Source organism: Stenella coeruleoalba (genome assembly GCF_951394435.1).
Source record: "Stenella coeruleoalba genome assembly, chromosome: 19".
NCBI lineage: Eukaryota > Metazoa > Chordata > Mammalia > Artiodactyla > Delphinidae > Stenella > Stenella coeruleoalba.
Window position 1 is genome coordinate 54,700,865 of NC_137165.1, and position 70,259 is coordinate 54,771,123.

The window sequence follows — 70,259 nt, forward strand, 5'->3', positions numbered from 1 at the left end:
GGTCCAAGGAAAGTGGTCAGGATGACAAAAGGGGACATTTTGTATAATAGGATTTCAGTTTCAGAAAAATCGTATATCCAGAAAAAACGGGGAAGTGTTATTACCAGAGCATTAGCAGTGAGGGAATGGGATTGCGATGATTTTTATTTTCCCAGTATTCTGGATCTTGCGGAATTTCTATAGTGAACATATATTACATTTAAACGAGGAAACAAAAATTAAAAAAAACTAAAGAAATTTTCTTAAGCTGGATGGGGGGCATACAGGTGTGCGTTTTATTACTAATCTTTATCATGTACTTCTAGGTTATATATACTCTTTGTATGAAATATTTAATACTCTATTTTCATAGGTTGCAGAACATTTCACCTGGAAGCTGCCTTAATTGAAGCAGGGGGGCTCCGTGGAGGCTGGCTCTATCAGCCCTTCCCTCTAAGGCCGAGAGATGACCTCTGAGGGGTCCAGGACCTCAGGTGGGAGCTGTGAGGTCTGCCTCCCTCACTGGGTCTTGTTTCCTCCTTCTGCAGGTGGGAACCCTCAGACCCGGGGGAGTGGCAGAAACGGGACTGGACTCCACCCTTCTAACTTCTTGCTGGCTTTCCCCTCAGACACTGCCTCTCTTCATTCAAGTTTCCTTCTAGACTTTTCCCCTCTTAATGCTCTAAGCCTAAGTGATACCTTCCTCTTAACCTGATTTTCCAGATTCACTCATTTTTCAGGATTTGTTCTTGAAGACTGACTTTTTATTTTGGCAGATGGTGGGAAAGGAGGTGAGAAGGAGGTGATGGAGAGGGTGTGGGGAGAGGGTTTGGGGGCCGCCTCTCGGTCCGGCCTGCTTGCTTGGTGGCCTGGCCGCCATGTGGGTGGTCCTTAGGTGGCGTGCGGTTAAGAGAGGTTTCCTGGTGTTGCTGGGCCAGGTGGGAGCTGAGGGCTCCAGGAGGTGTTAAAACTGCAACCAGATTCCATCCAGGCTCCGTGTCCCTAAGGGGCCTGGAACCCTGACAGGTTCAGTGAGGACGACTCTTCACCTGGCTGAACAGCAAGGGTGAAATCGTTTCCGATCCTCAGGGGGCAGAGTCACGGAGACAGAGTGATCACAGGATCTGGCTCTGGAACAGCTCAGACCGGGAACGGTGAACACTTGGCACGCATGCCCGCCCTCTGGCTTCCCTTCACTGATCACTAACCAGCGCCCTCAGAGCCTGGGCCCAGAACACCAGCAGATGCACAGAGCGGGCTCCGTGCTGCTGCACCCACTCCTGCCAACTCCCAAGCCTGAGTCTGGAGGTCTTCCGGCTGGGCATTTTGCGCGCCCCCCCAGCAAGGTTCCTGAACCTCAGCACTGCTGACGTTGGGGCTTCATCACTCTGTCCGGTGGGAGCTGTCCTGTGCACTGTAGGGTGTTTAGCAGCGTCCCTGACCTCTACCCGCTCAAGGGTAGCAACTTCCCTCCTCCTCCCTGCCCCCCCAGCAATTGTGATAATCAAAAATGTCTTCAAACACGGCCATATCTCAGCTATTGACTATCACTGCTGGTTGGGGACCACTGCTTTAGGGAATATTGGTGGGAGAGGTAGACAGCGTTCTGATGGAGAATACAGGTCAGTGGGCCACTTGAACTTGCTGGGAAATAAAGTGAAAAAATTCAAGATATTTAAAATGAAGAAATGGGGGGGCTTCCTTGGTGGCGCAGTGGTTGAGTCTGCCTGCCAATGCAGGGGACACGGGTTCGAGCCCTGGTCTGGGAAGATCCCACATGCCACGGAGCATCTAAGCCCGTGTGCCACAGGTACTGAGCCTGCACCCTAGAGCCCACGAGCCACAACTACTGAGCCTGCGAGCCATAACTACTGAAGCCCATGTGCCACAACTACTGAAGCCCGCGCACCTAGAACCCGTGCTCCACAACAAGAGAAGCCACCGCAATGAGAAGCCTGCGCACCGCAATGAAGAGTAGCCCCAGTTCACCACAACTAGAGAAAGCCTGCGTGCAACAACGCAGACCAAAAGCAGCCAAAAATAGATAAATAAATTAATTAATTAATTTTTAAAAATACATTAAAATAAAACTCAGTGTTGGGGGCTGGGGAGGGAGGAAATTTAGAAAGACACGTGGAATGTTTGCCAGGCCCAAAGGACCAATGCCATGACCTGACTTCACTTTATTTTATTTATTTATTTTTTTCTGGCTGTGCTGAGCAACTTGTGGGGATATTAGTTCCCTGACCAGGGATCGAAACTGGGCCTCCTGCAGTGGAAGCATGGAATCCTAACCACTGGACCACCAGGGAATTCCCGACTTCACTTTAATAAGCCAAAGAAACCCTCTAAACCAGAGGTTCTCAACGAGGGAAAGACAACAAGGGGTCATCTGTCAGTGTCTGAGACGATTTTGGTTGTCACGACAGGTGTGTGTTTGGGCTGGGGGCTGCTGCTGGCATCTACCAGGTAGCGGCCAGGGATTCTGCTACACATCCTACAATGTACAGCAAGTCCCCTACATACGAACAAGTTCCGTTCCGAGAGCCCGTTCTTAAGTCCACTTTGTTCGTAAGTCCATCAAAGTTAGCCTAGGTACCCAACTAACACAATCGGCTATATAGTACTGTACTGTAATAGGTTTATAATACTTTTCACACAAAAAATGCACACACAAAAAATAAAGCATTTTTCATCTTACAGCACAGAACCTTGAAAAGTCCAGTAGTGCAGTACAACAGCTGGCATCCAGGGGCTGGCACGGAGCGAACAGGCAAGAAGAGTTACTGACTGGAGGAGGGAGAGGAGGTGGGAGACGGTAGAGCTGAAGGATCGCCAGCAACAGGAGACGGAGGGCAAGTGCAATTTCACTCACGCCTGACGTTGACGGCGCAGGTTCTGGTTCCTTGCTGGATTCAATTCTGCATACCCTCTTGATCTCATTTCAGCATCACCCCTGCATGTCCTCACTAAATCGCTGTCCTGAGCCTGATGTTCAGCAGCAAGGAGAAGGGCCCACTGAGGGAGGTCAGAAAGAGCCAACCACGCTGTGAGCAGATGGTCAGGGGAGGGCAGGAAACTCACAGCACAGGTCGGTGATAACGTTTTGTAACACGTACGCACCACGCGCGGACAGCTCAAACCACACTTTCACCCATCCATCCCACCTGTCCTTTCCAACACTTCACAGGTGAAGGAGTTCAGCTCAAAGAATAGACTCAGGGAATGTTAGCCATAAATGAAGAATGAAATCATGCCATTTGCAGCAACATGGATGGACCTAGACATTATCATACTAAGTGATGTAAGTCAGATAGGTTAAGACAGATATATCACTTACATGTGGAATCTTTAAAAATAATACAAATGAACTTATTTACAAAACAGAAACAGACTCACAGACATAGAAAACAAACTCATGGTTACCAAAGGGGAAAGGTGGGGGAGGGATATAAATGAGGCGTTTGGGATTAACAGGTATACACTACTATATATAAAATAGCTAAGTAACAAGATCCTACTGTACAGCATAGGGAAGTATATTCAGTATCCTGTAATAACTTATAAGGAAAAAAATCTGAAAAAGAATATGTATGTGTGTATAAAAAAACAGAATCACTTTGTTGTACACCAGAAACTAACACAACATTGTAAATCAACTATATTTCAATTAAAAAAAAAAAAAGGATAGACTCAGGTCTACTTAGAGGTCTATTTAGAGCCTGGTCCAGAATCCAGGCTCTGTGCAAACAGTGCAGACTCGGGGGCATCCCTTCACCTCCTTGGGCCTCAGTTTTTACATCTGTGAAATGGATGATGCGTGACCTGTTTCACCCCTGCCAGCCCCTACTTCCCATGATTCTGAGCCAGGACAGGATGCCCGTTTCCTGGTACCTGATTCCAGGCCTCTCTGATCACTGAGCAGGCTGTACTGCTCTGTCGGCAGAGAATTTGAAATTGGAGGACTTGCTACCTCAGATATCTGTGGGTAGAGAGTGGCTCCTTCTGAAGTCAACCCCCTAAAGCTGTGTCCCCAGGAAGAAAGATGCTTCAGTGACAAGGGTGAGGACAGGTGTTTGTCCCTAAGCCAGAGTCCCAGGAAGGCAGGAAGTCCTGCTGTTTGCACACCTTCCTGGCCAGTTTCCACCAGGAGCTCCTGATACAGACTTTGGACAGTTCCCTCGGGCACGTGGACTTGGGTTGTGTTCCCCGCATGCGTGGGTCTGAGGCTGGCATTGTCTAGGCTGTTCCAGAGCACCGAGCATCTCTGCTTGTGTGGGCAGAGTCCACACAGTGGATGGATGGGATCCCGTGGGCTGAGCAGTGAGGGTCACTCGAACCAGGTGGAAGGCTTCTGGGCAGCAGGGGTGTCAGGGCAGCCTGGGACTCCAGCTGAAATGTGCCTCAGGCTGGAAGTGATGAGAGGCTGTGTGTCCCTCAGGGGATGCCCATTCACAGTGACCATGACGATTACCCACACTTACTAACATGGCTTAGCGCTTGGAAACACCTGACCTGGGGTCCAGGTGAAAGTGGTGGTTTCCCGGGTTCTGGGGTTAGAAGACTCTCGCTCCCTCCTTCTCGAGGATTTTGGACCGCGGTCTGGATCCCTGGCCTCTCCCTCCAGAGTCTTTTCCCTCCACTCCCACTGCTGGCTGCATCACTGTAGGTGAGAGAGGCTTCCTATTAGAAACCTTACACCTTTTCAAGAGGAAAGTCACAAAGTCCAGGGGCATCCCCTCTGCTACCCCAGCTGATCTTGAGCCTCGTCTAGGACTTTGTCCAAACCCCTCCTGCCCCAGAGGCTCCCGAGTCTCCCCAGAGGAACAAAGTCTTCTAAAGTCGCAGATCCAAATAAAACTCCCACCTGCACAGGTGGGACGTAGTTGATTTGACAGGTGCGTGGGAGAGTTGCTGGGGTCTGGGATTTCTCTGGGCGCCCCCCCCACCGACAGCACCCAGCAGAGGCAGCTGCCTCCCTGTGAGGACATAGCCTCGGGGCCCCACTCCTGTGTGTGACCTCACCCTTAAAGACCCTTCACATCCAATTAGAGCAGCAAATAGCTCAGACCTGGGACCCATCCCAGACGGTGGGACCCTTCATGGCTTGCTATCACTTGTAAAACAAAGAGCAGTGGTCAAAAAATCAAGGCAGGAAGGAAAGGCTGTGGACCTTTGAGCCAAACAGAAGAGGTTTCCAACACTGGGTAAGTATTGGAAAGATTCCAACGGAGCACAGCAGAGCCTTGTACAACGCATGGGAAGGGAAGGATTTTTCAATAAATGACATTGACATAACTGGCTGAATCTTAGAAAAAATGAAGTTCTGTCCATATGTCACTCTCTTAGCCAAGATAATTTACAGATAGATGACAGATTTAAATACAAAATGAAACTAGGGAATTCCCTGGAGGTCCAGCGGTTAGGACTCTGTGCTCTCCTTGCCGAGGGCCCGGGTTCAATCCCTGGTCGGGGGAACTAAGATCCCACTAGGCATGAGGTGTGACCAAAAAAATAAAATAAAATGAAACTAAAAATTTTAGAATAATGGGTGAATCTATTAGCATCTTGAAATGGGAACGATGTAAGGACCTGGACCCCGTTAGCCATAAAGCAAAAGATGGAGACATCTGCCCTCATAAAAACATAAAGCTGCCCTGGGTGAAAATATCCCAAATTCAGGACGAAACGGCAAACTGGGGAGGAAACGTTGCAGGCGTTTGACAAGGAGCCTTCATTTACAAAGCGCTCAGGTAGGAACTCAATAAGAAAATGGTGAAGAACTCAATGGCCATGTGGTCCAATGGGTAGTCCACAGGGAAAGAACTTAAAATGGTAAATAAACGTGAAAATGGGTTCAACCTCACTCACGAGGGGATGCAAATGGATACTATGTTCTCCAATCACACTGAAAATAAAATAAGAGTTCTGAAAATATCCAAGATTGGCAAGAGTGAAGGGAAATGGGCTCTCGGGTATTCTTGACGAGAAAGTAAGAGAGCAAGGCCTTTTTGAAGAGAAACTTGTCAATATCTATCAATCCCTTCCACCGAGGGGACTTTTTCTGACAGCTACAGTCACAGATATACACCCTGACACATGTACAAAAAACGTGGTTCGTGATGGCCAAGGATGGATGCATGGATTTTTGATCCTCTTTCTCTCACACACACACACAAACACACACACACACACACCTTCCAAGGTGACCCTAAGATGCTGAGTGGCCGGCTCTGGTCTTAGTGAAGATGACGCCGTGTCAACTTCATTTGTGACATGAACGGAAAGAGCCCCCAAAGCCCCAGAGCTCTTTCTCTGACATTTGTAGAGAATTTTATGCAGACCTTTCTCCTGACCCCATATCCTTGTGATCAGCAGACAGCCCATGAGTTTGATAATCTGACAAGTTTAGGACATGTCTGACCCTCTCACTGACCGATCCCACACTGTGAGGACAGCTCTGCCTCTACAGAAGTGAAGAGCAGCTTAGCCAATCGATATTCTGCAGGTGACCTTTTTATTGAAGTATAGTTGATGTACAATATTATATAAGTTACAAGTGTACAATGTAGTGATTCACCAGTTTTAAAGGTTATACTCCATTTACAGTTATTATAAAATAGTGGCTATATTCCCTGCACTGCACTATATATCCTTGTAGCGTATTTATCTTACACATAGCAGTTTGGGTTTCTTAATCCCCTGCCCCTTTCTTGCCCCTTCCCGCTTCCCCATTCCCCACTGGTAACCGCTACTTTGTTCTCTGTATCTGTGAGTCTCACCGGTGACTTTCACCTTGAATTCAGTGCATTGAGTGTTAGGTGATCAGAGACCCTTGTCAATCCAAGCTCCCTGCTCGTTCTTTATAACCTGTCATCCCTCCTCTTCACCTGCCTTCCAGATTCATCCACCTGCGCACACTAACTCATCGATGCCAACATGGTGCTTTACTTATTGAACTGTTACATGTCTGGCTGGTACAGTCACCATCCTTACAGTTTGTTTTCGTTATGTGGCTATTAAATACACGTTACTACAGCTTGCATTAGGCAGCTGAGGTCGACTGGGTCATTTCATCACTGAAATCAACCAACATGTGCTGTTGAGTTTTACCTGTAGAAGGCAACTAGCTATGCTCCCTCTTATAACTATTAAAATAAAGGTCGTGGTGCCTTATAGACTTCTTAACAATTACGATAAAGAGAGAGGGAGGCAGGGAGGAAAGAAGGAAGGAGAGAAGAAGGGAGGAAGGGAGGGAGGGAGGAAGGTAATTTACATATATGGAGAATTTTTTTTTTTTTTTTTTTTTTTTTTTGCGGTACGAGGGCCTCTCACTGTTGTGGCCTCTCCCGTTGCGGAGCACAGGCTCCGGACGTGCAGGCCCAGCGGCCATGGCTCACGGGCCCAGCCGCTCCGCGGCATGTGGGATCCTCCCGGAACGGGGCACGGACCCGCGTCCCCTGCATCGGCAGGCGGACTCTCAACCACTGCGCCAGCAGGGAAGCCCCACATATACGGAGAATATGTTTTGATTCAAGGCCTCTATTCGGTGCATCTCCATGACACTCAACAATCCTGAAAGCACTGTCATGCCCTTTTTACGCTTTTCCCCCAGACACATGGGAACCCAGGGTTTGCCCTTGGCCTGGGTTTTAGGAAGTGTTGTGGGTTCATTTGCCCCAGGTGGCCCAGATTTGCAGCCCATAAGGAAAGGGGAAGAGTCCTGAGGGTCAGATTCAAAAGATCTGGGAAGAGTGTTACATCAGAGAATTGGCAACAGATAACTTGCGGACACCGAGAATTCAGGTCAAGGGCCCCTGGAAGGAATCTCAGAGGCAACAAACAGCGTGGACGGCAGGGGGCGCAGTGTGGAAAGGGCCTTTTAAGAAGGGCTTGGTTCTGAGTCTGGCGAGGTGGAAAACACGGAGGGGCCACTAGTGGTCGCTGGATGAGAAAACAGAGACTCAATGGCCTCAGATGACAGCCCCAGACCCTGGAGCTGGTAAGGGCAGAGGTGAGATTTAAGACCTGCTCTGTCTGACCCCAAATCCATTACATCAGCCACAGGTGGTATGACTGCCCTTCCCATGGACCTGCTGAAGTCGGGCTGGGAAAATCCAGGAATTGGAAAAGGGTAGTTGGGCACCAAACAAGTGAAGTCAAGGTTGAGGAGGAAGTTTTTCTTTCAGCACAATGACATCCAAGGGGTGGGAATTGCAACGGGGGAATTGAAAAGCTGAGCAGAGTTTTCCTGTCCTTTCCCCTGTTTCAGGCCCCTCCCCTTCTCAGCTGCATTGACCCGGAAAATACAGAATTCCTTCTGCATTGACAGACCAGCTGGAGCAACTGAGATGGGCTTGGGATCCAGGGTGTGTGATTACAGACATGGCCACAAGGTGGAGACACATGGTTGTCAATCCCTATGTCTTGTTCCAAGGCTGAGCCTTATTGACGGTTTACCCAACAGTGCATTTGCTGGGTAGTAAGGTTTAAAAACAAACATAGTTTTGTAGTCATTTTCTTAACCCTGAGTAAGGCAGCCCGGGGTCATTTTTCTAAAGGACTCGGGCTAATTTAGAAATACCTTCCAATTCCTTAGACCAGTTGTGAATACATGATTAACCTAACATTATTTAATACTGTAAATATTTATCATGCTGGTGCCCTGTGCAAACACAGTGCTGTATTTTGAGAGGGAATCTGGACTGTAAAACAAAGGCAAGACACACCTGGGGGAGGGACTTCCCTGGTGGGTGGTCGCACTCCCAATGCAGGGGGCCTGTGTTCCATCCCTGGTTGGGAAACTAGATCCCACATGCCGCAACGAAGAGCCTGTGTACTGCAACTAAGACCCGGCACAGCCGAAAAAAAAAAAAAAAGACACAACTCAGGGAGGACTTTATCAGACACCACTGGAAGACACACCAGGAGGGCATCTAAGTGTAGCAGGCTTAGTCCAATAGAGACAGTATAAGCAATCTATTCATAGATGACTCAGAAAAAAATTATGTTTAGATATAAACAGAATAACAAAACAAATGTGGCAAAATGTTTTTTTAAAAAAGGTGAATCTGGATAAAGGATATATGGGAGTGCTTTTTACTGTTTTCAGAATTTTTCTGTAAATTTGAAATTGTTTTAAAATAATAAAAGGCTTTGGGTTTTTTTTTTTTTTTTTTCAATACGCGGGCCTCTCACTGTTGTGGCCTCTTCCGTTGCGGAGCACAGGCTCCAGACGCGCAGGCTCAGCAGCCATGGCTCACGGGCCCAGCCGCTCCGCGGCACGTGGGATCTTCCTGGACCGGGGCACGAACCCGTGTCCCCTGCATCGGCAGGCGGACTCTCAACCACTGCGCCACCAGGGAAGCCCATGGATTTGGTTTTTAAACACTAAGATCCCAGGAATCCTGGACACAAGATTCAGATTTTCTGTTACCCATCTGAGTGGCTTTTGTTGTTTCAGGTAACCTCTCTGGCCTGTGTCTCTTCTTCTGTAAAACAAAGAATCCAATTTGTTTTCACTGCTGTAGAGTGTTCCACTGTATGAATAAACCTCAGCTCACCCCTTCCCCTAGAAAGAAAGAAAGAAAGAAAGAAAGAAAGAAAGAAAGAAAGAAAGAAAGAGAAAGAGGGAAGGAAGGAAGGAAGGAAGGAAGGAAGGAAGAAAGAAAGAAAGAAAGAAAGAAAGAAAGAAAGAAAGAAGGAAGGAAGGAAGGAAGGAAAGAAAGAAGGAAGGAAGGAAGGAAGGAAGAAAGAAGCAAGTGAAATTGATTTTAGTAATATATTTTATTTACAATATATCCAAAATATTATCATTTCAATAGGTAATCATTGTGTTCAATTCTTGATGAGATATTCTAAATCCTCTTATTTGCATTGTCTTCTTGGACTCAGCCCATCTTATTTGAGAACTAGCTCATTTCAAGAGCTACTACCCACCTGTGTCCCATGGCTGCCTTAGTGTGAACAGCAGAAGCGCTGGTTCTCTGGGCAGCTCCAAGCTGGGGTCCAGCCCCAGCCCCCATCCAGGCTACTCTTTTCTGGTCTGAGGCTGGAAAGCTTTCTCTCGCTCCTCACTTGTCCCTCAAATCTATGGTCAGTGCACATTTCTTCCTCTTCCAACAAAGCCTTGACAGTTTTGGAACTACAAAGACAAGCAACCTTTATCCGCTGCTTTCTGCGGTACCCTGGCTTCCCTGAACGGTGAGGGCAGTAAACCCAGTGGACTGAATGGATTAGGGGGAACTACCAGGAACTACAAAACTGAATCAAAACTATTTTCATACAGCAAAGTATTTTTTTCCTTTAATTTTGTTTTCTGTGTTGTGGGGTGCAGGGGGTGGGGAGAGCAGTGGGCAGCTCCCTAGTAGAAAAAGGATTTCCCCCAAAACTCTTCCAATTCCACCAGGAGGCGATAATTCAGGGTCAACAGATTCCTCTTTTCAGGTCAAGGCTCCGATCTTTCAGCATCTTCAGCATCTCTTGCTTGAATGTGAGAAGGATTAGCAGAGGCCAGTTTAGGGAATGATGGTTTGGCTTGGAGGACCAGGGAGGGAAAGGTGCCGGGGGACAGGCTGTAAACTCCCTGTGGGCAGGGGTAGTATTTTATATCAGCTGCATTTATTATTACTGTGTTACGTGATTTAAGTACCCTGCTATATCATTTTATCCTCATTGCAAGCATACAAAGATTTATAGTGTTATTTCCCCCATTTTACAGGTAAGAAAACTGAAGGTCAGACACATATATGTCATATATCATGTATCAAACCATATATACTATATATCTATATATATCATATACATCATAGATAAATAGATGATAGATATATAGATAGGTAGGTAGCTAGAGATATATGCTGTATAGATATATGCTATATGATTAAAAGGGAAGAAACATAAGAAATATTAACATTATCTCTGGATGACTAGGGACAAGAATAAGGGCACTGATTTTCACTGTACATTCTCCTATAAATTTTGAGTTTTCAATTGGGTAATACGGTGCCTAATTTTTAATAAATACAACTTAAAATATGAAATCCAGTCGAAGGTAAGTTGAGGCATCTCAACAAATCACCCTAGAGCAGATATTTGTTCAGGGAAGAGTCACCAGGTTGCCGCTCTTCCTGAGGCAGTTACGATACACTTCCCCCGGGAGCCCTGGAGGAAAGCTATAGAAGAACTTAAAAAAATATCTGGCTTGCAAAGATTGCCTTTCCCAATGTCCTTTGGTGTGCAGAGCTTCCTGAAAGGAAGTTGGGCAAATCTGTATAGATTAAGGCAACAAGACTTCTGCAAAAAGAAGATGGAGAGCCAGCTCCACTTTCTCTGGTAGACCTCCTCTGGAGAACTGGGATGGTCTCAAATGAGACCCACTGTCAGGAAGTGATATTAAGGACTCCCAAGGGGTAGCAACCATGCTGGGCAGTTTACACTGGGAAACATCCCTACGCCATGCCTTAGAGATTCATGGGACGGGTGGGTAGGGACAGTATGCAGCTATGACAGAAATACCATCTTGATCTGGCCCCCAGTGCCATGCCAACCAGTTTCATGGTTGTGCTTGTTACAGCAGCTAACATCAATTCCCCTGACTGATACTCTAGATATTTGCATTTTACAGAGGATTTCTTTCTAATTCGTGAAAATTCAGACTAAATAAATATCTTAAAATTCACTCCATTTGAGGAGACAGAGTCCTGCAAAGAACCTCTTAGGTCTTAGATTCTATCTTCTACCATGTCCTTCTATGTTTTAAACCACCCTGCAGCGGTCACTCTCTGATTAGAAATGGGATACCTCTAAGGGCCGTTTTAGGTCAAGCTTGGAATGTGACTGGACTGAATTCAGTTCATGTCAACAAATGTTTTTGAGTGCTTACTCTGCACAGGTACATGACTAAGCCCCTGTCCACATTATGGGGTCGCTCAACACTCTTCACATCCACCTTTCAAATCCTCATTGCCAGGAGTCCATGTTGCACGGCATCAGGGAACACCACTCAACACCGTGTTGTATGTGAAGGGTTCCACCTACCGTTGTGTCATGGTCAGGCTTCACAGATGCATGAGGCCACCTGGCTATTCCTCTGGTTGTTTTCATTTTGTAATCTAATATTGCTCCCACTAGATAGCAAGCTCTCTGAAAACAGGTATGGTGTATCTTTTTCACTACTGTATTTGCTGCTATAGTTTCACTGCTGCATTTAATAGTACCTTTGAGTGTTCAAATAATTTTTGTTGAACCAATGACTAGGTAGATGGATGAGTGAATGAGCAAACGAATGAATACAGACTTGATTAGAACATACTGGGGGAACTCCAAACAGATGTCTCCTCCATCTGGGTGGATGGTGAAGTTTTAACAAACATCTCTGACAAAATAGGAAGAGATTCTGGGTTAGAGCTCTGCCTCAATTTGGAATGTAGTTTCCTGTAAATCACAGAAACTCCAACCAACAGTTACCTAAAGACGTTCAGGTTTATTTGTCTCATACAACATAAACGTGGACAGGTAGTAAGATCAAGAAGATACAACAATTATACATAATTATGGACCTAACAACAGACCATCAAAATATGTGAAGCAAAAGCAGACAGAATTGAAGGAAGACATAGACAGTTCTACAATAGTAGTTGGAGACTTCATTACCCGACTCTCAATAATGGATAGAACGACCAGACAGAAGATCAGTAAGAAAATAGAGAACTTAACACAATAAATCAACTAGATCTAACAGATACATACAGAACACTCTACCCAAAAACAATATGCTTATTCTTCTCAAGTGCACATGGGACATTTTCCAGGATAGACCATATATGAGGCCACAAACTTACTCTTAATAGGTTTAAAAAGACAGATACACAAAGTTTCTTCTCTGACCACAACAGGATGAAATTAGAAATAAATAACAAATGTGAAACTGGATTCTCTTCATTTTTTTTTTTTTAAACTTTTATTTGCAGTACACATGCGGGATCTAGTTCCCTGGCCAGGGATCGAACCCAGGCCCCCTGCATTGGGAGCATGGAGTCTTACCCACTGTGCCACCAGGGAAGTCCCTCTTCATTGTTTTTTAACTGCATTTTATTCATATTGAGACAGGAGAGGAGCCACATCTGATGGTTGGCCCAATTCATACTGCAAGGGCATTACTTAATGCTCAAAAAAAATTTTTTTCTTATAAGAGATTACACAGTATTATGAGACAGAATTCAAAAAACGAATTGACACTGACACATAACCAACCAATTTATGTTTATTTATCTTTCAATAAACACTTGAAAAGGGAAAAAAAGTAAAACTGGAAAATTCACAAACTTGTGGAAACTAAACAGCGCACTCTTACACAACCAATGGATCAAAGAAGAAATCATAAATGGAACTAGAAAACACTTAAAGATAAATGAAAACATAAACACAACCTACCAAAACTTATGGGGCACAACAAAAGCAGTGCTAAGTGGGAAATTTAAATGCTTACATTAACGGGGGGGGGGGCAAAGATCTCAAATAAAAAATCTAACTTTACAACTTTAGGAACTGGAAAAACAAGGATAAACCCAAAACTAGCAGAAGGATGGAAATAATAAATATTAGAGCAGAGCTAAACAAAATAGAGAATAGAGGAAAAGAGAGAAAATCAACGAAACCAAAAGTTTGTTCTTTGAAAGATCAACAAAATCAACAAAACTTTCCCTAGATGGACTAAGAAAAACAGAAGACCGAAATTACCAAAATTCGAAAGGAAAGTGGGGACATCTCTACCAATTCCACAGAAACAAAAACGTTTATGAGAGTACTATGAACAACTGTACACCAACAAACTGGATAGCCTAGATAAAATGGGCAAATTTCTAGAACTTACCAAGATTGAATCAAGAAGAAATAGAAAGCCTGAACAGACTAATAACAAAATAAGGAGACTGAATCAGTAATCAAAAACCTCCCCACAAAGAAAAGCCCAGAACCAGATGGATTCCCAGGTGAATTCCACCAAACATTTAAAGAAGCACTAATACCAGTCCTTCTTAAACTCTTCCAAAAAAATAGAAAAAAAAGGAACTCTTCCAGAATCACTATATGAGGCCAGTATCGCTCTGATATCAAAGCCAGACACTATAAGAAAAGAAAACTAAAGACCAATTTCCCTAATGAACACTGATGCAAAAATCCTCAGCAAAATACTAACAAACAGAATTCAGCAAAATACTGAAAGAATTATACACCATGACCAAGTGAGATTTATTCCTGGAATGCAAGGATGATTCAACATAAAAATTGATCAATGTAGTACACTATATTAACACAGTGAAGGGAAAAGCCCATGTGATCATTTCAATTGATGCAGAAAAAGCATTTAGCAAAATTCAACATCCTTTTATGATAAAGACACTCAACAAACTAGGAATAGAAGGAAACTACTTCAACGTTATAAAAGCCATATATAGAAAACCCACAGTGGACATCATACTCAACTGTGAAAGAATGACGGCTTTTCCTCTAAGATTAAGAAGAAGCTAAGGATGCCCACTTGGCTTCTTCTATTCAACATGGTGCTGGAAATCCCAGCCAGAGCAATTATGCAAGAAAAAGAAATAGAAGGCATCCAAATTGGGAAGAAAGAAGTAAAATTATCTGTTTGCTGATGATATGATCTTATATGTAGAAAACCCAAAAAGATTCCACAAAAAAAAACCCTGTTAGAATGAATGAATGAATTTGGCAAAGTAGCAGGGTACAAAATCAACACACAAAAATCAGTTGCATTTCTGTACATTATCAGTTAACAATCTGAAAGGGAAAATATGAAAACAATTCCATTGACAATAGCATCAAAAAGAACAAAACATTTGGGAATTAACTTAAGCAAGGAGGTGAAAGACTTGTACAATGAAAACTACAAAACATTGCTGAAAGAAATTAAAGAAGACGTAAATAAATGAAAACACATCCTATGTTCATGGATTGGAAGACTTAACGTTGTTAAGATAAAAATACTACCTAAGGTGATCTATAGAGTCAATGCAATTCCTATCGAAATTCCTATCGGAAAAAAATGACATTTTTTGCAGAAATAGAAAAACCCATCCTAAAATTAATATGGAATCTCATGGGACCTCCAATAACCAATACAATCTTGAAAACGAAGAACAACATTAAAAGACTCACACTTCCTGGTTTCAAACTCACTGTAAAGCCACAGTAACTAAAAGAGAGTGATCCTGGGGACCTCCCTGGTGGTGCAGTGGTTAAGAATCCGCCTGCCAATGCAGGCAACACGGGTTCGAGCCCTGGTCCGGGAAAATCCCACATGCCGCAGAGCAGCTAAGCCCGTGTGCCACAACTACTGAGCCTGTGCTCTAGGGCCCGCGAGCCACAACTACTGAGCCCACGTGCCACAACTACTGAAGCCCGTGCACCTAGAGCCCGTGCTCCACAACGAAAGAAGCCACTGCAATGGGAAGCCCACGCACCGCAGCAAAGAGTAGCCCCCACTCGCTGTAACTAGAGAAAGCCTGTGCACAGCAACGAAGACACAACGCAGCAAAAAATAAATAAATAAATAAATAGATTTTCAAAAAGAGAGAGTGATCCTGGCATAAAGTCAAACACATAGACCAATGGAATAAAATAGAGTCCAGAAATAAACCCTCACATATATAGTCAAATGATTTTTGACTTGGGGGTCAAGACCATTCAATGGAGAAAGGACAGTCTTTTCAACAAATGGTGTTGAAAAAACTGGATATCTACATGCAAAAGAATTAAGTTGGGGCTTCCCTGGTGGCGCAGTGGTTGAGAGTCCACCTGCCGATGCAGGGGACGCGGGTTCGTGCCCCGGTCCGGGAAGATCCCACATGCTGCAGAGCGGCTGGGCCTGTGAGCCACGGCCGCTGAGCCTGCACATCTGGAGCCTGTGCTCCGCAGCGGGAGAGACCACAACAGTGAGAGGCCCGCGTACCGCAAAAAAAAAATCAAAAGAATTAAGTTGGTCCCTTACGTAACAGCATATACAAAATTAACTCAAAATGATCAAAGACCTCAATGTCAGACCTAAAACCATTAAACTCTTAGGAGAAAATGTGTGAGAAAGTCTTCACAACCATGGCTGTGGCAATGATTTCTTGAATATGACCCAAAAAGCACAGGCAACAAAAGAAAAAATGGACAAATTGGACTTCATGAAAATTTAAAAGTTTTGTGCTCTAAAGACACCATCACCAGAGTAAAAAGGCAACCCACAGAATGAGAGAAAATATTTGCAAATCATGTATCTGACAAGGATTAACATCCAGGATACACAGACAACAAAAACTCAACAACTACAAAAAAATCAATTTGAAAATGGGCAAAAGGCTTGAATAGACATGTCTTCAAAGAAGACATACAAATGGCCAATAAGCGCATGAAAAGTGCTCAACATCATTAATCACTCGGGAAATGCAAATCAAAATTGCAATGAGATATCACCTCACATCCATTAGGATAGCTACTATTAAAAAAACAAACAAACCAAAAACAGGAATAAAAACCAAGTGTTGAAAAGGATGTGGAGAAATTGGAAACCCTTGTGCACTGTTGGTGAGAATGTAAGACGGTACATCTGCGGCAGATAACAGTATTGCAGTTCCTCAGAAATTAAAAATAGATTATCATATGATTTGGCAATTTCACTTCTGGGTATATACCCAAAAGAACTGAAAGCAGGGTCTCGAAGAGATACTCGTGCACCATGTTCATAACAGCATTTTTCACGGGAGCTAAAACATAGAAGCACCCCAAGTATCTACTGACAGATGAATGGACAAGCATAACGTGATATATACATAAATGGAATACTATTCAGCCTTCAAAAGAAAGGATTTTTCTTTTAAATTTTTCTTCTCTCTTAAGATACTTTAAACTTTATTAATATCTCTTATATTAACAGTAAACCTAAGAGTCCAGAGAAACGTGCCGCTAGTTCGGGAGCCACGGGCAAGACTCTCTTCTCTCTGGGTCTTAGTCTCCTTGTCTGTAAGACGAGGGGGACCCAGCCTGCAGCGCCTTTGTATGCTTCTGGCTCTGCATCAGTTCTCCCCACTCGCCAGCAATCCCAGACATTTCCATGGGGCTGCGATTTACAAAGCTATTCGAAGGTACCACCCTACATGAGCCACATCTTTTCCTGGAGTCACATGGGGCTGACCTCCTGCCGTCCACACACAGAGCTAAGACAGGAAGGATGCATTGAGAGCCAGTAGGATGGAAGGTTTCCCACAGGTCCATCCAGAGCCCCATTCCTGGTCATCCTCAATGAAGCCAGCCTGGCTGATGGCACAAGAGGGACAGTCCTGGGGAGCCCAGCTGCCTTGTCGGTCACCATCAAGGGGAGCAGGTGGAGGCAGACGTGGGTGGGGGCTGAGCCCTGGGCCTCCTGTGGCCCACACAGCCCTCCAGTTGGCAAGGCTGGAGACACAAGCTTATGTCTTCTTAACCACGCCGTACACTGGCTGCTGCGTCTGGGGCTTCTGGGAGGGAATTCCGTCCGTCTTAGAATCCTGGCTTCGGGAATCAAATACCACTGAGGTGTAGTGAAGGTTTTCCCTGGGGAGCCCCTGCAGAGACAGAGACCAGAGGCTCAGGAGAGGCAGGGGAAGCAGGAACCCCCAGCTTAGGGCCTTAGAGAGGTTCCACTGCGGGACGGTGGCTCCACCCTCCCCCACTGTCCTGGCCTCTTTCTCTTGCAAGGGCTGGTCTCCAAGATCCTGTCCACCCACCTGCTCCACCCGACCTGGTCAAGACACAGCACAAAGTCCCAGGCCTCAGAGCCGGGGGATTCCCTGGGGTCTACTTTGAGGTCATTAGTCACCAAGTTAGAAAAACAAGGATGTTGTTAGTCTCGGGGCCACGTGTCTGATGCTTAAATCTCCCCCTCAACTTCTCTAACAACCGATCCCTCAGGCTCTGCCTAAACTGTTCCACTAATGGGTGGCTTACGACCCTGGGCCGGGTGGGGTTGGGAGGCAACCTCTTCCATTATTCTACTTTACAATGGCTGTGGGCTGACCCACAGGGGGTCATCGATAAAAATCTGAAAAGCAGAGTTCATCCCAAAGAGATCATAGGACCAAAGCAGTGAGAAATCGCAGTCTTTGACATTGGGTGTATGGTACATGGTCAGTGCCTGATAAATGCTGTACTTTATTGAATATTGATTATCCCCGGCCATTTCAATAGCTCCTTCATCTCCACCCCACCCCCTCACCCCCAGCTACAAGGACAACCACCTTTGGCAAAATCTACACTTGCCCCGTGTTCTACGTGTCCTTGTCCTAGAGAAACAGCGTGGATCCCCTCACTCCCCTCTCTGCTTGCTGCCACCCCCCTAGGTGATGCCTCTATCGTCGCCCGGGGTCCCTGTGACGGGAGCTGGGCCCTTGCACTCACTAAGTTGCTGTACTCCACCTCCTCCTGTGTGGGTCGCACGGGCTGTTCCAGAAGGGGCCACATCGGCAGCTCTAGATTCTCATAGCAGGGTTCGCTCAGCTCAGCAGCCTAGGGTGGGCAGGAGGTGTGAGGGCTTGGTGGGTGTCCACAGAGCCCCTGCATGGTCCAGCCCAGAGGGCCTTCTGTCCCTCCTTCTCTGCAATCATCTCCCCTTTCCCTCTCTGCTCTGAGCGTCCCAGTCTTCCCACTCGGCCTCCCCCTTCCCACACGCTGGTCCTCTCAGGGGAGAATGTGAATGGTCAGGTCAACAGCTGGGCTGGGAGGACCCTCCCTCACTCCACTTTCCCCTGCGGTGGGAAGAGACTGGCTAGAGTTCATGATGACCCAATGACCAGATCTCCCAGGCGTTGTTCTTCCCGTTTGGGGTGAGCACCTCACTCCACCCATGTGTGATCCACACAGACCTCCACTGGCTGATGGGACAGTTCAGGCCTCCAACATCCTCTGCGCTCCCCGCAGCTACCCAGACACTCCTCCTGCAGTAGCCTTTCTTACCTGACTGGGGTTCTGGGGAGGTTCTGGATTCTCGCCAGCTAAAGAGACAAGAGAAGAGAAAGGAGGTCGAATCCCAGCGCAAGGCAGTGATGGGGATCCCTACGGTCCAACCGGAGGAAGGTCTTTCCCTAGAGACTTCAGCCCTGGGGACCTACTGCTTCAGGCCGGTAGCATGGTAGGAACTCAAGGGTTTGTTGAATGGGTGAATTAGTCAATGAGGACATGAATGAATAAACAAATGAGCAGGAAGGATCCAGCTTGGGGAAAGGGGCCAAACAAAGGTAGTTCTCCAAACAGTCACGCATAAAAATGTTCCCCAGGGACTTCCCCTGCAGTCCCCTGGTTAGGACTCCACGCTTCCAATGCAGGTGGCATGGGTTCGATCCCCGGTTAGGGAACTAAGATCCCACACGCTGCGTAGCATGGCCAAAAACAAACAAAAAAAGTTCCCAGGTAGGAGAGGCAAGAAAGGAAGGACACTCATTTAAAAGGAAGTGTCTGTATGATGAAAAAGTTCTAGAAGTCTCTTTTGTAACAATGTAAATATACATAACACTGCTGAACTGTAAACTTAGAAACGGTTAAGATGGCAAATTTTACGGTAGGGGGCTTCCCTGGTGGTGCAGTGGTTAAGAATCCACCTGCCAATGCAGGGGACTGGGTTCGAGCCCTGGTCGGGGAAGATCCCACATGCCACGGAGTAACTAAGCCCGTGCACCACAACTACTGAGCCTGCACACTAGAGCCCGTGAGCCACAACTAATGAAGCCTGCACACGTAGAGCCCGTGCTCCGCAGCAAGAGAAACCACCGCAGTGAGAAGCCGGCGCACCGCAAAGAAGAGTAGCCCCGGTTCACCGCAACGAGAGAAAGCCCGCACACAGCAACGAATACCCAACTCAGCCAAAAAAAAAAAAAAAATTATGGTACGTATTTTTTTTACCGCAATTAAAAAAAATGCAGATCTGCAGGCCCCACTGCTGATGTACTAAATTATCAACGTTGAGGATGAAGTCCAGCTATCTGTGTTTTAACAAAGCCCTAAATTTGTTTAAATAAAATAATAAAGTAAAAGGCAGTGTCCTTGGGCTTCCCTGGTGGCGCAGAGGTTGAGAGTCCGCCTGCCGATGTAGGGGATGCGGGTTCGTGCCCCAGTCCTGGAAGATCCCACATGCCGCGGAGTGGCTGGGCCCGTGAGCCATGGCCACTGAGCCTGCGCGTCCGGAGCCTGTGCTCCGCAACGGAAAAAGGCAGTGTTCTTGTGGAGACCTAGAGCCACATCAGACTACACAAAGTCACAAGGGTCATCTGCTCTGACCCCTGGCCTGGGCGTCCGTCCCTCCCAGACACGAGGCCCTGTCAGCTCTGAGGGATCGCAGCTCAGGTCACACAACCTTTTGTTTCTGGCTCCTGCAGCGTGGCTCTGCAGGTGTCCTGCCTCCGAGCAAAACCCTGTGCACCCCTGGCCCTTTCAACCTGGAGCCGCAGGAGCCGATGGGGACAGGTGATGCACACAACCAGAATGCCCTATAGGTCTAGGTGCACCGCCAGGCAACTCCAGAGCCCAGTCCACTGAACGCTGCGGGGAGACACTGTCCAGCCTCAGGGAGGGAGCCCCAAAGTCAAAGGTGAGATACCCACCTTCAGGAGACACAAGGGCACGTATGACAGAAGTGTTTGCTAAGCCCCATCAATTGACTCAGCAGAACATGCAACCAGGGGCTCTGAGATATGAACACATTTTGTTCCAAATGCTGCAGGCGGGTGCCCCACTACCCTCCGTCCCTTCAGCTGAGGTGGGTGATTTGATGATAAGGAGGAAGGGGGCTGGTGAGGAAGGGATGGGAGTCCATTCCGGGGGAGGGAAGTTGGCATTGAAAGAGTTGGGTGGCAGCCAGCTGGACGGGAAGCACCCTGAAGGTGGAGCCAGTCTACCCTGGTCATGACAGTGTCCCCAAGAGCCCGGTACAGGCCCTCGTGCACAATAGGTCCTCAAAACAGCTTTGCTGTGTGAGTGAATGAATGAATGAACAAGAGTGGGCTGAGGGGAAAAACCATGAGTGGGCGGTAGGGCAGGCATCAGGCTGAGGCGGGAGGGGCAAGGACACTGGGTAGACAACCCCAGATGCAGCCAGGAGACAGGAGCTGAGACGCAAAGCAGGGGAGGGACAGTCAGGCTACTTGAACAGAAAACCTTTCTCCTGTTAAACAAAGATCACGTAACAAGGCGTGATCCACCCGCACAAGTCAACTCTGAGTCAGGGATTTTCGGAAGAACATTGTTAGCAGGGAAAATCATACAATATGTTAAGGTTTAAAAGTGGAATTACAGTATGATGCAAACATTTTAAGAAGTCAGATGTGCAAAAGGGACTGCAAGGACGTGACTCAAATGCCCGTGGTTGGTTTTCTCTAGGTGGTGCGAGCTCCCGTTTTTATTTATTAGGGTGAATTTATTTCCTTCTTTGTGCTTTACTTACTTTTCCAGTTTTCTACAGTGATCACACATCCCTTTTTTAAGCGGGGGGGCGGGGCGGTGCTTTTTAGGTGAAAGGGCACCGTGGAGATGGCTGGGACCCACAGATCTGAGGCAATCCAGGCTGGGAAAATCCCCATGTGGTAAGTAGTATGGGTTGAAGTTTAGGGGGAGGGTTCCCAAAAATGATATGCAAGCAGCAGATGGGGAAGAGGAAGTGGTTTTCTTTCCATCCGCTGATTTCTCTCCTAAAGGCCTGAGCTGTGCTGGGGGGAGAGGCTGAACCCCACGGGGATGCTGGAGGTGAGAGAGTAATGCAGGGTCCCCTCCACCCGGCCCCCAGAAAGTACCAACTCCCAGTTAGCACTGCAGCTATGGAGCAGAGCAAGCTTGAAAGGCTCAGCATTGGTAACTACGCACGAACATCCCCCCAGAACCCTGTGCGCATGGAATCAAGAACTCTCAACACAGTAAGCAAACTTAGGGCTCACATTCCGTCTCAGGCAGAAACTGGCTGTCCTCCAGGTGGCAGTTGGGGCTCCAGCCAGCAACAAGACCACAGCTTCACTGGTTCCTCTGTTCTTCTGTTTATTTAAATTTGCTCAGCTGTTTATTGAGCACCTACTTACTGAGCGCTGGACAGGATGCTGGGTGCCCCCTACATTCTCCCTTTTAATCTGAGCTCAGAGAAGAGTGACTGGACCACAAGATGCCTGGAGCTTCCTGGGGTGCCCAACGTGACGATATTAAATAATACATTCATTCAACAAATACTGTACTTTCTCGAGTCAGGGTCCCTGATCTTAAGGAGTCGCACGGGCTGGTGGGCAGGCAGGCATGGAAGCAGGTGTGACAATCTGGTGTGAAAAGGGCTATCATGGTGGAAGAACCGAGGTCCACCCGGAAAGGGCCCCTAAGCTGCTCTTGGGGGGCCAAGAAAAGTCCCAGAGGAAAGGAAATCTGAGAGCGGTGCTTAGGGCCCAGCAGGAGTGAGCCACAGAGAGGCAGGGGGGCACCCCAGGCTCCCAGAGCAAACGCAGAAGAAGTTGGGAAACAGCTGCCTTCCAGAGTGTAAGGATGGGCAGGTTGCAGAGGGCCTTCAGTGTCCTGTGGGGACCTGGACTTTGGAGAGTGTGGGAGGTCACAGAAGGTTTAGACAGAAGAGGGACCCTGCTTCACAAGCACCCACCCCAGGCCCCGCTGTGGGAAACGCCTCTTTTCGGGGAGCCGTCTCCCAGAGCCTGGATCTGCCAGGACACTGCCTCTGGGGTCTGCCCTCTAGGGTCACCCGGGATATGTGGTCTCAGGGGATGCATCTGAGGACCATTCTGGGAACCAGGACACAGAGCCTCAGAGACCAGAGGCTGTTGGCGGGGCCTGCCTACCCCGGGGCGGCAGGTGTAAGGAACTCACTCACATTTGATCCGTCTCTGAACCATTCTCCAGGCCAGCAGTGAGATGCCCCCCAACAGAAGCAGCAGAAGTGCCAACAAGGCCAGCAGCACTTGCAGCCTGATGGGAGAGAGGGTGAGGTGGGCATCACGCCTTCCCGCTCTTGTTCAATAGATAGATAAGGTCCCATTGAAAAAATGTAGATGGTATAAGGTCTCCTTTCTACACATCCCCCATCTACCTAAATCCCCCCCCCCACACACACGGTATACCTAAGAACCTTCCAGAGGCCCTTTATTCAGATACAAGAAAATACGAATGTACATTATTTTTATATATGTCCTTTTTTCACACAAAAGAGGCAGGGTATAAACACTAGTTTTTTTTACTTAACAATGCATCTTGGAGAGCTTTCCATGTCAGTACATGAAGAAGTCCTTCAGGGTGTTTGTTTTGTTTTGTCTTTTTTACAGCTGCATAGTATTCCATTGCATGGACGGACCATAAATTATTTAACTCTTCCCTCTCTATGGGCATTTCTCCCAGTCTATTGCAATTACAAACATGGCTGCAAAAACTCACCTTGTAACTATACCATTTCACACTCGGCCAAGCAGCAGCTGAGTTCCTGGGACGCTGACATAACTTGGGGTTTCTGGTCCCTCACTTGCTCGGGCCCCTTCTTTAATGCCTAGTTTGCATCCGTAATGTTCTAGTCTTTTTCTTAAAGATGCACTTCCCCGCCCCCTGTAAATTGCATAGGCTTCAGCCATACAAAACCCAGCTCTGTCCCCCAGGTGTGCATCTGCAGAGCCAGCTTCTGGAAGTGGCATGTTTGGGGGCTGAATTTCACCTTGCCTGTTATTAGGATTGTCACTTGGGTTGTCAGGAAGCCAGTGGAGGGGCCTTGGGGGTGTCATGTAATAAAGAACCTGACTGGCCTTTGCCCCTGGCTCCTGGAAGGAAGACTCTAAATCCTTGGGATTTTCCTAGTAATAGGAGTACGTTTGTTATTCACGAGCCCCTTAGATCTGCCTGAGTTCTTGCTGAGAGATGGCATGACCCAGGATGGAAGCTGGTCACCACGTAATCAGAGATTTGGGGCTCGGAGCCAGCCTGACCTTCAGGGAAGTGAAGGGGGGCTGGGGATTGAGGTCAGTCATGTGGAAAATGATTCCATCAGTCAGGCCTGTGTCATGAAACCCAAATAAAAACGATGAACACGAAGGCATGGGGGAACTTCCTGCTGGTGAACACATCAGTGTCCTGGGAGGGTGATGCCCCCTGACTCCACTGGGAAAGGGCACGGAAACTCGGCATTCCGGATCCTCCCAGACCTCGCCCTGGGTGTCTCTCCATTGGCTGGTCCTGACATTTATCCTTTATGATAAAACTGTAAGTACAGCACTTCCCATGGGAACCCCCAAATTTGTATCCAATTGATCAGAAATGTGATGACCTGGGGAATCCCCAAAGTGCTCCGGCATTTGTGAGGTCAGGCCGTCTTCTGGCACTGAGCCTAAGGAGTTTCATGGGACGCTGGGGTCTGTGCTAATTCCAGGTGGTCAGTGCCGGAATCACCTTGCAGGGCACCAGGTGGTGTCAGACTAGAGAGTCTGTGAACCCCAGAGATGGTTTCTGACTGTATGTATTTTCCGGTGAGAGAATCTATACATGTTGTCAGATTCTCCTGGGGTTTTTGGCCTCCCCCCTCCCCAAAAAAAGGATCGAGAATCACGAATTTAGAAGAAAGAATCTCAGACTTTGGAATCTCACAAACTTGGCTTGGGAGCCTAGCCTGCCTCTGTGGCTGCAGGACCCAGCCAATCACTTAACCTCTCAGAGCCTTGGTTTACTGGTCTGTACAATGAGGTAATTATGGTAAAGGTTGTGAGTAACAAATGAGAACATTCATGTGAGGCATTCAGTACGTGCCTGGTAGGATATCATCAGCTCTCATTAAATTTACTTTCCGGGCTTCCCTGGTGGCACAGTGGTTGAGAGTCCGCCTGCCGATGCAGGGGACACGGGTTTGTGCCCCGGTCCAGGAGGATCCCACATGCCGCGGAGCGGCTGGGCCCGTGAGCCATGGCCGCTGAGCCTGCGCGTCCGGAGCCTGTGCTCCGCAACGGGAGAGGCCACAACAGTGAGAGGCCCGCGTACCGCAACAACAAAAAAAAAAATTTACTTTCCCTCCAGCCACCCCCCAGCTTCTGCCCGGCCTGAGCCCTCTCTCAGAGCCCAAGGCAGGTTCACCCTGACCCCTACAACCCAAGCCAGGAGATGCAGACCGGCTTCCAGCCTGGACGCAAAGAGAGCCAGAGGTCCCCAGCCAAAGGGATGGGGCTCCCGGCCCCAAATGGACAAGAGGAAGCCCACCTCCAAGACATGGGGACTCAGGTGCCTTACCCCCACCCCTGCATGGCTTCCTCCTCGTTGTTGGCACTGTAGCTGGGACTCGCCATGGCCAGGGCGGTGAATGACATTGTTGAAATACTGATTGTGATTGTCGAGGTCTTGGCCACAGCAGTAGGGTGGGTTGGCACTGATGCTGGTGCAGAAACACAAATTAGACCCAGGGAATGCTCTCTGACTCTCCCACCACTCGCCAATACCTTCTTTGTTTGATTTCACACGAAATGCTCACTCAGGAAGAGGGCAGGATGGAGCACCCTGCAGCCAAAGTCTCGCCAGGACCCTCCCGGGGCTGAGTGAGCATTTCCTAACAGGACACAGGTCCCCAACAGCCCCGATTCCATCCTGCTGATGAGGTCAGGGTCCTCTGGAGGGCCCACAGTCACTCCCACTCCCAGGCTCGTTCTCCCCCCACCCCAAGTCACAGCCACACGCTGCCTGCCAGAGACGGCTGTTTGGACTGCAGATCTTGTTAGCACCCCCACTGCACTGGGCACCCGGCCACCACCCCCTCTCCACTCAGCTCCCCACCTTCTGTGGGGCTGCCCCCAGCACGCCCTCCTCTCTCCTTTGCACACTCACTCTCTCAGCCTCCCCTTTCCCTGACAGGCACCTTCCCATCGCTCAAGACTGAGGAGAGGGGCCAGCGCCCTGACTCTCTCTCTCTCTCTCTCTCTCTCTCTCTCTCTCTCTCTCTCACACACACACACACACACACACACACACAGTTTTGTCTCTGATCGGATTTCTGCCTTGGCTAATCCGACCTGACACTCTTCAGGTAACCCTGTTGCTGGTACAGGGGGAAGGGGTGTGCACGGCTCACCTGGGAACACAGACACCACAACCTGGACGGTGGGATCAAGCGAAAATGGGACCGTGATCCCACACACGTACTTTCCTGCTTGGTCCTCTCTGAGGCTCTCCAAGGTCACTGTGAAGGTGAGGTTTGCAGGATGGTCCCTGATGGACACGTGGCCCTGCATCACTTCTCTCTCTGGCTCTTTGGTCTCCACAATCTTCCACGGTAACAGACATGGGGCTTTGCACCAGTATTTGCTATTGTCTTTGTATTGCTCCGTGTACCGACACTCCACGCTCAGGGATCCCCCCACGACGCCTGTCACTCTGCTGGGGCCCCACAGGGACAAACAGCCTGGAAAACACAACCGAGTCTGGCTGTTCACTAGGTGGGCTTGGGTCAGGGGCGCGCTGGGGTCACCCCCAGTGTTCCCCCATCTCATGCCAGCCACCTCCCATCAGCCAGAGAGTCCTCCCCCGTCCACGCTGTCACCCCTAAGATTTGATCACAGCAGCTCCTTCCTCCAGATCCCAATCTCCTTTCCTCTGCCCTTCCCACCCCTCACCAACCAGACACCTCCCACTTCCGAACTTATCTGGACAATAAGAGCTCGCCTGCAAGCACCCCGCTCTTCCTGAGGGACAGCATCTCGCCCTGAGGCCTGAGCAGCTCGGTAACCTGAGGAAGCGCTCACAGCAATCTGTTCCCACCGAGGGAATATATACCAAGGCCAAGAAAGGGCTGCTAAATATTTCACAAAAGAAGACTGGATACACTTGGTAAACTTTGTGGATTAAAAAAAACACCGGGCTTCCCTGGTGGCGCAGTGGTTGAGAGTCCGCCAGCCGATGGGGGGGACGTGGGTTCGTGCCCCGGTCCGGGAGGATCCCACATGCCGCGGAGCGGCTGCGCTCGTGAGCCGTGGCCGCTGAGCCTGTGCGTCCGGAGCCTGTGGCCCGCAGCGGGAGAGGCCACAACAGTGAGAGGCCCGCGTACCGCAAAAAAAAAAAAAAAAAAAAAAAAAAAAAAATCCTTCACACACACAGAAAGTTTACTGATGAAAGCCTTCATTTCATCCTGGGTCTTACTTCCGTTTGCGCAGCTCCTGTAGACTTAATTTTCAAGGGAAGCTAGTGTGTGTTTGTTCTTTTTTTTGGAACCTCGTGTTTTGTTTCTAAGATTTTATGTCTGCCATTTTCCCAGAGAGTCCTCAGCTAAGGGGAGTTAGGGGACGAAGACGATGCACGTGACGTTAATGCTAGCCACCAAGCCGAGGACACGCCCCCCTCCCTGTGCTTTTGGGTACCACTCCTCACACCCCTGTAATTCTGTGATCAGGCCCCCAGAGTGGTGGGGGAGGGGTGGCTTGCTCTCTTTCGCTAGAGTTAGAACTCTTTAATTTCACTTGCTTTTTCAGGTTCTTAAATCACATGAAGACGCTGGAATGTAAACTCCAGGGGCCTCCTTCTTATATCTTCAATGTCTACGAGTGCCCGACACATAGTAGGCCCTCAACAAACACTTGGGTGTGAGCACCTCTCCCACCCCATGCAGCTCTCAGTCCACAGGTGTCCAAAGCTGACTGCAAACTCCCATCCTCCCACTCCCGGGTGCCCATCAGGACGTCCTCTCCTGGCCTGGGTGGCAGACGCCCTTCAGAGAAACCTTTCCTAGCCCCGTCACAAGTGTGACGTTTCCTGAGATTCTCTGCAGCCATGGCCACGGTGAAGTGGAAAGGGCAGCAGAAGAACCTGGGTTTGGTCGGTACTATGACATATCTGCTGTGTGTTCTGGTGGCAAGTAACTTAACCTCTCTGAGCTTCAGATGCCTAATGTGCTACGTAGGGATGATCGGTAAGCCTCACGTGACATTTGGGGGTGTTGAATGAGATGATGGGTGTAAAATGCCTGGCAAATAATATTAGGTTGAACCATACGAAATTGCTGACATTCTACTATTTTTGACGAAGAAAAAAGGAATTTCAGAAAATTCAATCTAATAAAAATAGATAATCCTCTGTCCAGCTGAAGGAAGACACGAAAAGATAAAATAATCACAGAGACAGAGAAAATTAAAAGAATCAGAGACGGTCCTTTGCAGAAATTCTCTACAGATAAATGTGTAAATCTGGATGAATGTGTGATTTTCTAGAGAAACAAAAATCAGTAAAACTGACACATACCAAGTGCTTAAAAGATAAATGTCTCTCCCAGCCCTTCCTTCACGTAAGATGCTGCCTCTGGCCCCCACATCCAGACTCGATTCCCTGCCTCTCCTTGACTGTAAATTGTCACCTTTCTCTGCCTGGCTCTCAGCTCCCCTCCCTGGTGTGGGTCACCCCATCCCCCCCACCCACAGTACCCAACCCTCTGTCTCCAGGGTCTACCTTCCCTTTGCTCTACCTCTCCGTCTCTCTTTGTTTCTCTCCCTGTGTCTCTGTCTCTCTGTCTGTCCTTCTCTCTCTCCATCTGTCTCTCTCACTGTCTCTTTTTTCTGTCTCTGTCTGTTTCTCTGTCTCTCTGTGGGTCTCTGTCTCTGTCTCTCATTATCTCTCTCTCCCTGTCTGTCTGTCCCTCTCTGTCTGTCTGTCTATCTGTCTCTATCTCTTCTAACAGGATGCTCCTTTTTGTCCTAATGTTTTACTTTAGAAGTGCAAAGTCTCATCCTACTAAATCCCAGATAAACGAGTGAATCGTCCAGCGCAAGAAGTCGAGAGAGGAACACATGCCTACGCACCTAACCCAGGAGAAAAGAGTAAAGCCAGAGCAGAAGTTAGTGAATTAGGAAAAGGAAAACCATGGAACTAGTACACACACTGAAAAGCTGATTTTTCTTTTGGGAGAAACAAACAACAAAATAGACATTATTGTGAGTAGCTAGATCAAAAAAAAAAAGGAGAAGACACGCATACACAATTAAAAAGAAAATAGCCCGGGGTAATTTTCAAGTCTCTGCAAAAACACTTGTAAACTTGGGCAAAACTGGTGATTTTCTAGGAAAGTATAAATCACCAGTATTAGCTCAGAAAAGATTTTTTTTAATGTAGACCAATACTGGTAAGTGTTATCAAGGGGTCCTTTCCCAATGATAACTATGTGAGGTGATGTAATTATTTCACAGTGTATATGGGTATCAAAACATCACCGTGATTATACACCATAAATATACACGAGCTTTATTTGTTAATTATACCTCAGTAAAGCTGGGGGGAAAGAAAAAAAAAAGAAGTTCCTTTTTCTTTCCTTTCCAAAAAAAGAGGAGCGAAACCCAGACAGTTTCACAAGTTAGTTCTCTCAAAACCTTCAAGGACCAAACAATCCCAATTTTATTTAAACATTTGCAGAGGATAAAGAAACAGGGAAACCTCCCTAATTCTTATCATGAAGTCCGTATAATACATCAAGACTAAAATCCAGCCAAATATCTTAATATAATTCGCCGCTTGAATAGTTCAAAGGAGAAAAAATTACAGGCATACTTAGACAATATTGCAGGTTTGGTTCCAGACCACCGTAGTAAAGCGAAAATCACGAGAAAGCAAGTCACGTGAAGTTTTTGGTTTATAAAAGTTATGTTTACACTATACTATGGTCTAGTAAGTGTGCAATAATATTATGTCTTAAAAAAAACCATGTACAGGGCTTCCCTGGTGGCGCAGTGGTTGGGAGTCCGCCTGCCGATGCAGGGGACGCGGGTTTGTGCCCCAGTCCGGGAAGATCCCACATGCCGCGGAGCGGCTGGGCCCGTGAGCCATGGCCGCTGAGCCTGCGCGTCCAGAGCCTGTGCTCCGCAACGGGAGAGGCCACAGCAGTGAGAGGCCCGCGTATCGCAAAAAAAAAAAAAAAAACAAAAAACAATGTACATACCTTAATTAAGAAATACTTCGCTAAAAAATGCTCCCCATTATCTGAGCCTTCAGTGACTTGTCATCTTTTTTGCTGGTGGAGGGTTTGAAATATTGCAAGAATTACCAAAATGGGACAGAGACACGTAGTGGGCAAAAGGTGTTGGAAAAATGGAGCCAATAGACTTGCTTGAGGCAGGTTTTGCCACAAACATTCAATTTGTAAAAATAATACAAATAAACACACCAAAACAAACCAGAAGACCCCCGCGGTATCGATGGAGCACGATAAGGCGTGGCCTGTCGTCACCTCTATAGATAATGGAAAGGCGAGCGACACCTGATGCTGCTGTTTTTAAGAACACAGGGGATGCCTTCTTTACACTTAACGGAAACTCTGGACACCGGCCCAGTCAGGGACAAGGCAGGCATGACTGCTGCCGCCTCCCTCCTGGGCATCATTCTGGCCAAACCAGCCCGTGATCAATGAGAGAGGAAACCAGAGAAACAGCGAACCCTCCATGCAGGCAGATCCCGTGAACACCCTAGAGGGTCAGTAGAAGAATGAGCGGTGGGACTTCCCTGGTGGGGAAGTTAAGACTCCCCACTCCCAATGCAGAGGGACCAGGTTTGATCCCTGATCAGGGAACTAGATCCCACATGTATGTCGCAGCTAAGAGTTTGCGTGTCGCAACTAAGAGTTTGCGTGCCGCAACTAAGGAGCCGGTCTCCGCAACTAAGGAGCCCACCAGCCGCAACTAAGACACAGCACAACCAAATAAATAAATATTTTTAAAAAATGAGTGGTGAGAGGATGACCAGTTTCAAAATTAATACACAAAAACTCACAGCTTTCCTATCGACAACTAGTTGGCAAATAGAATTGAAGAAAACATCAATTTATAAGCAAAACGACCCCCAAATTAAAAATGCCGGGAATAAACCTAGCAAGACTGCAGGAGCAACCTGAGGAGAGCCCTGAGAGCTCCTGGAGGCTTAGGAGAGGAATAAATGCAAGGACACCCTCTTCTGCCCGGAGCAAACCTCTCCCTTCTGTCCCACAGCTGCTCTGCCCCACTCTCCCCATGGGATGGGAGTCCCATCTCCCTTCCTTGGAGACCACGGCCCCCTGGTCCTCAGGCCCCTGCCCCTCGAGCCGCCCTGGACAGTCATTCACCTCCATGACCCTGAGACCAAGGCCTGCCCCTGCCCGGTCCCCAAACTTCCTCCACCCCCTGGGACCCGTGAACCACAGGGCGCCTCCTGACAATAAACACGTCCCTGGGTGCGCTTGGTGGTCACTCTGCCACTCACTCTGGTGTGTAATAATTCATCCCCAAACCTCCTGCAAAGCCCCTCCTCCGGGCCCACATCTTTGCCCCACTGTGGCTCATCTAAGGCCAGATGGTTGCAGAAGGGGAGACAGACCCTCGGCCCTACCCCTCCGTGTCTTATGCGGTGGACAGAGGGCGTCCCATCCTGAGTCTCCTGACCCCTCTCCCGCAGCTCTCGCCCTCGCACCCTCCCTCCTCCCGCTGCCCGCCTCCCACCCCACTGCAGCCCCTCACCTGGGACCCAGAGAAGCAGCAGAGCCGGGGGCAGCCACGTGGCCTGGGACCACCAGGCCATCTCTCCAGCACAGATGTCGTGTGCAACAGCGCCAGGCCACAGCTGGCCCCAAGGCTTCAGTCCCCCCTCGAGGAGGAGTGTCAGGCCTCCAGGCTCCCACTTCTGCTTTTCTTCGTGCTTCGCTGCTTCCTTGTTCAGCTTCTTTTCAGTTCTGTTCCCGGAGCTGCTGAAAAGACGGAGGTCTTCGCTGCGGGAGCAAGGCGGCCGCCGGGGCCCGAGACACCCCGGCCGTGTTACAGGTTCTGTACGTATTTCCAGTAAGGAGACCCTCCCCAGTCCCACAGCTCACCTCCTCTTCCCTTCCGCCCCCCAAACCACAGTGTCAGGGTTCCTCCTAATCCAGCCAGTAACTCCCTCAGTTTCCCCGTAGTCGGGGTGGTCAGGGTGAGCGCCCTGGGGGAGGAGCAAGGGCCCTGGACAGCACCCACAGAGCGACTGCCCTGGGGACCAGCACTTCCAGGAACACCCCCGGTTCAAGGCCTGGACCTCCAAGTTGGCACGATGACCCCAGAGTCCCTGAATGATTGCTCGTCTTGGACACATGTGCTCCACTTGGCCTGAAGGTCCTCGGGCTGTGGCCTTCCTTCCCATGCAGTTCCCACTGGACCCAGCTCAGGGCTGAGTACAGAGCAGGTCTCAGCAAGCCTGCAGGGACCCCTCCTTCGGGGATCTCAGACTCTAAATATACACACACATATTCCTCGTGACAAGTGCCTCCAGCTCGCACAGAATGGCCACACGAGCGTAGGAAACTAGTCCTGACGCGTGAGGAGGGCTAATATGTCACCTGAGGGCTTGCGGATAGCAACTCCGAATGCCGCCGTCCGGAGTCCCTAGAATGCCCTTCCTTCCTGCTCTGGCTCTAAAGTTTCCAGAAATGTATATCTTTCAGTTCAACCACCAAACGTCATTGCCAAGGTCTTGAATGTCAAGGTTAAGGGGCAGATGCACCGGACTGAGAAGAAGCAGGAAGCTAGGCTGTGGCTTGTCCACGTACCGCTGGCGTGACCTTGACCAAAACTTGTGACCCCTGTAAAATGTTAATAATAATAGCTAGGGGCTTCCCTAGTGGCGCAGTGGTTAAGAATCCGCCTGCCAATGCAGGGACACGGGTTCGAGCCCTGGTCCGGGAAGATCCCACATGCCGCGGAGCAACTAAGCCCGTTCGCCACAACTACTGAGCCTGCGCTCTAGAGCCTGTGAGCCACAACTACTGAGCCCGTGCGCCACAACTACTGAAGCCCATGCGCCTAGAGCCCGTGCTCTGCAACAAGAGAAGCCACCGCAATGAGAAGCCCGCGCACCGCAACGAAGAGTAGCCCCCGCTCTCCGCAACTAGAGAAAGCCCGCGTGCAGCAACGAAGACCCAGTGCAGACAAAAATAAATAAATGAAATAAATAAATTTATTTTTAAAAATAATAATAATAATAATAGCTAATTTGAGGGAGTAAATAGTATCATAATTATAAAAATACCTGAATATGGGGTAATGGTATCCTCAAGCCAGTTTTTTTCCCCGACGGAATAAGTCTGTCCTCCAATGAAAGGCGATAGGAAAACAGGATTTGTTAGGGAGACATATGTTTTACAAAGAGTCCACGGGATGCACTTGTCTTTAGAAAGAAAAGATAGAGAAACACTTGAACTACGGCAAAGAGGAAAGGGCCAGAGGAATTGATCCCCGCCACAGCCTCCTGGTGGCCCTAACCTGTCCACGAGCCCTCAGCAAGAAATAGAACGATGTAAATTTACCTCATGACGTCAGAAAATTAAGAAAGTGGCGCTTGCCGCACTGCTCCCTGGTGACCATTAGTGCACACGAGGTGGGGGAAGATGAAACCTGCCAGCTGCGGGCCTGAACCCTCTTTCTCGGGGTGGGGGGAGGGAGGCCCTGCCACCATAGAGCCTCTCACCAAGCTTGGGGTCCTGTTCCCCCAAGGATGAACATGCTCAGAGACCAGCGGGCAAGGGTGACGTGGTGATGGATGGGGGCTCCCCGGGCAGACTGGCGGCAGCAGCATTGAGCCCCGAGAACGGTAAGGAGGGGCCAGAAAAGATTGAGGGGTGGGGCTGCTCGGCGGAACCTCCCTCGCGCAGCAGCACAATCTAAGAGCCGCCGCCCCAGGAAGGTCAGCAGCTCCCCGTCAGCTCTGCCTCTTCTTCCTCTTGAGCTTGAAGGAAAGCCAGGGGGGCTTCAGGGAGGGAGTGTCTCACCCACAGTGTCTTACCCGCTGCAGTGGGTCGACTGTGGCCAAGAGGCTGGGCTGAGAAGCAGGATGAAGCGGGTGCCTGTGGCTGGTGGTGAGAAGGGGAGCCTGACAGCTGGGTTAGTTGGCGATGGCGGGAGGGGGCCGCCGTGTCCGCTGAGCACCTGCTGCTCTCCATGTGCTTGCGTGGTGGCGGAACACACCCGCTCGGAGTTTCATCACTGCAAGATCCATAGGGCAAAGGTATGGACTCCAGATGAGAAGCAGTCAGGGGCGGGGCAGCGGGGAGGGACGGATGGAGGATTGGGGGCATCTAATTTCCCTTCCGCCACAGCCTGGGTGAGACCGGTGTCCGCGGCCTGACCCCGAAGCTCCCGTCTGGCCTGGCCTGCCTCTCTGGGGGGCTCCCCGGGACCGCCCACGCCTCGCCCTCCTGCCTTTCTCTAGGGAAACTACCCCAGCGTGGCCTGACCCTCTGGGGGCCAAAGTGGCTTGAGCAGCCCATGTTCCGGGGCATCCCACAGTCCCAGGGCTACCATCCACAGCCAGCATGACGGCCGTACCATGCTGTTCTGCTTGGGTCTGGACGTGCAGTGGTTGAGACAGAGAGGAAGAGGAAGCTGTGGGTGAGCAGAGGGCTGGCAGTGCCAGCCAGGGGCCTGAGACCCCTCACTGATCCCCCCTTGGAGGGATCCTCCAGGTTTCCTGTCCACAGAGCCCCTGCTCTACGCAGACCCTGTCCTTCCTCGCAGGTACCTGGACCTGGAGAGAATGTCTCCACCCTCGAGGAGGAGCCGGGGTCGAGAGCCGGTGCACCGGGGGCCTGCGGAGCTCACCGGGCAGCCGTGGTCGGGGGGTGGGGTGGCGTCCCCCTGGGGCTGCCCCTGGCTCCGCTGCAGAAGAGATGGTCATGAGGTCCTCAGGGTCATCACAGGGATGGGGCACCCACAGCGGCAGGGGCGTGGACGGCTCCGAAGGCCATTCCTTCATCCTCAGCCTCCGCCATGCCTGCCACTCACCCTTTCACAGCCATACTCAGCCATCTTCTCAGAAGACCCCCTCCTTCCTCTGGCCTCTCTGAGCCCCCTCCTTCACCTCCGTGCCCCGCAATGCCTCCTTCTGTATTTGATCACCTATGCCCAGGTGTCACCGCGTGCCCTCCTTTTCATGGAAAGACTGTGAGACCTCACGAAAGCAGGGACCACACGGGGCCCCCATCGCCCCATGCTCACGTGCCCACCGCACGTCCTGGGGAAGGGAAACTGGACTGGAGATCAATCCAGAGAAGGCCAGGGCACCGAGGTCTCTCTCTCATCCTCTTGCCTAACTCCACCCCCAGGGAGAAGAAAGGGATAGAACTTAAAATGGTGCGAGCGTGTTAAATCCATCCAACCGAGCATGTAAGACGTGCACTTCACCTAAGTCACCTCTCAAACTAGGTTCAAGCAGAGGCCAGTGGTCTGCACACCTGGAAGGGAAAGCACCGGCAGCACCATGGACAAACAGCCCCCTCCCAGCTGCCCAGGGATGCACAGAGGGACAGGGGTCTAAGGGGACAGCTGGCTTCCAGCGTCTCTGCTGAATCACAGGTAATAATCTGAGATCTCTCCAGGGAGCAGGACTGAAAGTGTGGGGTGGGTGAGGGGAGCCGGCCTCCGGGGGACCCCTGACTGTTACAATGGGGACAGGACAGTGGGGAGGGTCCAGCCTTTGTGTCCTGGCCCTGAGCTGCATTCTGGCTTTTTGGGTATCCCTGTTCAGTCAGTTTCCCCTTCTGTGAAATGGGAACACTACTCCTCGCCCTGCCCCCTTCACGGGAGGCATAAAATGAGATCAGAGACGTGAACGGGCTGGTCCATCACTTACTCTCCTGTTTCCTCAACACACGTCATGCACATGTGTTCACTTCTACTCCTCACAACCCAGAAAGATGAGATAACTTACTTGTAAGAACCCACGTCTGTCCATAGTAATCCCCAAACTTCTGTCCACCAGACCATGACCCATGACTCAAAGGGTGGTGACTGCACAGGGCAGGGCAGGACAGGGAAAGAATGGCTTCGAGAAGGCAGTGGAAGCTGCCCAAACCGCTGACCCAGGAGCACAATGGTGAACAGGATGATGAGGCCACGGGAACCAAACTGATGACCTTGCCAGGGAGTACCCATCCCCCTCCTGCCTCCCCATCGCCACCACCACCTTCTGCTTCCTCCTTCTTCCCAAGGGCCGCCCCAGGCAAAGACAAAACTGTCCCTGGCGGCCCTTGCCCCTGTGCTGAGGAAGAGTAGGGGGGCTTGAAACAGCAGGTGGTCCATTAAAAAACTTCTAATATTTGACCTTGAGGGGCACGCTTGGCCTTGGGCTTGAACGTGTGAGTTTCACGCGGAAGATGACCCCAGCTCCCAAGGCCTCAGGAAGGTCAGAAGCTTCCTCCCCACCCCCAGCACCCTTGTAACCATCCTGACCCCACCGCTCATCTGTCTCACACCACAGTGACCTTCTCGCAGACATTTCCAGAAGCTGGTAGAATGTGTGTGTTTCAAAGGACCACTGCAGGCAGGCCAAGCGTTAACAGCACTTCATTATAGGGGAGCCCTAACTATAGAAAAGCCCGTCTCTGCATTCGTGTTCCCAGGCAGCAGGTCGAGTATTATACGTGCTGCCCGTTAGGAAAGAGAGAGCCAGAAGTGCTGATTCACCTTGCCCCGAGTCCTGTGTGTTCCCTTCATCGTTCTGTTTTCCTGTGCTGCCCTGAGACCCGAGAGGTCTAGCCCACTTCTGTTTTCTGAGTCTCTTAGTACTTTACCCAAAGAAGAGATTCCAAAAAAGGATTAATGAAAATTACAGCATTTAACACATCAAGCCTTTTGATATGCAACACACACACACACACACACACACACACACACACACACACACACACACAGAGCAAGAAATTGGACTATTCTTTAGACAGCTGCAAGATTTATAAAAATATTAATTCATGGTGTGGGCTGGTCACGGGACCCTGGTGTCAAGTTATGAGAAAGGTACCTTCTCTCCTTCCCAGAAGGGGAAGTCCCATAAATTCTGGGCCTTTAAGGAGAAATTCACTGAAAATAATGTCAATATTAAGTTTGAGGAAATGTTCTGAAATTGGGTTCTGGTAATGGTTGTATAACTCTGTAAATGGACTAGAAATTATTGAATTATACATTTAAAAGGGGTAAACTTGATGGAAGGTAAGTTCTACCTACATTTTTAAAAAGCAAAGTTGAAGCCCGTTGTGAAGGGAACCAGAAGGCCCTCTCTCTACCCCACCCCGACCCCATCCATCGTCTTGACCCCGGCCTGCCTTTCTCCTTGGGTTTCCCCACCTCATCTGCCCCTCCCCCACTTCCTGATCAAATGCTTCTACATCAAAGAGCTGATTGCCTCCTTCCTGCAAAACTGAAAGGGAACAGGAGAGGCTGTCAAGGTGCCAGAGATGAAGTCATCAAAAAACTTTCAACAGAGGGGATGAGTGTCCGTACCTCGCTCTCCCTGGGGAGCCAGGAATTAAGTGCGGGGGTGTGGTTGCTGTTCGTCGGTAGAGCTGCAGGCAAGATCTACTCACTGCCTTGGCCGGGCCTCCACCCTCCATGCGCCCAAACCATGCCTACCCGCTCCATCACACTCTGAATTCCAGTGTCTTCTCTGCTTCAACTCCTGTCTGCCCACCTGGCTCCATCTCTGCTTGTCTGTCTCATCTCTGGTTGGCCCCAAGGGGACACACGAGGGCCCCCGGAGACTCAGGGTGACGGGGAGGGGAGTGAGTAGGGGCAGTGGAACTGGGGTGGACCAGATGACCAAACCTAGCCTTGGAACAGGCAGGTTATGGGGCAGTGCTGGGAGGTCCAACAGGCCTGGTCCTAATTCCCAAGGTGGCCGGAACCAGGGAATACCAGTCAGTCAGCCAAGAAGCAGTGCAGCAGGGACTAGAGAAGTTGCTTTCCTTAGAACCTCGGCAAAGACGCAACTGGCCAGCCATGGGCAGCCCCTGTCGCCATCTGTCGGTGATTGCCAGAACTGCCGGCTTTCTGGGGCAGGTAACTTTGTTCCCGTCTCTGGAAGTCAGGAAGTAGAGAGGCGTGTGTGGCACTGATCCTTCCAGATCCCCCAGCCAGTAGACCAGGAACAAGAGGAAGGCTCCAGTCCCTTAGAAAGAAGATGTAGGGCCTTCAGAGAGGCAGGCTGGCCCTCCGTGGTGGAGGAGGGGATGAAAGCAGAAGGGGTGGAAGGGATGGAGAAGGAAACGGGGCGGTGCCCAGCTCGCAGGCCAGGAGGGATGGCAGATGCCAGAGCTCAGGCTCCGGGGTCTCTTGGGCTCCTGGTTCGCAGCCAGTGAGACCAGGAGGGGCTCAGATGCCCAACTAGACCACCAGCTCTCAGGCCAGCCTGGGACGGTCCAGCTGCCCCATTAATGTGGGCACACTGTTGATCCAATTCCTGCCTCCTTTGGACTGTTCTAGAGGAGGGGTGGGGCTGAGGCTGCAGGTGTGGGGGAGGAGCAGCCTCACCTCCGGTTGGGAAGCAGAGACAGGGAAGTGGGTCTCACAAACCCCTGCCCTCCCCTGCCGGTAATGTCCTCCACTGCAAGGATGTGGGTTCAGGGCTGCACCACCCCAAGGCTCCCTGCTGACAGGAAGCCCTTTCTGAGGATGTATTCTGGCCACAGGGACTCAAGGATGAAAGCTTAAACGCCGCTGAGGTTTCCAGGTCTAGATAACAGGAGGCTCAGCTCTTGTCATGGGCAGAGTGCATGTTTGTATGTACGTGGGGGAGAGGGTAGGAGACATAGCACAGCACTGCGGGGGCCTGGTGGGGTGAAGCAGAAGAGGCATAATCCTGGTACGGCTTCCCAATTCCGCTCACCACATTTGTTTACACAGAAGCTGGCAGGGGTCTTAACCCTGGATGCATATTAGAATCTCTCGGGGAGCTTTTTAAATTTTTTTTATAATGTTCTATGTCAATTATACCTCAATCTTTTTTAAAAAAAATTAACCAGTTTATTTATTTTTGGCTGCGTTGGGTCTTCGTTGCTGTGCGCGGCACGGGCTTTCTCTAGTTGTGGCGAGCGGGGGCTACTCTTCTTTGCGGTGTGTGGGTTTCTCATCGCAGTGGCTTCTCTTGTTGCAGAGCACAGGCTCTAGGTGCGCGGACTTCGGTAGTTGTGTCATGAGAGCTCAGTAGTTGTGGCGCGGGCTCTAGGTGCGCGGACTTCGGTAGTTGTGTCATGAGAGCTCAGTAGTTGTGGCGCATGGGCTTACTTACTCCAAAGAATGTGGGATCTTCTCGGACCAGGGCTCGAACCCATGTCCCCTGCATTGGCAGGCGGATTGTGAACCACTGCGCCACCAGGGAAGTCCCTTGGGGAGCTTTCTTAAAACATCCTTGCCTAAGCCCTTCCTCCATCTCCCTCCCCCTTTTCCCTACCCAACTGCACCTGGAGATTCACACTCAGCGGGTCTGGGTGGAGCCCTGGCATGGCGTCATGCTCTGAGGGAGAGGGAGGAGAGAGAATGCTGCAGGGGGAGAAAAGAGGTTTCAGACAAACCCTGGACACATCCAGGAGCAGGTGGAGGAAGCACAGAAGTCTGCTGGGGAACTCAATTCAGGGAGCCACTCTCTAACCCCTAGACCACCAAAACTCTCCCGAGAAGGAGAGGGCTCAAACGGGGGACTTGACGTGACTGGGGGATTTCGTGCCCCATCCCCAGTCCTTCCACAGGGTCAGATCCATAAAGGTGGCTCTGAAAATAATGGATGGATGGATGGATGGATGGATGGATAGATGGATAGATGGACGCTGAGAGTGATTAAGAGTGTAGACTCTGGGTCTCACTGTCTGGCCAGCCCTGCCTATCCTAGGAAAGCCACATCTTTCAAAGGCGCAGCCCACCCCTTCCCCTCAGACTTTGTCCATGGACCCCTACCTCTACCCCAGCCCCACGTGACGTCACACTTGGACGGGCTGCCCTGAACCCGAGGGCCAGGACACGTCCCTCCAGGTCGACTGTTCCAGCCAAGATCCAAGATCCTGCCATACTCTCTGGCTCCACCAGGGGGCACTCTATGCCCAGGCACCATTTATTCATTTATTTGACAAATATTTAATGGAGATCTGGGCTGTACCAAGAACTGGGCCCAAAGACGGGAACATGAAGATAAAAATACAACAATTCTCCTTTCCAGGAGTTTGTGGTTCAGGGGGAAACACGGAAACAAAGACAGGAAAACACAAAAGATTACCCTTAAAAGGTAGAAGTGATTCTGAGGTCAAGGCAGAAATCCAAGTGGCCTGCGTGGAGGAGGGGTCACAGATCAGACACAGCGATCAGCACAGACAGGCGGCCCAGGGCCCCGCACCCTCCTTCTCAGTCCCACTGGATCTCTGCCCTCCTGGAGATATTCTGGGACGTGGATGGACAGAGCCCTTGAAAATTCCAGAAGGATGTTTGTCCTGTTCCCAGCTGGCTGTGAACACAGATCCCGGGCCCGCCTCAGACCTCCCGCGTCAGGATTCTCCAGGGCTGGGGACTGGGAATCTGTCTTTTTTATTTTGGGGTGTTTTTTTGGCCTCACCACGGCTTGTGGTATCTTAGTTCCCCAATCAGGGATTGAACCCGGGCCACGGCAGTGAAAACACCAAGTCCTGACCACTGCACCGCCAGGGAATTCCTGAATCTTTCATTTTTCACAAGACCCCCCAGAAGATGCCTACAATCAGATAAGTTTAGGAAATTACTGTGCAGGATTCGTGGGATACCTGGGACTCTACTTGTGGTCAGAGGTGGCAGAGAGGATAGGACAGGATAGGACTGTGCCTTACACATGGTGACCAACTCAATAGATACTTATTGAATGAAATGAAATCAGTGGGAGTGGCTTAAAGAGCTCTCTGGTACCTGCACAGGGGTATGGAGATCAGCATCTCCCCAGCATTCCCCAGACAGTGTCAGGATTCCCATTGGGTTCCCAGAGGTCTGGGGCATTAGGGTGAGTGACGGAGGGCCCTAGAGTCCTAGTAAAGAGTTCAATGCCACCGCACTCACATGCCTCTGCATCCCTGAGCATCAGAAATATTTGTTAAAGCGTTGTACAAGCAACAGAAAGATAACTGTGCCTGTGGTGACCCAGATTCTCCCAAAGCTGTGTTAAGATTAGACTAACAGGACTTCCCTGGTGGCGCAGGGGTTAAGAATCCGCCTGCCAGTGCAGGGGACACGGGTTCGAGCCCTGGTCCGGGAAGATCCCACATGCCGCGGAGCAACTAAGCCCGTGTGCCGTAACTACTGAGTCTGAGCTCTAGACCCCGAGAGCCACAACTACTGAGCCTGAGGGCCACAACTACTGAAGCCCGCGCAGCTAAAGCCTGTGTTCCGTGACAAGAGAAGCCACCGCAATAAGAAGCCCGCGCACCGCAACGAAGAGTAGCCCCCGCTCAGCGCAACAAGAGAAAGCCCGCGTGCAGCAACGAAGACCCAACACAGCCAAAAATAAATTAAAAAAAAAAAAAAGATTAGACTAACAGGGGCAGGGTAAGGTGGCTCGGACCACCTTTTGGTCACTGGTGTGGTTGTGACCAGCAGCACCCTCATTTACAGACTGTACTGCCAGGATGAGCTTGCCCAGGGGCGCTTGGAAGACTGGGTCCTGGTGGATTTGGAGGAAGGAGGGGGCTGGGAGATGGGGAACCCCAGTGAGGGGAAGTAAGTCCAAGGAAAGGGTGGGAGGGAAGGTGGAGGGTAAAGAGGTTATGGCAGCGGAAAGGATTTCAGGATTTGAAACTTGGAAGAGGAAAGAGTTTGTAAAGAACGATCTTTAGAAAGAGAAAACCTGGAACTTCCAAGGTCAGCATCAAACTAAACAAGATTCCTCCAGGAGGTTCTGACTCTGTCCCTGGAGTCCCCCTTCCCTGCTGCCCCGTCCAAGGGTGGCCAGAAAACTTTCCCCTGGTCACCACTAGGACAGCAGGGGCAGGATGGCCATCTGAAAAGACCCTTCCTCAGCGCCTTGCACCCCGGGAATGCCAGGGTAGGGGCTTTCCCTCCTACTGGGCAAGGCTGAACTTCCTTTGTAATCTCAGTGAGTCCGAAACTGGCCAAGAGGACTGTGGTCCTTTGTGCCCTCCAGTTGGAATACACCACTGTGTTCGGGTGTTACCTGCAGCTTCTGTTCCTTGGAAGATGGATTCTTTAACCACCTGCCCAGGTGGCCTTGGGGATCAGAGCTGGTGGGCGGAGCTCACTCCTGGGGTGGCCGACACTTATGGTGGTGCTCTGGACCCAAGATGGGGAGATGCCCATGGCTTTTCTGGCCTTCCTCCGGGGCAACTGTGGGCTCACTCTGAGAGCCAATCACAGCTCTCTCACCTCACTTGGGATGCTGTGGGGTGGGGGCAGCTCCTTCCCTATCCTTTGATTGACACACGAAAGACAAGGAGGCATGCTTTCTAAACAGAGGGACTTTACAGGTGGGGTTGCTCAGTGCCGGTCCTCCCTTGACCCAGATCTGCAGCCCTTATCTGGGAAGGGGCACAAGGAGGTCAACATTCTTGGCTTATGGACAAGGGAGATAATTGTCTCCGTTTATTTATTAATGCCACCTGCTTTCCTGGAGGAGAAAAAAAAATCTCAGCCTCGTGGTGCCAGGGAGTCTCAGCCCCCGTGCAGGGGTATCGCATCCCAGAGAGAATCAAACGAAGCCTGCACGGGGCTGCTTGAGACACGACCATGCCATGCCTGCAAGACTGCACTTCTCAAGGCGGTCCTTTCCTGGGGCCACCCCAGGGGACTGCCCACTCACCTCAACTTTGCCCAAGACTAGCCCAGGGGTTATGGGAGAGTTTCATCCCCCCTACCCAGATTCATACGGTGAAGTCCTAGTACCTCAGAATGAGAATGATTTGGAGAGAGGGTCTTTATAGGAATAATCAAGTTAAAATGAGATCATGAGGGTGATCCCCAATCCAGTATGACAGGAGTTCTTATGAAAAGGGGACATTTGGACTCATAGACATGCACAGAGGAAATGATGTGAAGAGACACAGGGAGAAGATGGCCATCCGCCCGCCAAGGAGAGAGCCTGGAACAGACCCTTCCCTCACAGATTCAGAAGGAACCAACCCTGCCGACACCTTGAGTTTGGACTTCCAGCCTCCAGAAACGTGAGATGATGCACTTCTGTCGTTTAAGTTTCCCAGTCTTGGCAGATGGCAAAGTAGCAAACGAATATACCAGATTCTCTACTCATTGGTCCCCATGGAGAATGGACCTTCTGATGACTCACAAACTCCCCTGGTGGCCTTTGTGATTCTGACCGAGGGAGAGACTCACTTACCCCTGCCCAGGGGTCATGGGCTCCACTTTCTAATCTGACAAGCTCTCCCAGGTCAGCCCTCACCCCCAACACAGGTACACTTATGGGTGACTCTGTCCTTGCAGCCCAAGGGTATAGCAGCGCCTCCTCGATACGGTAAGGTAGCTGTAGAAATCACACAGACGGTGGGTGGTAACTCCCAGAGACAGCTGACAGGTGGCTGAAGTGACACGCAGAGATGGAGGTCACAGATTTGCGGCGCGAGGAAAATTGTGTGCCTGACAGAGTTCCGTGTGGAAACTGATGTCAGTGAGCATCATGGTAGGGAACAGCCTTTAATAAATATTGATGAAGAAGTAAAGAATGAATGAAATGAACGAGCCAAATGTTATTCCCAGGTCTGAACTGTCTGCCCTGCGGGACATGGCATGCTTTATAAGGATGAGCTACATGCAGAAAAACTGAAGACTGCAGGAGCACGCCAACCTGCGGCCTGAATATCTCATTCAGAGTCCTCAGAATTGCAATTATTTAGCAAGGTAGGGGTGGGGTGGGTGTGGGATTCCCATGCCCCTGCATGCAATGAACACACTCTTCTTTCTCCAGGCCCCCATCCTCAGCTGCCTCAAAAACCTCCCCAGGGGAGAAGGCACTGGACAGACTTGGCGGGGTGAGAGCTGCCTATCTTTCTTAGGGGACGAGGAGTGAGAGGTGTGGCCGAGGATCGCTGCGTCCGGCCTCTGCAAAGGGCAGGGCAGTGACCACACAGGCCCGTGGGAAGGGGGCTGCTACAGGGTGAGTTCACTTTACGGGCACCTTTTCTTTCTTTCAGATCAGTTGTTTTTAAATACGTATTTTTTTTTGTTTTTTAAGCTGAACTTCAAGGCACGTGGGATCTTAATTTCCTGACCAGGGATCGGACCCGAGTCCCCTACACTGGAAGGGTGGAGCCTTAACCACTGGACCGCCAGGGAGGTCCCAAAGATATGTCATTTGTTTTTGTGGAGAAGGAAGGAATGAGAGGAAGGAAGCAAGGAGGGAAAGGTGGGGGTGGGAGACAGTGAAAAATCTTGTCCCTCATCTGCCTGGTCCTGGGGACCCGTCCCCTCCTCTTTAACCTGTTATGATGTCTTTTGTCTCTTTATGCAGATACTGGAAAATATGAATATGGGGAAAGAAGGGACTAGTAAAACCTCCCCACTTCCCGCTGGGATTGGATCCTTTTGAAAATTCTGCTTTGCATCTGGAGGGGCGGGTACCCCACCCTCTCTCTACGCCCGCCCGACCTGGCTGTGAGGGCCAGCCCCAAGCGGGCCTGGTTCAGGGGCCGAACTGAATCTTCCCCAGCCGGGACCTATAGTTTTTTGTGCTCCAAAAACCCCATTCCCCTGCCCTCTACCTCCAGGTGTGTACGTCTGTGTATGTGTGATGTGTATGCGTGTGTGTGTGCACGCTCGTGTGTAAGAGGCTGCCCTATTTTTTGCCTCCCCTATGGAAAGAGAACAGAGGCTGAGCCCTGTCACGTCTGGTTGACCCCAAGGATTGGGGTCCACAGCTAAGCCCCCGCTGATGGAGAAGCTCCCTTGACCCTCCATCCTGACAGCCCCCGGGCTCAGTGGGTGGCCTCAGCCCACCAAGGCCCCTCCCCCAGCTCCTCTCTGTGAACCGGAGGCTGCCCTTCTGGTGCCCCAACTACACTGACTCTTGGTGACAGAAACATCTGAGTCTCCCGCATCCCCGGCCCCAGGGCCCCGCTTAGTACCCACCTGGGGGAGGAGCTGAGAAGGGGTTTGCGCAGTGAGGGGAGCTGGCTGGTCACATGCTGCCTGAATGTCGTCAGGCTGAGGGGTCATAGTCTCCAGGCTGGCCTGAGGCTCCTACAAACCAGTCGAGGAGGGGAAGCCCGTCAGAGTCCTGGACTTGGAGCGGAGTGGGGAGGGGGGGTTGTGCCCCCAGCTCCAGACCCAGACCCAGGGCCCTGTGTGCCTCGGCTGGACGCCCACGGCAATACCCCCAGGAGTGGTTCTCAATCCAGGAGTTTGCCCCCAGGGGCCACCGGGCAATGTTCGGAGACATTTTTGGCTGTCGCAGCTAGGGGGATGGTGGCGGCGCTACTGGCATCTAGAAGGTGGAGGCCAGAGACGCTGCGCACTGCCCTACACTGCATAGGACGGCCCACACCACGGAGAATGGTCTGGGTCCAAACGTCAGGAGCGCCAGTCTGAGGAATCCCGCCCTAGAGGCAAGGCAGGCAGGAGGCAGTGGGGCTCCCCGGGCCCCATCACACCCACCCATCCAAGCTTCATGAGCTCAGCGAGCCTCCCAGAGGGGATTTCTTCTCAAGGGAACAGGAACCCGCTTCCCTGGCCCCCGCTCTGTGCTGGGCCCAGAGATACAAGGATGAACGCTGCAGGAATCGGCCCGGGTCCGGGGCTCGCAGCCTGGGAGGGGGCGGAAAAAAGGTCCCCAGAGGGGAAGCTGAGTGGAAGGACCGGGTCTTGGCCGGGCCGGGCCCTGAAGGCGGAGAAGGGCCAGGACTCGGCGGCCCCGGGCAGGCCGCAGCCCAGACGGCTATACAAGTGGAGACAACCGGTCCGGGCCGGCTGCCCCGGCGGCGGGGATCAGGTTGCAGGGGTGTCGGGGGCGGGGCCGGGGGTGGGGAGCAGCAGGCGGACCCAGGTTGGCTGGGGGCTGGGGGGCGGGTCCTCGTTGGAGAGTGACGTCCGGGCGCCCGGGGCTCGGTCCTCAGCCCCACCTCCTGCCACCCCAGGTGCGTGGGAGACAGTGGGGCGTCTGCGGCGTTCGGGGGCCCGCTTCCCCCCGCCCCCCTCCTCAGGGCAGGGCCGGAGAGGCGGGGCAAGGAGCAGAGAGCTGCCTGGGATTCGCCACTCCCCGTCCCCGCCCCTCGGCCCCCCGCCCCCAGTGCCTCTGCTCCAGGCACCGCCAGCGGGCGGTGGCCCCGCGTCCGCCCTGCTCTCCTCCAGACCCGGAGTCGAGGCCCCTAGGGTCACCCTCAGCACAGCCCTATGGTTTCGGGGCCCCTCTCAATCAACTGCTGGGGGCCCCAGCTCCAGGGCTTAGGCAGAGCTGGAGGCTGGGGTCTATTTTACAAATGAGGAAACCCGGGCAGGGTGAGGGAAGCTGCCCAAAGTCCGGGAGTTAGTAAGAACCGGGTCGCACCCGAGGAGCCCTGTTGACAGCAGAAGGGCCACTCGGAGGGACGCGGGCGGGAGGGGTCCGGCGGAAGTGTGATCCACTTGCTTAATGCCAGCTTGGATCCGGGATGGAACCCACCATCACCGCGTCCACTTCAGCCCCTGGGTCTGACCTGGGGAAGGAGGAGTTAGGCTGTGAGCCCCCAGCGGGCAGGGATCCGCTCTTGCTAGGTCCCCGGAGTAGGGACTTAGTAAGCATTTGCTTACGGACTGAAAGCAGTTCAGCCTTAGCTCTTCTTGAATTCTTGTGCCCAGGTGACCCTCTTAACACCTCGGTTGCCGACCCCTGCCGGTCAGGGTTCTGCCAAGGGTCTGTCCTTCTCCTTGGGGTCTCCCTCCAACCCCAGCAACCTGCTGTCCCACCCATTGGGCACCCGTGAGGGACAGCAGAGGAAAGAGAAGACGTGGCACCTCCAGAGGGCAGAAGGTGGTGAAATGTGGCCTGGAGGGCAGCCTGCCTGGGCAGGAGACAGGCGGCAGCTAGCTCCTGGATGCGTATCCTTGGCACTCACTTCCACGGAGTGACCTTGAGAAGCTCAGCACTAAATACGAACTCAGAGTGTCAGCTCTTCCATTTTACAGATGAGGAAACTGAGGGAGAGTCAAGAGGGCTGCCCAGAGTCACAAAGTTAGTAAGCCAGAGCCTGGATCCGCACCCGTGGCCATCTGATTCCTGGGGTGCGTTCTCCCCTCTGCAGAGTTGCCTCCGGCTACAAGGGCAGTTGGGCTCTGGCCCCCACCCACTTCCCTGAGGGTACTGATGTCCCCTCGGTCACCCACATCCCACAGGGACCCACGTCCCAGCCTCCGCCCTTCAGCAGCCTTTCCTCAAGGAGACCGAGGTCAGAGCCCCGCCCTGAGCCCTAGGGGGATGAGGTCAGAGCATTACCGGGCTGGCGCACATGCTAAATAATTCATGCGGCTGCTGCGAGCGGGGGCTGCAGCATCTAAGAGGGCCCAGAGTGCAGACGGCAGACAGGAAACAAAGTCAGGTCACTCGCACTTGTGCCTCAGCACCGCGGGTCCCCCTGGAGCTAGAAGTGCTGGACCTGGTGAGAACGGATTGGAGGGCTGACGGACTCTAACTAGCTGCGTGACTGTGGGCAAGTCACTTAACCTGTTTCTCGCTCTTACAGGAACTGTGAGGTACCCTGAAAGAGTTCAGGAACCACATGTGTGAACTGAATGCTGGGCGTGGCATTTGGCAGGTCCTCCTGACTCCCACCCACCTTCCCATGAGCCCAGAAGTTTACCCAACGGTGCTCCCACCTCCCTCCCCACCAGCCCACCAGGCAGCAGCAAGATTATGATAAAGGTGGGTCCCCTCTCTTGCCCCATGCCTGCATCACCAGGCCTTGTGTTTGGGGGGAGAGGGGGTGTGTGGGGAGACAGTGACCTTGGGCTTGGCCTGTTTGGGAGGCCTGGTTTCCCCTTAGAACAAATCCCCAACCAAGAAAAAAATTTAGTTGGAATCAGACAGCCTTTGTTGGTCTAGAAGGCAAGGAGCTGGATTTAAAAATATATATTAATAAATCCCAGACAAATTCTTAATGAACACACAGGGATTCTGTGGTAGTAATTCCTCACAGAGAATAAGGTCATGTAATCCTGAGCAGTGATTAAGTCCAAACTACTCCGCCCCGAGCTACAAGGTTTGACAGAAATGGGGGTGCCGTTTACCAAGGTGTTGGCCTGACGTCACCTGCAACATGTTCTGGCCTATTCTGGTTTTTTCCATTCAAGGCTTGTGATGCAGCTGGAACACTTCTGTCTTCTTCACTTGGCCATAGACTGGAGGAAGCAGGGCCACGGGGTGTTCTTGAATCTGGGCAGGTTTGCATCTTTCAGGAGCCCATCCCTCCCCAGCCTCGCCCGCAGGCCTCCAGGGGACTCAGACTCTGAACAAACCCACATTCACTGCAGGCTGCTCCCCGTGGCCCCTTGGCACTGCCAGGACTCACTCGAGACTATCAGCTCGAAAAGCGAGATAGAGCCTTTATTCACCGTGAGGGATTTGGGGCTACTAACCTAGATCACAAGGAGTCGGGGGTGCTCAGAGCTCCCCCCTCCCCTTCCATCAGAGTAACTAATACTCCATTCATGGAACTGGACAGTCCAGGACAAGGGTCAGTGGATGGGGAGGGGGTCGTCACACTCGGGGGTACAGCCCTGCTCTCTGCAGGGCCTGTTCACCCAACTTAGCCCTGGAGAAACACGCTGGTGACAAAGGCGCAGGTGCTGGGGGCAAGAGGGTGGCGCTGGGGTGGGGGTGAGGGCTGTGGGACCGCCTATGGGGTCAGCACCTGTGTTGTGCTCATCCTGCCTCGTCTCAGCAGGCAGAGGTGAGCTCTGGGGACACACCTGGCTTGAGCCCCTTGGAGGAGCCAGCTCTGGTACCCGAGGGCAGGAGGCCAAGGAGACACTGCAGAGATCTCGTTCCCACGAGTCTGGAGCTGTGAGCACATCTTTGCCAGTGCCAGCATCATGCAGGTCGCCAGGACGCCCCCATTTCCCTCGGTGGCCATCAGGACCTGGTGGAGCCTGTCATGGGTGATGACAGCACCAGCGCTGTCGAGGTGCCCAAGGTGAGGCAGAAGCCTAGCCATCTGCCCGCCAGGAAATGGCACAGTCTTCAGTCCTGGACACCTCGTACCTAAGGGGCTGCGCCCAGTCCCACAAGTCTCAGTCCTGGGAGAGGCCTAGACCCCGGTTCATCTGGCCCAGGACTCTCAGTCGACCCCTGAGAATGCCGCCCTAGCCCCTACCTTGTGTCTTTATGGGACCTAGTTCAATGAAGGTATCAGGTTGTGATGCAGAGGGGCTCAGATCCAGGACCCGCAGGCCAGGAAGAGAGGCACGATCTGTCCGGGTCTCGAGTGAGCTTTGCCCAGCTCAGCGGCCTTCCACGGTCCAGGTGGTGGCAGGAGGTGCAGGTGAGAAGGGCAAGGGCCACCTTCGCCGCGGTTTGGCTTCGCCTTGGAGCAGGGCGGGACTGGCTGAGGCTGGAACCGAAAGATGGCCAGGAAGGATGACCATCTGGACACCCACAGCAGGGGGCACAGGGGCTGTGATGTCGGGGGAGGGCATCCAGAGGGAGGCTGGGTGTCTGCAGACGGCTCCTGTGGTCTCAGGTCACTTGGGGACCAGGAGAGGCTGGGCTGGGCAGGAATTGCGGGGGCGGGGAGGGGGGGTGGACCACAGCCCCAGCCACATGCCCCAGGGTTTCACACGGCCCCTGACTCCACTGTTCCAGATCGGTGGCCTCCGGGCCCTTCCCGCTCCAGTGACAAGGGCCCTGCCCAGCCTGGACACAGGAATGAGGACAGCAGAACGACGTGCGGTCCAGGGAAGAGGGCGTCTACCATCTTGTGTTATTTTTCGGGGACTGAGCCTAAAGTAACCAGAAAGAACAAGTGTTTCAACAACTAATAAAAGGGTTTGAGTCTCCAGGGGAGTTGGTGCAATCTGACATCGAAGGAGAAGTTTGATTTTTTTTTCTTCCAGCAACCTTTCTCCCCTCTTCCAACAGAAACATCTTTTCCCTACAACCGGTGTCAGAAAATAGCTTCTGGCGAGTTGGGGAGAAACATTCCCAAACCTGGGAGGAGCCGACTTGGCCAGCCCCTTGCAAAGGGTCAGAGCACCACTGCGCGTCTGAACCCAGGCCACCGGGACCCGCTACAAGCCAGAGTCTTGGGAAAGCCTGGCCAGTCTCAGCACGGCCACTTCCAGAGGCTCTGTGGCCTCTCTGGGTCAGTCTGCTTACCTGTCAGAGGCGTTGAGAGAGCTACTTTGATCACTTACCCCCAGGGCCCTGTCTAACCCTAAAATGGTCTGGTTCTGGGATTTTGACTCTGGAAAAGGGAGAGAAAGTACTTACTGTCCTACCCATCTTTCAGGGGCAGCCCCGAGGATTCAAATGAGCCACTGTGGAAAGGTTTTACCATAAAGGACTGAGCAAATGGGCATTTAAGTTCCTGCCCAGGAGTGAAACCTACCAGAACCTGGCCCGCCCCTTCCCACCTTTGAAAACAGGTCCTGGTCCTCTGCGAATCACTCCCAGCCACACACACACACACACACACACACACACACACACAGTGTGATCTGAGAGATGGAGCAGTGGCCCTGCACCCCATCCACTGCCGGATCTGCACCACCCTTCCCACTAAAGGGGCTGAAGCCAGCCCATCTTCCCTTCAAATACCCTCCACAGAACTCCCCCGGCCCCGACCCCAGTGGAGGGGATCCCAGAGGAAAGCTGCCTCGTTTCACATAAGCCCAGATGCTGCACGAGACCCGAGACAGGAGCCGGGCCCAGAGGTCCATGCTGATGGCACAGGACATGGACCCAGGCTTAGCTGAAGAACCCTTCCCTGGGGAGAGGTGTCAGCTGCTTCGTTGCACAGAAGGAAAACCCAGCAGCGGCCTTCCTGGGAGCTGGATTCAGAGCGGGGGAGGAGAAAGAGGAAACACCCACAGGCCAGGGTGGAGGGGCGGATCAGACACCGAGAGCCCAGATCAGACACGACATTCCCAGAAGAAGGGTTAATAAAGCAGAAACGTGTTTATTAGGCACCCTTGCCCCTCACAGAGGAGCAAGACCCGGGACAGAAGCGCCTGAGACATCTCTCAAGGTTGCAGGAATCTCTCTGAAGACTCCAGAGAACGTAGGTGCTGACTGGCCGCCACCCCAGGAAGAACACGATTTGGCTGGAGCGTGGCCGCCGCAGGTGACCTTGACACGAAGCCAGGTGACCCTGACACGAAGCCGGAGTTGGCTCCTGGACTCCACAGACACTGAGGAGTGGGTGAGGGGCCCGGGGACGCCCAGCCGAACACTGGCAGATGGGGAGGGCCTCCCGGCTGAGGCCCTGACCTGTCCTGAGCCAGCGAGGGGGAGGGGGAGGGGAGAGCACGGGCTCCCAGGAAGACCCTCGCCCGGGTCAGGTCCCCAGATCTTCCCGCCTCCTCCTGGTGCCGCCTCAGTCCCACACGTAGGGGTTTCTAAAGACCTGGGAGTTCTTGCCTTCCTTCGGCAGGGTGGCCTCCTGGTGGCTCTGGGCTGCGTAGATGTCTTCGGCCCGCAGGGTGGAGTTGGCACTGCCCATCACCTGGCTGTTAGCAGTGGCCCGCGGGAGGATGACGTCGTAAGCTCCTTCCGACTGGAAGGAAGAACAGGCGGTGTCACAGCTGGGTTCTGCCCGGGCGGATGCACACACACTCCCACTCCGCTTCCTGCAGGGCTGCGCCTGCCAGCTCCCCCTTCCCTCCCTGCCCTCCCCCTCCGCCCCCTTCCAGCCGGGCCTGAGATGGATGACTCCGAGTCTGGAAATGGAGGAGCTGACCTCTGACCTCCAGCCCCTTATCTCACCCTGCAGAGGGCCACCCTCTGGGCATGGAAATGAGGCTCCCAGTCACCTCCGATGGTCCTGGGGCTTCACACAGTGGACGGCTCTTTCCAAAAGGATCTTCCTCTCAAGCCCTGTCCCACTCCCTAAACCTTGGGGCCCAACAGAGAGTGAAACACACAGGGCTTCTGTGACCCGCCCGGCTACGCTCCCAGGCCCCCTTCCTCCAAGACTCTTAGCTGAGTACCCCCGGTGGCATTACACCCCCCCAACGGCATCACCGGCTGGTGTGCCGGGCCCAGAACACCCTTCTGTCAGGCCCCAGGCGTGTCACCCGTTTCTCATCCAGCAGTCTGATTTAGAGACTTAAACCCCGAATGGTTTGGGGTTTGAGAGTTTTAAGTTTTGGAGACTTAAAATCCAAGGTCTCTGCCTGGATCCTAGTCGGAGCTGCGTTGGTTCTGTTCCCGTGTGGGTGAGGCTGGGGCATGGGTCCCAGGTCCCACCCTGGAGGGAAGGTGAGCTCCAGGCCTCACCTGCCTCATCCCTAGGCACACAGCTGCCACCAAACCCCCGCAGCTCCAGGGCCCCAAGCTGCCTTCTGAATCCATTCAGACCCGGGTGGTCCTCCCAACCCATTTACCATCTCCAACTCCCCCTCCCCCTGTAGCTCCTGGAACATCTAGATCAAGGGCGGGTTCTCCAACCTGGCTGTGTGTCAGAATCACCTGACTGTTTATGAAGCCACAGCCATGCCTAGGGAGCCCCACCCCGCGGTGAGCTGGTGAATGTTTCACGACCCTGATCTGTAATGTTGGCAGATCTCTGTGGGCGGTTATTCCCATCATGGCTTGGATAACTCCAAGTTATCGAGGTGACATCACTGAAGAGATGCTAACTGTTCGCTCCATCACACCGCTGGCCCTTGTGCCTTTTTAGCAAGCTCCCGGGGGATGGTAACGCTGGGGGTCGAGGGACCATGTTTCTGAAGCCACCGTGAGAGAAAATATCGATTAGTTCAGCTCCTTCCTGAAGAAGCACGACTCCATGCACGCAGGTGAGGGGTGGCCAGGTGGGGCACCCTGGGTGTCTGGGGGCCGGCAAACTGTGCTTGTGCCCTTCAGAGACTCATTCCTCGGCCTATCCTGGCTCCTGGCCGCAGCCTCCCTCTCCTGGGACCTAGCTGCAGGTTCAGGAGAGCGAGGGGTCTCCCCAAGAGCAACTGTCAGCCAGCGGGGAGGAGGCACGTATAGGAGTGAGACTCTAACCCACTGGCTTCCTGTTCCCACCCGCCCTCCCTTGGCTAATGGAGCATCTGGTTTCCAGAGCCCAGGGGAGGTGTAAGGTCGAGAGCTGCTGCCTGCTGGTGGGGGGAAGGGAGCAGGAGAGCCTCTTGGGACAGCTGTGGTGGAGCAGCTAATACCCACCCAGACCTGCCCTGTGGTCCTCGGTCCACCACGAATGGTACCTACCTGGCTGAGGCCCCCCCTTGTCCCTCCCTAAGCTGCTTAGGGGAAAGCTGGCAGCTCCCACCAGCTCAGAGAGAGACTGTTCTGAGCAGCTGTCCTCAGTGGGTGTTTGACACCCCGATGACACGGGGCAGACAGGTCCCGCCACAGTGTCGCGAAAGGTAGCGGGAGCATCAACCCCAGGAGGAAGGCTTCGGGAGCTGGGGTCCTGGGCTCCCGAAGGCTGACGCATCGGATGCAGAGCCTGCCTCCTCCCTCCCGCTGCCACCCACCCTGCACACCCGGGCACCCCACTCACCGGGGCTTTGTGTATCAGGGTCATCTCAGTGGGCTGGTACACACTGGTCAGCAGCTGCCCGTTGTACCCGCTGTACGGTGACACTGGTCTCTTAGCTGCAAGGAGACATAGCAGCTGTTCCGGGCTGGGCTTTAAGCTCCCTTTCCTGCTCTCAGGCAAGGCTCCCCAGGAGGCAGGGAGAGGGAAAAGGGGGCTAGGCCAGCCCTGGGGGTGAGGCTGCAGGTGTACCCCACCCCGTGGAGTCCAGCATCACTTTGTTTAGATGCACAGAGAGCACAATGCTCGCCTTCCCCTGGGGCTTTCCCTGCAGCATGACACCCCCTCCCACCGAAAAAACGTCCCGTCAGCAACCTTCACATCCCCTTCCGCCCTCTGGGGCCAGAGGCCAAGAGGGGCACATGGACCTTCGGCCGCCTTCCAAGATGGCCAGCCTCCAGCTCTGGCCTCTCCTGCTGTGGGCCAGCTGCCAGGCGCCAGGGTAAATAAGCAGAGACCCCACTGCCCGAGAGTCTGCATGGGGCAGGGCTGGGTGCTGTTTGCCCAGGACCCAGAGCTCCACCTGGGGGACTGCAGGCACATCCGGTCCTGTGGCCCCCTGGCAAGTTTCCAGAACTATTTTCAGCTCTGGGAACACTTCCCTGTGCCTTCCGGGGTGTCGATTTCCCGATCTGTCCTACGCTGCTGGGCGCTGGGTCGGAGGAAAGCTGCTGACCAATTCTGGGGGCCGGGGAGAGGGCTGAGCCGCGAGGGCCGGGGCAGCGGATGCCCATCTCCTGCCGGCTGATGGCCCTGCAGCTCTAAAGGGACCACAACTCTATAGGGCTTCCTAAGTGCTGGGCTCACTCAATTGATTTTTCCATTTAGAAAAAATAAAATAAAAGGAAAAAAACCCCTTACAGCCCCAGAAGTGTTTGCCTTGAGGACAAAGGCTCTCTGGCCAGCAGGTGACAGCAAAGGTGGGGGCCGCCGAGGCTCCTCCCAACATTCGTCCCCAAGCCTCACCAACTGCACCTTCCCCCCTCACTTGGCACCAGGCTGTGCGGATGCCAGGGGCCACGCCACTGGGCAGGTCAAAGGTCAGTGCCTGGCAGGGTGAGGATCACTCCTTTCCCCAAGGCGGAGATTACAGGGATCGCAGCTTGTAGAGAAAAAAAAAGGCAGAGAGTTCCGATTCTGAAACCTCCCTGCCTTTGCCTCTGCCTCTGACCCCTGGCAGAGGTCCCAGAGGTAGTGCTCAACAATCAGGCAGGTCAAGTCTTAAGCCCCCAACTCCTCGATCAGCAGAGTAGGGGGTCAGCGTCCAGGCTTTCCGGGTCACAGCAGACGAAGGGGCTGTATCCAGCCGGCTAAGAAAGCACGTGAGACGCATGCCACAGGGCACATCCGGAAAGGCTCAATGCCTGGCACTCAGTGTGTGCTCAATAAACGCTAGTGGTCCTTACGATGAACAAATGCCAGAAAGAGGCTCCTTCCTTAGGGAGCTGGGAGCACGTCTGGCCAAGTCTCCTGGAGAATGGCCACCCCCACCCCCTCCTGCCTCCCAAGCTTTTTCCGCCGGGGGCTCGGCCCAGGATGCAGGGGCTTCTCTTGCCTTCTTGCTGCTTCCACCTCCGAGGCGCCCTCGGCTCCAACCACCAAGGCTCTGGGGCTGCCTAGCACCTCAGGAGAGCCCCATGCCATTAACAAAGAGCCGGGGCAGGAGCTCGGGGACGAGCTGGCTGTCGGATACCGGGTGCTGCTTAGATCAGCATGTGGCACACGCGATTTTATGAAAAAGAAAAAAGTTTGAACTGAAAAGACTGTAAGAGGAAACTAAGACTATGGATATGTACATAATGGAAAAACAAGCTCTGGAAGGATAATAATATTGACAGAGCTAATAGCTAATACTTCTAGAGTATCTTCCAAGCGCCAGAAGATGCATTAATTGAATCCTCAAAAGAATCCTATGAAACAGGAACCATTATTATCCCCATTTTACAGATGAGGAAACTGAGGCAGGAAACTATCAGCCAACAGTGATCAGTTCTGGGGACAGAACAGGAGGGAATGGGGTAGAACTGACAGTGGAGGGAAATTTTACCTGTAATGTGTAAAATTTTACAATGAAAATATATTCATGAATTGCGCGAGTATAGGAAAAAAATCCTTAAAAAAATGGAATTTAGGGGACTTCCCTGGTGGCGCAGTGGTTAAGAATCCACCTGCCAACGCAGGGGACATGGGTTCAGTCCCTGGTCCGGGAAGATCCCACATGCCTCGGAGCAACTAAGCCTGTGCACCACAACTACTGAGCCCGCACTCTAGAGCCACAACTACTGAGCCTACGCGCCACAACTACTAAAGCCTGCGTGCCCTAGAGCCTGCGTGCTGCAACTACCGAGCCCACGTGCTGCAACTACTGAAGCCTGTGTGCCTAGAGCCCGTGCTCCGCAACAAGAGAAGCCACCGCAGTGAGAAGTCCGCGCACCGCAATGAAGAGTAGCCCCCGCTCGCTGGAACCAGAGGAAGCCCGCGCGCCGCAGCAGAGACCCAACGCAGCCAAAAAGAAATAAAGAATTTTTTTTTAAATATGGAATTTAGTGACTTTAAGGCAGAAAACTCTGGATAATCTCAGGAACCTCCCATTTTGCTCCGGAGACCAGCCCCCTGTCCTGCAGTAAACCACCTGGAATAAAAGGGGACCTGGGGAGAGTTCCCTGGTGGTCCAGTGGTTAGGGCTCGGCACCTTCACTGCGGCGGCCCAGGTTCAATCCCTGGCTGGGGAACTAAGGTCCCACAGGCTGCAGGGTGTGGCCAACAATTTTTAAAAACTAAAAAAATAAAATAAAAGGGCACCTGGGGAGGATGTCCCATGACCCACCTGAGGCTGGCTCGTCCATGGAAAACGCCTTGTTTTCCACAAACATGCTCTGGCCCTTCTGCTCTTTCAGGATGGTCTCGTAGCCCACGCCCCGGGTGGGGTACAGGTCCCCCTGGTAGCTCTGCTCCGGGCTGGGCTTGGTCACCTGGGAGACCTCAGGGATGACGTAGAAGAGCACGAAGGCCCAGGCATTGGCGGCGAGGGTGATGGCCAATGTGGGGTCATCCCACGTGGGGCTGTTGCGCTGCTGGTTGCCGTAGGTGTACATGACAATCCAAACCACCCAGATGGCGATGGAGGTGGCCGTGGTGAGCAGCACGAAGACCCCGTGCTTCCGCCAGCGCTTGAAGCGGCCGCACAGGGCGGGCCAGGCCCCCGCGAAGGCGCAGAGCAGCAGCAGCATGACGTAGATCAGCGCCATGACGAAGTCCACGTTGGCGACGGCACAGGGGGAGGCGGTGGCCCAGCTGGCACTGCCGTTGGCCGGAGGGCCACCCTCGCCGCCGCCTGCCCGCACCAGCGTGATGACCAGCCACTCCGTGTTGATGATCACCTCCACGAGGCTCAGCAGCAGGGCCACGACGAAGACCACCCAGCCCCGGGGCCCGTGGTTCTTCCGGACCAGGAAGTTGAGGGCCAACATGTGGGCCACCAGGCAGGAGAAGCAGATGGCGAACAGGACCCCAAAGAGGAAGCGCCGAGAGGCGCAGGTGGAGAAGTCAGGCTTCACCACGCAGGCGAAGACGAGGCAGAAGAGGCCCAGGGTCCCCAGCAGGAAGAACACCTGGGTCCCCAGCAGGCTCCGCTTCTTGGTGTCCTGCACGAAGGGGAGGCTGGCCACGAGGAAGATGGTGAGGACAAAAGTGGTGACGATGCCCGCCCCCGCCACTGCCTCCAAGACGATGCCCCAAGCCCCGGAGCGGTCACACAGGTTGTAATAGAGGGGGTTGAGGTCCGGGCTGCAGCCAGCTGGGGCGTGGTTCTGGGACCGGGCCCCTGGGAGTAGGAGGAGAGGCAGTCCCAGGCATATCAGCACCGCTTCCTGGATGGCCATCCTGGCTCCCAGGCCAGGCCCCAGCTGGGTCCCTAGAGACGGAGGGGAGAAAAGGCACAATCAGTCCTCCAGGGCAAACTCTGACACACGAGGTGCCGTCGCCCCCATTCTGAACCACGGCACACTGATCTTGTCTGTGCCTCTGGGCTTCAGAATCGTTCTTAACACAGAACTCCTGGGCCTTGTACCAAGTGACCAGAGAGGCAAATGAGATGAAACCCAAGTGTGATCCCTGTTCCCGGTCATGGAAAAGGAGGAAACTGTGCTGAATTTTCAGGCCCCTCCCCCTCCCCCAAATCATAACCTGGGCCCAGATATTCCCTGAGCTCTTGCAGGTGGGCTGGGGGCTGAGGTTTGCGAGCAAGTTCACTCAGCACTCAGTTCCTCTCTGTCCCGGGACTTCCAGAGTTCAAATGGCCAGACACCATGCCCCTCCACTCTGTCCCCGTGACGCCTGAGTCTACGGCAAATCAGCCACTCATTCATTCATTCAGCGAGTATTTCACAAGCACCTGTAACAGGTGCAAACTGCAACCAGAGAAAGTGAAGAGATGATGGAAAAGTTGTATGTATCAACACTTTTCCCCTGATGCCTCCCTACCACTGCCCTTCATTTTACGGCTTTTAGTGCCAACGCTTCTCCTCAGAATCCAAAGTTCTTTGGAAGCTCAGTTGCTAGAGTCTCAAGAATAAAATCAACGAATTTCTGGGACTTTCCTGGTGGCACAGTGGGTAAGACTCCGTGCTCCCAATGCAGGGGGCCTGGGTTCAATCCCTGGTCAGGAAACTAGATTCCACACGCATGCCGCAACTGAGAGTTTGCGTGCCTCAACTCAGGAGCCCGCCTGCCACAACTAAGACTCAGAGCAACCAAGTAAATAAATAAATATTAAAAAAAAAAAATCAACCAATTTCCCAGCTAGGGAGTTAATGACTTAATGCAAAAATCCTCCTATGAGGCATTAACATTTTAAAAGCGAGAACCAGGCAAGGGCAAAGCAAAACCCAAAGAAATTAATCTATAATGGAAGAAATTAATCTATAATGTGTAGAGGCACATCTACAGTTGAGGCACTGTAGCTAGAAGGCAAGAAAGATGTCTTTTATTCACACCAGGAAGGTAACTTACTACTGCAACGACTCACTGGATCGGTCCCGGACAGCAGCCTTACTAAATGCTGTAGACTGGCACCAAAGAAAACCAAACCCCTGCTTTCAGTACCAGCTGGATTTTCCCTGTGTGCAGTGGAGGTAAAGAGTGTGGCAGGTTAAGAGAAATTAAAGACCAAATCAGTGAGTTTTCTACTCAAAGACTTTAAATTTATCTGGAGGACAGAAAATTTAAATGCTCTAAAAAGCAAGTCACAAATTCCAAAATTCTCTGAAATGCAGGGACTCCACATTTAAATCACCCCTTATTATGTTCAAGTAACTAGGTGTAACCTCGCCTCTTCCTCTCTCAACTCTTGGACCCAGGAACTTTCCAGAAAGACAGCAACCAAGCTTTCCTGGGCTGATAGTGACCACTAGTGGCTGGGAGGGGAATGGCACGATCCAACTTCCCCACCACCTCTCTTCCCTTTAGGAGGTGGAGCGTAGATTTGCACACCGCTAAGCCCTTAATGTTTTCACCATTCCTGGTTAGTTAATATATAACAGGCAAACAGAACTGTCTCTCCATGATTGAGAAAGGGAAGGACGCTGCTACTAAGTCAGAGGAAATAAAACTCAAAATTAAGTGAAACTGACAGAATAAAGATCAACAACTTTCAAAGTCCTGTAAGATATCCTCTACATATGCTCCTTGAAAGCATTTTAGGTCTCTCAGCCTTCCCAACTACAACCTCGTCTGCCAATTAAGCTTGCTTTTCCCCAAACAACACCTACCATTAATTTTTTTTTTTTTTTTTTTTTGCGGTACGCGGGCCTCTCACTGCTGTGGCCTCTCCCGCTGCGGAGCACAGGCTCCAGATGTGCAGGCTCCATGGCATGTGGGATCTTCCCGGACCGGGGCATGAACCCGTGTCCCCTGCATCGGCAGGCGGACTCTCAACCACTGCGCCACCAGGGAAGCCTTACCATTAACTTTTAATAAATTCACACTCCTGTGTGAACTTATTACTGTTTTCCTACATAAATGGTGCTGTAACGCAGCTAGTTTCTCTCGACTTCCAATGCAAAAGCATGTTTCCCCTACATCACGATTTAAATAAGCTCTTGCAGGGGACTTTGTGTAACAGTAAATCAATAAAGCACAAACTGTACTGTATTTACAAGGGCTGGGAAGAGAAAAGAGGAATCGGAGAGGGCTAATGGATAAGGAATATTGAACCACTCCGGGAGATAATTAATGGATAACGTGCTATGGGGTCCTAGGCACTCAACTCCCTCATGAGTATTTCTGGCTCACAGCAAAACAGCTAGACCGTGGGGTGAAGCTGGAGATGTGGTATGAACCCTGAGAATGGTCACTCAGACTTAGCCTCCGGCAATCTGCACATCTTCAAGAGCTGCTCATCCCATCTCCCTCCGCCGGGTCCCCAGGTCAGAACAGACAAATATTCCAAATCAGCAAATATTTACTGTGCGTCTAGGGGGACCGGGCCCAGTAGTTCCCCTAGACGCACAGTGGAAAATACAAAGATGAACAAACACAGTCCAAAAGGTAGGTCTACAAGAAAACTACCCAAAGAAGAATAAGGTAAGTGTCACACAAAAGAATTTACCTCTGGGGAGAGAAAAGTGCTACAGGAACACAGAGGAGGAAGTTCTTCCCAGCTGAGGGGGTCAGAAAAGACAGAGTGAAGAACACCTCCCAACAGCATTTTATTCAGTTTCTAATCAAATTCACCAAATATGAACTGAGTCTGTAAAGGGAGGTTGCAGCTGGCTGGCTACAGATTAGAGACACTACAGGGAAGGAGTTTAGGGCTTGATTCTAAAGGCAGTGGGTAGGGAGGGTGGGAGGGAAGGAGACGCAAGAGAGAGGAGATATGGGAACATATGTATGTATATGTATAACTGATTCACTTTGTTATAAAGCAGAAACTAACACATCATTGTAAAGCAATTATACTCCAATAAAGATGTTAAAAAAATAAATAAATAAAGGCAGTGGGGAGCCACTGAAGGCTGTTTTTTAAATGATGAGGGCATAACCAGCGCTGTGCTTTAAGATTTAAGTCTGGGGAAAAAAGCATAGGCAATCGATTTGTTGAGGACACATTCATCCCCCGCTAAAGACCAAGGCCAAAGGTAAGACCTAATGGAGATCTTTTCCCAGATAAAGTCTAAGGCCTGGCTGGATGTGGGGGAAAGGATGCTAAGTCCACGCTACAAGTTCGAATCTTATAACATCCACGTCATTACAAAGCACCAAGGCCGCTCCCACTTAGCCTGCGACCACTATGTCAATCCCTCTTCTTGGTCTATCTTGCTCTTAGAGCCATACCTGCCTGTACCTTGCGAGAATCCAACACCTCATAAGAGCTTGGGCCAGGGCCAGAGAAGCTTCACAGCCCGCACCCCAATTTCCTTCTCACTTTGCTGTTGGCCCTGGACCTTACCCTTCAAGCCTGTCGGTCCCACCAACATGGGAACTTCAAAGTGGAGGAGTGGAGAGACAGGCAGACACCAACTCGAGTGGGGAAATCGGACCCATTGGGCCTGGTTCTTGTCCAATGCCTGGGACAGCGACCCTTGGAGGCCAGCAGGAGACTTAAAGAAAGCTCAGCCCAGTGTCCCTCAACATCCAGGAATGCAGATTCAGCCAGCCAAGGGATGCTGTGTTTGAAGATGGCGGCCAAGGGGGAAAGGATGAAACAGACCAGCTCTGCCTTGAGACGCTCCCTCCTGCGGGTCCCTAGAGCCTGCACTTCCAGGCTGTCTTCTGAGCCTCGATCGTTAGAATTGTGTGCGTAGGCGTCTCCCCTACCTGGCTGTAAGGTCTGAGGGGAGTGAACAAGACTTGTTTTTCTTAGCATCCCCTGCAACATCTAGTCTTGCACTGAACACAGTAGGCATTCGAAAAGCATTCACTGAACGGATTTGGTGCCCATTTCTCCCCATCCCAGTCCGGCCTCTTCATTTTAGAGTCGCGTCTCCTGCTTTAAGGTTCTCAGTAGGGGAGACTTCCCTGGTGGTCTAGTGGTTAAGACTCCGAGCTCCCAATGCAGGGGGCCCAGGTTCGATCCCGGGTCAGGGAACTAGATCCCACATGCCACAACTAACTAAAGATCCCGCGTGCCTCAACTAAGACCTGGCACAGTCAAATAAATATTTTTTTTTAAAAAAGGTTCTCAGTAGGACCAAGGAGGGGGACCTCCTTCAGTCCCATGAGTTCCCCCCACACCATGGCTGCAGCCCAGCCGAGCTGCAGATTATTTTCTGGACAAAGGGGCCCTTTTGCTTCACCTCCCTGGAATCAGTTATACAAGTATTTTTAATCACCTCTGAAATCGGCCTTTCCCTAGGCTCAGCCACTCAGTCCCCAGCTCAGGTCTGAGTCAGCCCAATCCAGTTCCAGAATCCCCTTCCTCCCTCTTTCCCTCTCCCAGGGGAGGCAGAGAGACCTCAGCAGAGTGGTGGCTCAGAGGCCCAGCCAGCCCTGAATGGGCTTCACCCAGCAAGGATGAGGCAGCCAGGCCTTCTCACCTTTCCTCACTCCCCGACCATCTACACGAAAGCCTGAGAACCATCCTGAAAAGGGCAACACGAGCTTCACACTGCGGTCTTGGTCTGTCTCCTGGGCTCCAAGGGACAGAGTAAGATATAGACCCACAGCCAGGGACCTTCAAGGGTGCCATGACCATGTAGAGACCCCTCTCCGAGGCGCCTAAGCAGAGCCACAGAGGAGCCTCCTTCCTGCCGGGTCTGCCGCCACTCAGCAGCCCATGAAGAGAGACGGATGGACCCACTGGCAGCCTTCCCACATCCTCCCCTTCTCCCATCCATCTCCTCCTTCCTCTCCGCCCCCGGTTAGGTCCTGCCGTCTTACTCCTCTGTTCAGGGGGCTCTGGTGTTTAAACCAACCAATAAGAAGAGGGGTCGGAGATGCCTGTACCTGTACGGGGCTGCTTCAGAGCCCAAGTTGGGGGGGGCGGGTTGAGGGCTTCCAGGAACCCCAGGCTTAGACCTTCACACCGAGGGTGGATATTCGGCTCCCAGTTCCCTGAACATTCTGAAACACGTGAGTCCTCAACCCAAGGGTCCGCTCTGGAAAGCCACTCCGGAATGCGCCCCACCCCCCAGCGGCACGCCCTTCCCCAGCCACAGATAAAGGCCCAGGCAGGGAACCTCCAAGAGCACAAAACCCTATTTCAACATATTCGGGTCCCTGAGCTCTAGGATCAAGAACGTGGGTTTTTTTCAATGACTGCGTTTTGCTGGATTTGAAACTGTGGGGCTGGGGCTGGAGAGGCGCAACTGCACCTCCGCGGCTGGGAAGGGCGCAGGAAACCCCGTGGGGCGTGAGGGAGGAGCGGGGAAAGAGAAGGGATCTAGAAGCCACGCCGCCAAAGGTAGAGGGCCTACGACTGACCGAAGTTCCGAACTTCCCGCAGGAAGATTGAGCCCTCCCCTCCCTATACCTCTCGCCGGGACCGGGGTCCACACCCACGCTCCCCTGGATGGCGGAACAGAAAGAGCAGGGGGCCAACCTCTCTCCCATTTCCTCAGGTCCCAGAAACCTGCCCTCCCCATCCACGGTAGCGGGCCGCGGAGAGGACGCCGGCCCCCCAGTCACTACTGGCCGCGGAGTCACGCAGAGGCTGCGAGGGAGGAGGGAGTAGTCCTTGGAGACCCCGATCGTGGAGTTCTCCCTCGCCGCCAACTCCGAGCCGCAGCGCCGGGCTTCCCACACCCCCAGTCCCCAGCCTGCTCCGCTTTGGAAAGTTTCTGCGAGCGAGCGAAGTAGGAGCGGTGTCCTCCGCCCCCCGGTTCGCCACCCCTGGGCCTCAACCCTCGCCCACTCCCCACCAGCCCGACCCCACTCTTCCCGGCGGCCGAGGGGAGGGCGGAGCGAGCAGGCTGCAGCCCTTACCTGGGACGCGTCGCCGGCCCAGCTCCGGCGCGGCGTCTGGGGCCAAGTCCAGGCGGGGCGCGAGCTGGGGTGGGAGGGACTCGGCGCAGAGAGCGGGGCCAGGCCCAACCCTGGTCTGAGGTGGCGGGGCTCAGGCGGGGGATCGGGGCGCAGGGCCTGCCTCTCCCCGGGACTCGGAGCTGGCTGCGCTCCGTCTCTCGCCCTCGCGCTGGCCTCTGCCCGCGCTCGGCTCCTTTCTCGCAGCGAGGGTGGGCCGGCGCCTGCATCACCGTGACATCACCTCCATTGAGGAGCTTATCGGGCGCCCGCGGCGCTCCAGGTACGTGCAATCAGCTTACACAGTAACAAAGCCCGGCCGGCCCTCCCCCCACCCATCCCCGACTCACCTCCAGGCTGCGACTAGACGCACTTTCCGGCAGGGGAGGGAGATCGGAGTTTCTGGCCAGGCCGGCTTGTGGGCTGCTGCTGTTTACTGCCACGCCCCCGCACGCGGGCGCGCGCACACTCACGCGCACTTACTTTCGGGACTCGGTTTTCTCTCCGGAAAGCGGTTTGGGGTGCAGCCCAACACAATTCGCGGGCGGGCTCTCCCTCTCCGCGAGTCCCAGCGCGCGCGCACACAAACACGCGCGGGGGCCACCTTGGTGCGTCTCTCCGGGGCGGACACCTAGTCTTTGTCACCTTCGTCCCGGCTCTCCCGTGAGACACACGCGGGGCACAGTTCGCCGCTCCGGACTAGAGCGAGGCGCACACTCAGATACAAAGTCTGTCTTTGTCGCGCCTTCTGCCCTCCCCGAGCTTGCACACGTGGACACACCACACACCGAGCGTCCACCTCTTGCACGCGCGATCCTTCCCCGGCACCCGGCTCACCAAGTGTGCGTGGGAACAACACCGCGCGCGCCCCTAACGCCGTGGGCCGGGCCCAGAACCACTCGGGACCGTGGGCAGAAGTCGCCCTGGGTCCGACTACCCGGCGCCTGGGTTTCCTGCGATCGCCGGGACACGGTCCACCTTAGCGCGCGCTCCCCTCCCCGTGTCCCCGTTCCCTGTTCGGACCTGTCCTAATTAGCCTTCACGGTTCAGTTCCCCGAAGTACAGTGTTTAACCCGGCCCCCGCGGTCTCTGCGCTCCGTGACACATCGGCCTGGCCACCGAGTCCCGCCCCTGCCGCCGCCCGGGGACTTTTGCACGAGTTCGAGTTCCCCCCTCCCCGTACCCCAACCTCATTCCCTATCCCGGGGTGCGTCGGCGGGTTGCCCCCCTTTCCTCCCCGGTCCCAGGAATCAGCAGAAGGGGAACTGCAGAAATGGGGAAGCGAATCCAACCTAGGATCACCCCGGCCCAGTAAACAAGAGATTTTCCCGCTGCCTTCCCCCAGGGCTGCGGGCTCCGCGGGAGGTGGGCTACGCAGCGGGGCCTAGTTGGCAAGCGCCGGAGGCCCGGAGTGGCCGCGGCGCACGGAGAAGGGAGTGCTTGTTGCGCCTGGCCGGGGCCCAGGGGACGCGGAGGCAGGGCCGGGCGCCGGGTCTCCGGGGTGCTGGTTCTCGTGACGCCGAGTTGCCTGGGGGATCGCCAGAGGCGCGCGGTCGGAGTCAGTCGGTGGCCGGGCGGGCGGCTGGGCGTGTTGGTTCTGCCCGGAGCGCCCGGGAGGAGGGCGGGAAGCGTGGGGGGAGGCGGCTGGTCTCGGGCTGGGGGTAGCAAGGTGGGGGAGGACGCAGGCAGAGGGGAGGGGACCTCCCGGGCTGTTTGTTTGCGTGCTTCCATCTATGACAACCAGAAGTCAAACTCCCTGAATCACCCGGAGCTGCCGGAGCGATAAACCCCACGCTGGCTCCTCCCCTCGCACACCAGTTTTCGGACTCCTGGAGGGAATGTTTGCTTAGCAGCCTGGGCTGGCGGTGAGGCCCTGCTTTTCTAGAACCCTATATCTCTTCCTGCGCCTGGCCCTCTCTGGCTGGCCTGGAAAACGTGAGGACTGAATTGTTTCAATTCTTTTCAATGTTGAGAGGAAGAGCGCATTGCTGTGCCTTTGGTCTCCTTCCCCTAATAACTCCACCTCCTGCATCTCAGGGACGACCCCGCGCACACACACACCGGACGTGAGCACGTGCAGACCTGTGTAAGGGCCAGGCAGTGGGGGGCCCACCCTGAAAGGGGGAGCAGCAGGTCAGACCTTCCCGAAACAGATCAGTCACTCTAACCTCTGACTAGTTTTCATCAGCTGGGCAACCAACGCTGAAACAAGTTTGCTGGGAGGGGTCCCTCATTAGCATATGTTTAAAGCCAGATCTAGGAGCCTGGGAAAGGGGTGGGGAAAGTGGTGGGGAGACCAGGATACAAGTGACCTCAGGGAGACACAGGGGAATTCGGGATCTGTCTCGATCGTGGAGAACTCCTTCACCCTCCAGAGACTTCTCCCATGAGGCAAGTCTCACCCCTCCCTCCGGGCCCAGGCAGGGGCCAGGTTGGGGTATCCGGTGCCTGGCCACCCACTGGTGGTGGTCTGGAAACAGGCCTGGACACCTCAGTGAATGAGCTCTGCCCCCAGCCAGCCCTGTGCCCTGAGGGCAGTGGAAATGTAGGGCCGTTTTCTGAGAACGGTTTGCTCTCCCCCTTTCCGCCCCATCTCACTCTGGAACATCTCACTCTGGAACAGGATACGCCTTCAAGACAAAGGAAGGCCCTCGGGGCAGACGACCTGGGGCTTCTGAGGCTCCAGGATCCCTGGTGCCCTTGGCTTTAATCCCCCAGGGCCTGTCAATAGCAGGAACACTGGAGGGTGGAGATCCTGAGAGACTCACCCCCAGCCCTGGGAGCTGGACAGCTGTGGGTCTCGATGGACATGGCCAGTGGCCGGGAGAGAAGTTTGGTGGGAGGCGCCATTGCGTCAAAGGCTCCAACCGCAGACTCATCTGCGCCCCCAGGTACCCTTCGCCCAATGTAATAATACATCGGCACGTAAGCCTTTCTGAACTCCCATCTTCCCCGAAAGGTAACACTTTGAGAAGCGGTCCCATAGGGACACTGCCTTCCCACTGTTCAGATAGATCTTGGATCAATGGATTGTGTGGACAGCGTCTGTACCCCTCCTTCCCAGCACGGTGTGTGAGTTCCTGTTGGCCGCCGGCTGATCGAAACTACCTTTATGCATTGGAACAATTCCTTTTTGAGCCGCATGAGTCTAAGCTAGTGACAAGGCCCAGGGTGGGGTGCAACTTTGCCACTTGCCGGTCGTATGGCCTGGACAAGTCACTTCACTGCTCTGAGCCCCACTTTCCTCTACTATAAAGAGGTCAGGATAGCGCCACCCCCAATCCTTGCAACGAAGCCATGTCTACAATGGGCCTCGCACAAGCTTGACACTCAGATGCTCAGTGATCAACCTCTCCTTTCCTGGTCCATCCCCTCTGAGCCTTAGTCCCCTGACAGTTAAAAAGGCCTATCAGTGGGAATTCCCTGGTGGTCCAGAGGTTAGGACTCCACACTGCCACTGTCAGGGGCGCGGGTTCAATCCCTGGTCAGGGAACTAAGGTCCCGCAAGCCATGCATCGCGGCCAAAAAAAAAAAAAAATTCTAGCAGTGTTTAATCCAAACTCTTGTAGCGGCCTCGCTGTGCCATGCTCTGGGCTTCTCCTGTGCTATTCCTTTCCTCCCCCAACCCCCTTTCCCTGTCTGACCAAAGGTTTTTAAAACCTGCCCAGCCTCGAAGCTCAGCTCCAATGTCCCTTTCTCTGCCATGCTTTCCTCGCTTTCCCCAGAATGAACCGTGGCGAGCTGCCCTGTTTACCCACAGCCTAGTATGCATTGGTTTATTTATCATTTATCTCGGTGTATCTTAGCCTTCTCAATTCTTGTCCTCTCAATAGCAGGGACACGTCTCACTCGTTTTGTTGTTCCCGGTATCTGGCACCGAACCTGACACTCGGAAGATCCATTTATTCTATGGTTTGAACCCTAGCAGCAAGAGTTGAGACATGGCCCCTGGAGGGCAGCCCCCTGCTGACCTTCCCCATCACCCTGGGGTGGACCACTGCAAACACCATGCAAACAGGGCCGTACCTGCCTTGCCCACTGGCCACAGGCCTTCCTGGGAAGCAGGCAAGCCCAGTACCTGCTGGAGACACCACCTCCCCTGGGCCGGCAACGCCCTGCATTAGAATGCAGGGTAGGGGCCTTGGCAACCCAACTTGGGGCACTGGAGGAGCAGCTGAGCTGGCCCCGGGGGTGCTCGAGGTCAGTTCTGCTCCCTAGAGGGGCTTCCCTATTGCCTGGGTAGCAGGGGTCCTGGATTGCCGGTTCAGTGTGCAGAATCTCTTTCAGGAGCCATTTCCTCCTCCGGGGACTGGGAGGCCGGCTCTCCCTCCCTAGAGGGTTGAGTGCCCCTGGTCTTGCCGCCTGGCCCCCTGGCCCCCGTGGAGCAGACGTAGTCCCTCGCTGAGCTGAGGGCGAGGCTCTTGGCCCCCTGACAGGTAGGTGCCTGGAATCTTGCACTCGGCAGCTGGGTGTCCCCAAACCAGCTGGTAAACAGATTTTGCGTTTGACCTCTCCTTGCTCCCAGGCTCCGCATTAACTGGTTCCTGCCCAGGCTGCGGTGTCTGGCTAAGTTTCCTCTTCTCTTCAGCTCCTAGAACTGCCGGCTTAGAGCAGCCTGATACCACCTGGCATTTTGAGAGGACCCAGGTACCAAGGTGGCCCCTTAAGAAGCAGGAAGCCAGGGGCCAGGGAGCAGGTGAGATAAACACCCATTCGCCACAACCCGCTGCCCATGGATGACCCCTCTGGGAGGGTACCCGGAAGCGGGCCTAGGGCAGAACCTGCCGGAATGTCACCTGACGCTGAGCCCGTCCATGGTGACCACAAAACCTGCCTCTCCCTCTCCCCCCTTCCCTGCCCATGGCTCAGTGGCCACTAACCAGCTCCCTGTTAGAAGGAGAGAGCTGCATTTTCTGAGCTGCCCAGGTCTGGAGAACCTCCGTCAATAGACTGAGTGAATCTAGGAACCAGGGTCCAGGGATTCAGGCCCCTCAACCCGCCCCTTCCAAAAACAGAAAAGAAATGTGTACACAGCAGTGTTTAGTCCCCCTTCCCTTCCTTGAGGAAGAGTCTCCCCTCACACCCCCCCACGCCCCCCTTGTGAGAACATTTCAGGGCAGGCGCACCCTCCCACTGGGGTTACACACACACAACCTAATCACCCTGCCTGCAGTCTTCCTTCCGTTCCCTGACACCTCCAGTCACCTGCAAACCCCCTCTGCTGCGGGACATTCACTGACTTACCCCTGGCATTCTCTGCTCCTAAGATCGTCACTGGTTCCCACTCCCTCTGAGTAAAAGATCTAACTCCCTTGCCCAGCATTTAAGGCCCCTGCAGCCTGCATTCAACCTGGACTGGCCACCTCCTCTCCCTCCTCTTCCCCACAGGAAACGGCCACTGCAGCCTGAGAGGTCAGCTCTGGGTCTGGCCACCGGACTGACCTTCCTGTGGCTTCACTCACAATGTCCCCCACTCTCAATCCAGGGTGCCCCTTCCCGGCCTCTCTAAACCGTTCCCCTTTTAAAGCCTCTGCTTCTCCCAGAAGCCTTTGCTGGTGACCCCGCCCCATACAACTCCTCCCTCTGCCCTCCCAAAGCTTCCCCTCTAGCATGAATTTGCCAATCTTGTGCTGCTTTGCACAGTTAATTATATTTTATACATAGATATCTGGCCTCTGTAATTCCATGATAGGCTCAGTGAGGAGCAGATTTCATGCCTAGCCTCCCCTGCAGCCCCCAGGATACTGCTCTGTACCTATAATAAAATGGGTGGAATGATGGGCTAAGACCTGAGGGATGCCGTCAGCCTTTTCTAGGGGGAAGGGGTGGGTTCCGGGTCTAGGCTTGGCCTGGCTGCTGTCCTGAGCTCCACACTCAGATCCCCGCCTCCCAGAATCCCAGGCCAAGAAGCTCAGAGACACACAAACACTGGCTGATCAAATAATGCAACAACACCCATGATAGTTTATACCTCTGTGTAGCACTGTCCAACTTTCCGTGTCTTTTATATATATTTGATCTTGACAACCCTAGGAGTTCAATTTCAAACTGAGGTTTGGGCTTCCCTGGTGGCACAGTGGTTGAGAGTCCGCCTGCTGATGCAGGGGACGTGGGTTCGTGCCCCGGTCCGGGAAGATCCCACATGCCGCGGAGCGGCTGGGCCCGTGAGCCATGGCCGCTGAGCCTGCGTGTCCGGAGCCTGTGCTCCGCAGTGGGAGAGGCCACAACAGCGAGAGGCCCGCGCACCACAAAAAAACCCCCAAAAAACCCAAAAAACTGAGGTTCATAAAGGCTAAGGGACTAGCCCTGGATTAGAACCCCACTGGTTTTAACTCTGCTGGACTGGTTTTAACTTCGCTGTTCTATGTCCCAAAGCGCTTTCGTATCTCTTATGTAGCTCATTTTCTGCTCTACGAATGTTTGTTTATGTACATGTCTCATGTCTTCAACCAGGGTGTAAGCTCTTTGAGGGAAAGATGTGTACCTGGTCTATCCTTGCCCGTGACAGGGCCTCGATCAGTATTTGCCAGGGGGACTTCCCTGGCGGTCCGCACTTCCGTGCAGGGGTCACACTTTCTATCCCTGGTCGGGGAAGATCTCGCATGGCGTGCAGCGCAGCCAAAAAAAAAAAAAAAAAAAATTTGCAAGGGAATAAATAGATGAAGGCTCTGCATGGGCCAGTACAGGAGAAGGACCTTGGAAACAGAGCTGACCAGCTGTCTAGTCTGCAGCCTTCCTTCTCAGCCCCTCTCCCTTCTCCCAACAATCCCATCGCCTTCAGAAGCCAGCCTCACGACAGCGCTGCACTGGGCAGCTGCCTGGCCTGTGGCTGGCCTGTATGTCTCCCTCTCTG

The 70,259-nt window shown here is 52.8% G+C and overlaps 2 protein-coding genes across 8 annotated transcripts; both read right to left on the reverse strand.

The window, feature by feature from the left end:
* Positions 1–14,528: 14,528 nt before the first annotated feature.
* CD300A (CD300a molecule) lies at positions 14,529–45,480 on the reverse strand (the record flags this gene model as incomplete). Of its 6 annotated transcripts, XM_079906162.1 has the most annotated exons (9): positions 14,529–17,585; positions 18,418–18,525; positions 18,973–19,010; positions 22,865–22,959; positions 25,249–25,390; positions 26,081–26,410; positions 31,470–31,696; positions 44,847–44,957; positions 45,372–45,480. In XM_079906162.1, the coding sequence occupies 7 exons, from the start codon at positions 31,528–31,530 to the stop codon at positions 17,451–17,453; spliced, it is 909 nt and encodes a 302-aa protein (XP_079762288.1). In that variant the 3' UTR covers positions 14,529–17,450. The 6 variants fall into 6 exon arrangements, with proteins under 6 accessions (XP_079762288.1, XP_079762287.1, XP_079762289.1 ...); XM_079906161.1 differs by lacking the exons at positions 44,847–44,957; positions 45,372–45,480 and adding an exon at positions 41,926–42,074 and having other exon boundaries at positions 31,470–31,693; XM_079906163.1 differs by lacking the exons at positions 44,847–44,957; positions 45,372–45,480 and adding an exon at positions 33,760–33,865 and having other exon boundaries at positions 31,470–31,693.
* A 4,006-nt stretch (positions 45,481–49,486) lies between these two features.
* GPRC5C (G protein-coupled receptor class C group 5 member C) lies at positions 49,487–57,578 on the reverse strand. Of its 2 annotated transcripts, XM_079904967.1 has the most exons (4): positions 56,277–57,578; positions 53,414–53,508; positions 51,311–51,460; positions 49,487–49,686 (listed from the first exon to the last, which is right to left on the reverse strand). In XM_079904967.1, the coding sequence occupies exons 1-4, from the start codon at positions 57,328–57,330 to the stop codon at positions 49,654–49,656; spliced, it is 1,332 nt and encodes a 443-aa protein (XP_079761093.1). In that variant the 5' UTR covers positions 57,331–57,578; the 3' UTR covers positions 49,487–49,653. The 2 variants fall into 2 exon arrangements, with proteins under 2 accessions (XP_079761093.1, XP_079761094.1); XM_079904968.1 differs by lacking the exon at positions 49,487–49,686 and having other exon boundaries at positions 50,942–51,460.
* Between the last annotated feature and the right edge of the window lie 12,681 nt (positions 57,579–70,259).

Excerpts from the sequence above, each read along its gene's own strand:
- GPRC5C (XM_079904967.1), bottom strand. The coding sequence starts at position 57,330 with ATGGCCATCCAGGAAGCGGTGCTGATATGCCTGGGACTGCCTCTCCTC. Across the intron at positions 51,461-53,413 it reads CCCTGATACACAAAGCCCCG|TCGGAAGGAGCTTACGACGT; the intron begins GTGAGTGGGGTG and ends TCTTCCTTCCAG. Across the intron at positions 49,687-51,310 it reads AGGAAGGCAAGAACTCCCAG|GCTCAGTCCCCGAAAAATAA; the intron begins GTCTTTAGAAAC and ends TGGTTACTTTAG.